Genomic DNA, 69,421 nt, shown 5'->3' on the forward strand with positions numbered 1-69,421 from the left:
TTTTGAGTGACAAGGGGTGAAGAGGGGATTAAGGAAGGTATTTTTATTAGCTTAAAATGTTATTCACAATATATATTTTATAGTATTTTTCTACTGATTATATATTTATATTGAAACTATGGGCTTGCCTTGTTGCGAGTCGAGGTAGACAAATAATTAAATTCATGATAAATAATTTAGAGGTCTGCAAATCACGGCCCGGCGTGTTAAAAAATAATTTTGGTTAGAGCTGCGTCGGGCCTAATATTTTTTAAAAAAATTTCGGGTCTGGGTTAAATATTTAAAAATAATATTATTACATTTTGTTAAATAAATAGATATATTTCAAAAATTCTTGCAAGAAACAAGGCTCTAATATTTTTTATTTGTAGAACAATTTTTTTTACAATAAAATTTTTTTTTCCTATATTTGAATAAATTCGGGTAGGGCCGGGCGAACAAATAATTTTTATTTTGGGTCGGGCTTTTCGGGACAAATAAAAAAAATTTTGTTCGGGATTGGGCCGGGTTGAGAAAATTCTTTTAAAAAAAATTCGGGTCGAGCCTGGTTTGGAAAATTAGACCCGATGCAGATCATAATTTATAAAATTTTAGCATCTATATTTTTCCTAATTTTCTTAAGTTTCATTATAATCATGCTTTCAGTTATTCTCAGTCTCAATCAAATCGATGTCATTTTTTTGAAATATTTTACTTTATTTTTGCAGTGAAAAAGTTTAATGATTTGCGGAGAAATTTTAAAATGGTAGATAAATATAAAATGGAAAATTTAAATCGATATTAATTCACAGAATCAATTAGTAGCGTATCTACTAATGTAAATTGGAATATGTGTGTGCTAGGAGATCAGAATGATTATTATTAAATGTAAATTAATAATCATAAAACAGTAATTTTTTTGAAAAATACCCTTGCTGGTAAATTTTTAGCTTTGGGACCTCCCCCCCCTCGTGTGTACTAGCCTGTCATCGAGATTTGATTCTACAGTACCTATAATGTTATAGAAATATTGGTAAATCGCAAAGATATGATTTCCATTTTGATTAAAGTTCTAAATTTTATGTTCAAATTTTGAAAGAGAGCATTCTTCTTCTAAGATAAGTTGCTAGGACATATTTTATAGATTATGACATATGGTTTTTACATCTAAATACGCTTTAAAGGGTGTTTTATATTTTTTTAAATACAAAAATCATATTCTATTCGGACAAGTATTTTGAATTCTAAACAGTAAAAAAGATGAATCAGGGGGCAGAGTGATAAAACGGAATTATAATCTCACCTCCTAATTCTTAAGGAAGCTTAAATATCGCCTGAAACACCTTAGATCTTTTTAATAGTACGATAAAATAAATATTTGAATACCCTAGAAACAAAGTTATGTTTGGTGAAAAGAAGGAAAAGGGCCAATATGGGTATCTCTTCGAAAGGGCAAATATAGGTTTATGGAATATTTCAATCGTGATTGTTGCATTAAATAAGAACCTTAACTCTATGCAGGGTTTGAGCAGTAGCGTGAATACTTGTATTTAAAATAATACCAAATATACTTTTTTGTATACAGTATTTATTTGAATATTTTAGAAAGTAATTAGTATTTGCGTTTTAAATATTAAAAAATAAAAAGTATTTTTTTATTTATTACGATTTTCAGACAAATATTATATTTTATTATAAATTTAAATTATATAGTAAATCCACATTTATTTATTTAAATTTGTAACCCGCAAAAAAATAATTAACATCTTATTTACATTTTAAATCCTATTTTATTTTTAAAATGAGTATTACCGAAACGAAAAAACAAATTTTTATGAAGGTGTGGATGATATTGATTGATGGAAAGGAGTTTCAAGCTATTATGTTTATAAGATATTTTTGCCGAATTTCGTAACAATATATGCAGACCCTAAATGTCATTTGACAATTCTGGATGGTAATTATTTCAAAATATAATCAATAATATAGTGAAAGCTAAATATGTTAAACTAAAAATAAAACCAAAATAATAATTGGAGCAATTTTATCCTCCAGCAACTCATTATATGCTCAAAACAGTGATATTAATTATATTTTCGATTATCATATAATTTATGTGATATGCTACTGCTGTAACAACAAATATATTATCCATATGCCCTCCAGACATTTGATAATTTTAGAAAAATTGTTAGTAATAAAAAATATTAAAGTAAAAAAATATTGATAGTGGTACTAAAAAAAATCGACTTGTAAAAATTGTTCGTTAAAGTATTTATTTGTGCAAAAAGTTTTCATCAAAGTATTTGTATTTAAATAATCTTAATATTTTTCATAGGTATTTAGACTTATTTAAAATACATTTTTTCGAAAATTTGTCCAACCCTGACTCTGTACAATGTATTCAGATTCTCTCATAAATTCTTCAAAAAATGTTTTCAACTTAAACACTAGAAATTAAATTACCATACGGGCAGCGTGAATCTGTGTCATAATATAGTCAGAATATTGATAATGAAATGGGGCGGCCCATTTTATTGATGTAGAAATCATAAATTCATGAAGATTATGGAACATAGCAAATTCATAAATCATTAATTAATTTTTTGAGGAGTTAAAAAAAGACCCTAATTCTTCTCTTAGAATTTCTTAGTTAAAAGGTAAAAAATATTTTAAAAAAATTAGTCATCTTTATCGACAAAAAAGGACTTCTAGTGAGCTGGCAAAGTTCAGACCTCTTTTCAAGTAAAAATAAGCTCGATTATAATGTTCAGGGAATCAACAAAAAATTTCATAATAAATCAGTGAGTAGATAATAAATTATATGAGTATAAATATATAAAAGGGTTGCCTGAAAAATATAATATATAACAGTATGTGAAATTATATAATACTAACTTTTTTATTCTTACATAGAAATTTTTTAGTAAATTTCTAATACAGCAAATGTTACAAAATAAAATAAATAAGTTTTTATTTGACATTATTATATAAATATAAGGGTGATATTGTAGGCCAGGGAATTACTTTATTCAAGATTAAATTGTATATAAATTTAAACTAGACATCACAGTAATATATCGCAAATGAAAAATATAATAATTTATTTGACAAAGTGTGTCTCAAACATAGCTCTATAATAAAATTAATATATAATAAAATTTTATACAATTTTTAACTTAGTAAAATAATAAGATATATATTTTTCAATAAAAAAAAATACTCATTTTTCTAAAAACTTTTTAAAAAATGGATGGGGTAGGGTTAGATGATCCTTTCAAAAAAAATAATTTAAGGCTTTTCAAGGTTTGTTCACAGTTGCGACTCCTATATTACAAGAATTAACTTTAGCGGCAAATCTTAATGAACACAATGTTTCTTCTAGTCTATCTTCGATTGGGCTAACGTTGACAAACATAAGGGTTTTACTGTTACCTGCTCCTAAAGAACTTTTAAGCAAGTAGGTCAATTTGCTATTCCTAGTTTAAGATAGATATAGATTATGATAAATATAATTTTTTAAGAAATGATCTGTTCCAACAACAATGAAGAAAATTTTAAAGAGTTGTTAAAACTCTAATGAGGCGTAGCCAGGATTTTCTCCCCAAATTTTTCATTTTTATGAACACTAAATTGCTTACATCTTAGGCATGTTAAAATTATTTTAAATATTTGCATATAACAAAATTATAGAGTATTTCATTATAGATTTTATTTATTATATAAAAATAAGCATAAATAACATTCCTTTATTTAAATCATGTATTTAATTTTATTATTTAAAATAAATTACAAAATGTAGATATTTTATACAGATTATAATATTAAAAATTTTAATGTATAAAAACTCTATTTAAAAAAAATATATAATTTAACAATTACATAAAATATAAGTAAATCTTATGCAAATAATGGTATTTAAAAACAAAATATAAATAATGCACAGTATTTTGTTAAAAATAATATTAATTGCATAAATTTTAAGAGTTAATATAAAAATAATATAAATGTTATAACTAAGAATTCATTTTACAAAAAAATTTGATTATAAATATTATATATTAAAATATATATTAAAACTAATATAACCATATTGCAATTTTTTGATTTGAATTTATAAAGAGAGGTCTACATTTCTCTGAGATTTTTCTAATTCATCTAGAATCAAATTTTTATCTAGAATAATCTCCTTATAAATATTTAATAGGGCTAATTCATTTAAATGTTTTACACCGTTGGTATTTCTTAAATAGGTTTTTAACTTTTTTAAAGTTGAAAAAGACCTTTCATTAATGCAGGTACTAATTGGTAAGATAGCTAAAATAATTAATAATGTTTTAATATTAGGCAGAGAATCTAAAGTTATACATGGAAAGGGTCTGTAGAGCATTTTTTGGTCTCAAAAAATACCTATTCTGTCAAGATTTTTATACCAAAATCCGTCATCACAAAGTAACTTATCATATTAGCCTATTAAATCGTCAGTGTAAAACTCTGAGATTTTCTTAATAACCTCTAGTGACTAGTGTTTCAAGTGTAATCAACAGTTTAGACTCAACCAGCAAAAAATAAATAAAAGCTTCTTAAAATAAAATTATGAGGAATATCTTTCCTTTAATTGAAATAAAAATATATCAATAAGGGGAATAAAAATGTCTATTATAATAATTCTCAATCGTAGATGCATCAATATTGGAGCGATTGGATTGTCTAGATACTACTCTAGGTTTAGAATTTTCAATCCCAAACATATTAGCAATCTCCTTTACTTTCTCATATATTTCATGAAATTTTTCATACACATTCTCTGATATTTGTTAATTCAACAATATCCTTTGCTCTATTCACCTCCCTTAAATCCAAATAAATTTTTTGTAGCATTTTCCTTAAATCATATGTATAATTAAATAAATAATAAACATATTGAATTGATATTAAAAATTATGACTTAATAAAAGCCTGCAAAAGATTCTCAGTATCCTGAATCCTTTTCCTGCTTGATATATAAATTCTAGTGCTGCAAATACAACTTCATAGAGTTCAATAAAGAGCTTCACCGACTCTTGTCTTTCAATGAATCTAGTAGGACAAAATCTTTTTAGTTTCTTTTTTATCTTTGAGTCAATGTCATGATACGTTTGAATAAACATCTCCCTCTTCTTGGGTGGTGTGAAATAGTTACAAACCAAATATTGTTTCTAAATTTTGTAAAATATATTAGCATTATTAAAGATAATATACATAAAACAAAATAATATTAAAAATTCATATTCATATTCATATTAAATTAAATTTTTTTATGTAAACTGTATAATTTCTTTTGCTATCGTCTCCGATTTAGTATCATGCAATGAAATAAATTGAACAAATAGTTCCTTCATTTTAAAATCTCAGAACATTTATACAATTACATTTTTAATATTATAATCTGTATAAAATATCTACATTTTGAATTTATTTTAAATAATAAAAATAAATACATGATTAAATAAAGGAATGTTATTTATGCTAAATTATTTTTATATAATATATAAAATCTATAATGAAATACTCTCTAAAATTTTGTTATATATAATGCAAATATTTAAAATAATTTAACATAGTCTAAGATATAAAGCAATTGAGTGTTCATAAAAAATAGGTGGTTTGGGGAATGAAGCCCCCCCCCCCATGAGAAAATCCTGGCTAAGCCACTGTTTTAAGGATATTTAATAAGATAAATAACAAATAATTATAATTTTAATAGTATTATTTATCACAACACACTATCCTACATATCGAGAGTGCTAATTTTGTTTTTTATGCTTGTTTTATTTAAAATCGGAAATTTAGAATCTTACTTATACTTACTTGACAATAACTAAAAAATTTAAAGTGTATAGTAATATATATTGTTTATATTTTGAGGGATCCTGCTTTAATAATAACATGTTATATTAATATATATATCTCAGCGCAGCTGCATGTTTAGATTAGGTTTAATAATCATAGTTATTATAAAAGAGATAAAATGCATAAAACTATAACTTTTGGCAAAAAAATTTCAGATATACTAATTTTTATAAAGTTATTTTATTATAACAGTTATATTAAAACCTTTTCCTTCTATTTATTTATAAATTAAAAATGACATAAAACAATTTGTAGTATTATCTTTTAGATATAATGAATAAAAATGAAGAAATACTTTGAAAAATGATGTATATTCTTTTTAAATGATAATTTGAAATTATAGATTAAAATTTTGTTTATATCATTCTTATTAATATTACATAATTACTAAATAAAATATTATATTCGTATTTAAGTATATATATAAAATGATTTAATGGGATTGAGAAAATTTTTTGAAGCTTATTCCAGGCTTGGGAATTTTTTTAATATTAAATGCTGGCATCGCTGGGCCTTTATCAATTTTTTTATGGTGGGCCTGGGCCAGGCTTGCTCATAAATCAAGGCCCATGAAGGTATCTGATTCAGGGTCCGGGTAGAAATTCTGAATATTTAAGAAAATGGATGCTTTCTTGGAAACATTTGACTTTACTAGACTTTTAGTTGTGCTCAACTTTGTATAAATTTTTTTAAATTAATTACACTCAATGTGGATGAGTCTGACGCACTAAGGATAAATAAAATAATTTGTCCTTTTTCATTTAATCTCATAAATATTCAAGATAGATGTCTTTTAAGTTTATAGCTTTATCTCTTTCTCAAGATTATTAATATTGGATATAAGAAGAGGGCAAGTGTAGTATATAGAATATCTTCTTTTTATTTTTTTAATAAAAAATATTTTCTCTCACCTTTAAATAGGATATTAGAATTAGCTCAAAATTTTCAAACTATTTTTTTCTAATTTCGATATAATTAAAACAAACGACTATAAAAGCCAAGCAAGGCAATTTGTTCTAATTTGAATTTAATTAATATTTTTAAATGACCGTAAATTCGGAATAAAAACATTAGACTTATGCTCTCCATAAAAAAATTGTTGTTTTATTCATAAATGACTTTAAAAAATTTTTTCTGTTGGTTCAGATCACTGAAAAAATGTGTAAAATAGTAATAATTTTAATTCGTGAATTATTAAAAACTGAACTGATTCCTTTAATGAAAACAAGCCTGATCCATACCCAAAATTATATTGAAAATCGGCACCCACTCGACTTGATCCATTAAACTTATATTTTGGAAATTTTTTTTTTAAAAACCTATAAGGAACATGATGTTGTATTTCTGCATTTTTCTTTCCGGTTCCCATTTTGCCCTTGTTATTTTTTAAAAAATAAATAAGATAAAATATCGCGTGGAATATTTAGAATGCCAAATTTTTTCTATACATATATATTGTAGGATAAAAATAAATATTAAGATTTAAATATATAAATCTCAACTTTTAGGTTATTATTTTCATAAATTCATTTAATTTAGAATTTTTTTTAAATATATTATCATTAAGTTTTAATGTTTAGCTAGTTATTAATATCGTCATATGTTAAATCTATTTCAAGTAATCCTTCCTTCCTTTATTGTTATTTTTGAAAAAAAACCTTATTGGTCCTATTGGTCAAAGAGGTTATAACGGTACTCAAAGTCGAAAGGCTCGAATTGATGTGCTTAGCCTCGAGAAGCCTTTCACCCGATGTAGATCCTGATTGTTTTATCCTTTCGCTTCCGGCTAGATCCACTAGGCTTAACGTGCTGCTAGTCACTGGTGTATTTTTGTTAGATAGGTTTGTTCTGAATTAAAATGGGGAAGGGGAGTGATAGACATAAGAGTATTTATTTTCTTAACGAAATTTGAAATAATTAATGGCGCATTTTTAAATGAAAGTAATGATTTTTCGTGTTGACTTTACCCTACCCTACTTTTACATCAAACCAATTGTTCATTCTTTTTTAAAAAAAATAACGGTATCAGCTGATATATGGCGGAATAAAAAAATTATATATTATTATTTATGGTACCGTAATATTAGATCATAAAATTTTTCAAATAAATAAATATGCTGATATTTTGGTTGTAGTTCTATACAGTAGTATCGTCACATAATTTGAAGCAATACTTATACTTTAATAAAACTATAAATGATATGAAAAAAAATTTCATAAACTATGCTTATCGACAAAATAAGCAAGATTTTCTAAATAATCGTCATCTTCCTTTTCCATATTAAGTTTTAAATATTCGTCACCACTACTACCGATTTTAAGAGGCAGAATCCACGTCTGAACGTTAACATTCAGCAGATAGTGGTCATTGACATGCTAATCGATACTTGAGCCGTGGGTTGGGTAGGAAAATTATGATTATTTTTTATTTCGAGGTGAAAAATTTTTTTTCAGGTGGGTAAGGTTTGGAAATACTTTTGCTATAATTTTGAATTTAATTAGTGATATGAATAAATATTAGTTTAATTGCATATTATTATATAATTTTGTTAATTTACATTATTTTTTATATTTAAAATTTTTTGATTATAGGTTAGACCTGAGATAATAAATTTAGTTTTAGTGTGAAGTTGAATCGGAAAAATGTTTTTCTTACTATGGGTCGGATCGAAAATTATTTGCCCATGCATGTCTCTACGTGGAGCTAATATTTTAATAGTTAGCTTGGATACATGGATTAATACGGTGGCATATTAAACAAATTGACGGATCCTTGATTCCTGTCTGGAAAGTATCGGTGTTAATAACAATTAATGACATATCCAGAATGCTAAATTTGTAAACGCTCATAATGACAATATTCTTCGAAGATTAAACAATTGGGTAATAATGTGTATTGGTAGAATATGATTTCAAAAGATGATATCAATAAATATCTTGAAGCTTTGCCGGAAAATCTGCCAGCCTTAAGTTTAGATACTCCTCTTATTTCGTCATTCATAATGTATATAAAGGGAATATCAAGAATACTATAATAAATAATTTGTAGACAAAAAAAATCGTCATTAAGCATTTCTCATAGACATATATAAATGAACCAAATTTGGTTTATAAAACTAATAACCATAAAGATAGCAGTAAATAATACCAATTTACTGAATATTATGGATAATTATATCAATGGTATCCTAATTATCCATGATAAACATAGAAATAATAATTATTATAATTGTCCTACCATCTATAATAAGGATACAAATCATTACCAAGTTGAGAAGGACTTAGCCAACAAAGTATCCGGCTGTTATTTTAGCATGCCCCATCTTAAGGATATTCAATGGAGAGAAGCTCATAATCCATGGGAGAATATTCCCATAAATCTCAAACCTCCGTGATTTATTATTTATTTGAGCATTATCATATTTTTTTAATCCCTGGGGACGAGTACTGTAGTTGTTTAGATTGCACTTTATTGGACTTGAGTTGATTATTTCACTGCTTAATGACCAATATTTCATGTTAAAAAAGGGTCAAGTTGAAAATTTGTTTTTTAAAAATATATTTGTGGAGATCAATATTTTAAAAAAGATGGATGCAACAAAATTTAAATCGTTTTTTTGTGGGTTCTAAAAAAGGGAATGGGGGAGGGGGTTTACATCATAGAAAGTTGCGTGCAGTGTTTAGTAATAAATGTGAACCTGTAAATTAAACAAAATTACTTATCGATCCTAAGTTGGAAAACGGAATGCGATCTTGACGAGCTCAGATTAAGATTCGTTTCGGCAACGGCCCTGTTTTTAGAGGCCCGTTTGAGTATTGATTCCACTTGCTTCCAATTTATCACTTTTATCTTATTCACGAATATTTTTTATTGCAATTTATATATTTTTTTTTAAAAAAAGAAGGGGAAAAATTGGTTATACTAATTTTCGTTTATTAAAATTAATAATAATCTAGCATAAAAGACTATACAAATTCGGCCCTGTCGGACCGAATTTTTAAAAAAAATCTCAAGGTAAAATCCGATTATTCAGATTTTTTTAAAAATTCACCCAATTAGTAAATGATCTGGTTGAGATTCCTAAATCTTACAAAATACAAACAATTCTACTATTCTATTTTCATTTTATCTTTAAACGGCCATTTAATTAAATTAACATAAGATAAAGGCGATTTATCTCATTTCAATTTTGACGTGTTGGGCGGAGGTGCATAACAAGGGGGAGGGGGGTACAAATGCAAATAATATAGAAATTTTATTAATCCGACTGATTATACAGAGAATATTATCAAAAATACTATTTTTAAAAGTGTATTACAACAAAAAAATATATAATTAAAATAAAACCTTAGTCACTTCTGGCACTATGATGAGTTCCTCGGATTTACTGCCATCGACCATCTTGATCTCATAGTCCGGTTGCAAATTTTGCTTGCCGGTCCAAAGCAAATCTCTGATCTTTTCGTTGTAAATCTCGATGAATGATGCCGTTAACTCGTAAGTTACGACAGTTCCAGACGATTCCGCATGCTTGGTTTCACTTGCTCCATTGGAGTTCAGCTGTTTGATATACCGCAAGTGGGAAAATATGTGCGAAAAGGCTCTGGGGATGAGTCCCATGTTACCGTATCTACTTTTGACTTCTTCCGCTTCGAAATCTGGCTCACCCGCGTCTCCTACTTTTACAGTAGAATCGTACATCTCAGACTCCTTACCGCAATCCGGTAAGGTGTGGGATAGTGATAAGTTACCTTCCATAGTAAAGGTCTTTCCGCTCCCAGTGGCCCCGTAAGCAAAAACACAAATATTGAACCCATCGAGCGCGCTTTGAATAACTCCACTAACTTCTTCGTACACTTGCGATTGGGTGGAAGTGTGATCAAACACTTTATCAAATTTGTATTTGTAAATCAAAGCGCCGGCTAGTAATCGTGATATTCATTTTTTTTTAAAAACATTCATTATAGATTTACTAAAATATTTTAAGGTGTCAAAATGAGCCCTCATTTAAAACGCAAGGGTTTTTTTAAATTAGAAAAAAACAAGGGTAAAATGGAATGTTGAAGATGAATGATATTTGGAAATTAAGAGCCAAAACATTTTTAAAAAATTTTTTCGAGCTTATCATGAGAAATGTGACAATTTTTTTTACCTAAAAATATATCATCAATAAGTAGTTGGATAGTTGTGTTTTAATAAGAGAAATTCTATTCATAAATTTAATAAAATAATTCAAATAATACATATGGTTATAATGAAGCATTTTATCGATATACATTTTTGGTGGATCAAGATATACCATCCGACTAATTAGAGATTTTAAATATTCAAGCTAGGCCTATTCAAAAAAGAATTGAATAATTTACTATTCGTAGACCAATCAAATTTTGTTTATTCATATGAATAATGTTGTTAAACGGCTCGATTTAAGTCTATTTTTTTAAATGGAGAACTCAAAATTTTTTATCCAGAAAAATATTAAGTAGAAGATCTTTCTCATAGATGGCACGAAGATCAGCGAAATCTCGAGCCTTAGACAATTTTTTTTAATCGATCTAAATCGAGCCGTTTGAGAACACTAAGTACAAATATGAATAGTAAATTATTAGATTTGCTCAAAAAAAATCGAATACAAATAATCCATTATTCGCTTTGTATTCGTTTTTGGGCTTAATTCGGGCAAATGTCTTTGGTTTTTAAAAAAATATTTATTTAATATTTTCTAACCCATTAAATATGCCTGAGATATTATCATGATTGAATATTTTATGCTATAATTAAATCAATTAAAATGCAGCACAGACTAAAACATAAATGGGGAAAAAATAATAATTGTTTTTATAAAACCACTTTTTTTATGGTAAAGATATTTGAAACAAGATTATTTAATTACAACAATTGAAAAATACATGAGTTTAATAGTGTTGTTAAAAGTTACCTTTTAAATGCATCTAGATACAGATACATAGTCTAAAAAATTATCTAGATATAGATATGTCATCTAAAAATGTATATAGATGTAAAAGTCTTTCTACCATGCAAAAAGTAGAATCACAACTTGTATCAGCATCTTGAATAAGTTTGTAGTGAGGTAATTTTAATTGATTCTGAATAATCTTAAGTCTATAGTTTTATCATAAATATTGGACTGGAACAATGAAAAATTTGCCAATAGGCACAGCAATTATAATAATGTGAACAGTTTGAGTATAAAATTCAAATCAGTTCAAACACTGGTATTGCTAGGGGGGTGGGCACTATTAGGTTAATTTTCCCCTGTAAATTTTGTAGGAAAATCTTTAAGTCCACTTATTGCAGACCTTTGGCAATATTAGATTTTTATAAAAATAATTTTGGGTTTTCACTTTTATTTGTTAAAATGCTTATTTTCTACAAATTGTGAATTATGTCATTACTTTAAAAAGTTATTAATTTTTACTACTTTTTCTTTCAAATTCTTTCTTATGATATATTGCATACATTTTTTGGGATGAGGGGGGGGGAGGTGATGGGGCAATTTTTATCCTAAAATTATGTTTATGAGAACAGGGAGATTTGAGATTGGGGGGGGGGTCCCCTTTCCTCATTGGTTACGCTAAGTTCAAGAAAGAGTCAAGCAAAATTGGCTCAAATTTTGACGTGACCAAAAGCCTAACCCAAATTTTTAAGCCTCTGTCTATAATAAATATTTATTTTTGATCTAACCAGGTCTAAGTATCTATGTAATGGTATGCCTGGACAAAAAAATTTTTATTGCAAAAATATGGAAACAACTTTTTTAAGTTTAAAAGATTAAATATAATATTACTTCTCTATTTAAGTCTGAGAGAAATTATTATCTTCATTTTATTTTGAATGTTCATTTTTTTAAAAATTATTCATTTTAAATGAAAGCTCTAGCCCAACTTTATTTTTAAATTTTTTAGGCCCCATCTAAATTTGACAAACATAAAACCTGAAAGCAAAGGTTGTGATAGAGCCATGCAAATTAGAGATTATGTTATCTTATTTAATATTTTAATGAAAGGGTTTGTATGTGATTTATAAATATATTGATGAAATTTACATTCATTAAGCTCTGTTGTTTTGATTTTTTTAGTAGATTTATCAGTGAACTTTGCCACTTCCACTGTATTTTCATCATCAGCCATTGGATAAATGCAATAATTTTGGCTAGAAACTCCTGATAATTCTGTATCCACAAAGGGTCTGATCCTACAAAATACTCTTATATTTCCCTTCAAATCCATAATTTCATTGTGCATAAGTTTACGATTTATCTCAGCCAAGACAAGTTCTGAACATAGGTAATGATTATTTTTACTTAAAACAATATTAGATGCTTCTAAATTTTTATTATGATTCAATAGAATTTCATGTTCATGTGTAATAAAATTGTATTTCTGTTCAAATTCTCCTTTAATACACTGAGTTTTATCTAAAAGTTCTTGAGTATATGATAATTTAGTTCTAAGAGATTCAATTTCATCTGTCATATTTTTATTTTGTCCAAGTATGGTTTCATAATTATATTCTAACTTTGAATTGATAGACATCAAATCTTTTATTTGATTTTCACATGTATAAATTTTTTCTTTTAATATTTTAGTTGATGTTTGTTCAGTTTCCAGTAAACATTTATAATTATTCAAATTTCTCTCATATTCTTGTAAACGTGAATCTTGAGATTTTATAAGATTTTGATTAGAAGTTATTTTATTTAATAATTTAATGTTTTCGAGTTCTAAATGTTTAATTTTATCTGTTGAAGTCATTATTTTATTTTGACTAAAATTTACTCTAGCTTTCTTAATTAATGATTTGTTATCAATAGTATTAGTACCTGTGACATTATTTTTGATAGGTTTATTTTGTATATTAGACCTAGGATTACTCTTAAAAGATGTTAAACATTCATTTCTTACTTTCATCTTTTTATTAGGTGGCATGTTTTCATTTATTATTCTTTTATCTGATTTATAGTTGCTTATCCCTTGTCTTGGTAAATTATCTGAATTGTTGATTGGATGGTTTTTCTTGTTATGGTCTATAATACTTTTTCTAACTAATTTTTTTGCTTTCATCATTTTCATCATCTGTATGGATACACAATTTGTCGATATGGTATTTCGGTGTAATAAATCATTGACATCATATTTTAAATTGGAAAATACAGAATTTAAACCAGTTGTTGCATTACCATTCATATTTATAAGTGGTTTTCGGGATGGACATAAAGAAAATTTAGCATTTAGCATTATTGGAATTTTAGATGTAGTATCTGGTCTCCTATTCACAAATAAATTGATAAATATATTAAAAGGTAAAATAAATTTTACTTGTCAAAAACTTCATTTGTAGTTGTAATCATGGTAAGTAAGATTTGAATTTAGAATAAAAACGCTTATAATTTGAATTTTGAGGTTTTCTGATCAGTAACGACAAAAGGTCGAAACAAACAATAAAAAGTTAAAAGAAGCCTAAGAACAATGATTCATTGCCTAAGAAGCTAATTTTAAAATCTTATGTACATTGAGTCTTTAAGAAAGGGCGTTCAACGACAGATTACACAATAATATTACCTTACCATATTTTCCATATAATTTGCAAGTATTGATATGCTAAGAAAAATCTAGAATTACATGACACATGATTTATAGCGCTTATGATCTCTACTCTTGAAGGTTCAAGAAAACTCTTGATATTCCTCATTTCCATCTGACTGAATTAAATTAAGTTGGATGAAAAATTAAAAATAAGAAACCTTCTACGCATATAATGTACCCACAACTGCGGAGGACTGTTTAAACGTCCATAGGCTGAGAAAGGAAGAGTAGGGCAAAGCAAAATTCCATACCGAATAACTTAAGTATATTATACTTCATAGGTAGGAGGCGGCTGATTTTTAGTTTTAAATGATTAATATCGATATTTAAAGATTTCAGAGATATATTCTATTCTTCAACCCCACGAATTATCCTATTTCAGATAACTAATTTATACACTCGAATAATTTCTAATGTTTTTAATTTATTGCCCAAAATAGGAATTTATATACTGGAATAATATTCTATATGATTTTCATTTATTCCAATTATATTTTTGAATAATATAGCAGCCTTCTCCAGGGATCCAAACCGAAACAAATATCGGTTCGGATAAAAATAACGGTTCAAGGTTCAGGTTCGGTTCATAAAAAGTAAAAATATCGGTTAGGTTCGAACTACTAAAAACCGGTTAGAACATTTTTGTATTCAAATCTACATTCGAATTATGTATAGGGAGGAATATTTTTTTATCATCATGAAAATAAAAAACACATAAAACCTTCAATTTTATTCATTGCAAATTATAAAATAATATTTAAATTATAAATAATACTAATAAATATCAACGATCAATTTCAATATGAACAATATTAACTTTATTTACTTAAAATTTTTTATTAAGCCACACAATTAATATATTTTCAAGATTCTCCTCACTCAAATTGTCTTTATAAGGAAATAGTATAAATTTAATTTTTGAAAAACATCTTTCCACACTGACTTGGGTAGCCTGTACCGTCAGTATGAAATCATACAATTTACATAATTCTGGGCATCGATTACTCTGATTTCTCCATTAGTCTAAAATATTCATAGTTTTATTTAACCTAGGCTTTAGAAAAATTAACTAAGATATTTCCAATATTCTCCGATTTTTGTAACAGATTTTGTTTATTATCATCTTTTTTTTTTACGGAAAACTTTCAACTAAATCCTCTTTAAATGAAGATACATTAACTTTCATTGATTCACCTTCACTAGAATTCTCCACTCTTATAACAAAGTTTAATTCCATGTTATGGCATATTTAAATAATAGGCTCTCTAGCCTAGGCTTTTTTTAGTCGGAAGCACTTGATATCTATATATTAAAAATATCATTAAAGAGATCTTATTATTTTTTATAAATAGATAGCAAAATATATAAAGTAAAATAAAATAATTAATTAAGGTAAATAAAATTATTAATTAAATTTATATAAGATATAATATAATATTTTTAAAAAATACCTTAAATCTAGCTATAGGCGTGACAAAAGGTTTTGATTAAAAGTTGTCTCTTTTTAAAATTCATAGCATCTATTATTTAACAGCAAAGGGTGAAGTATATAAATTTCTAATTTAGCTTTTAGTCATATGCCATAAAAATTCCCTATGGTTAGCTGCTCAAGTTGTAAGTTCTTGGTAACTACTTTAATTGGTTTTAGGATATTTATCAACCCTATAATTACTTCCCATTCCAAAGCTGTAAAATAAAGATTATGATACATACTGATAATTCCTAACACATATCATTTAATTCATTCAGATAACAATCTGTGACAATTTAATATAAATCACTTTAAATTAAATTTTTTTAGTATGATTGATATCGATTTTGTCCTTAGCTTCTTGCACGCAGTGTAATATTAAAAACTGAGCAATTTTTTAATACATGATCTTCTACAAGTTGTAAGTTATGAGAAGCACATCTTATATTTATAATATTATATGAGAATTATTAAGAGTATTATTAATTCATCAAGTACATTTGTGAAACTAGTAGAAACATCTTTCAAATTATCTATATTTTGCATTTATTCATCATTATTTTCAGACATTTTATTGTCTTCATCATAATCCTCCATAAATATTTTTACTATCTTAATAAGATTTGCCCCATTGTAAGTTGTTACAGTGTGTATTTGTGATGTTTTGTGTTAAATAATTTGATTTTATTTATACCTTTCGAATTATTTTTAGTTTGTATTAACTTTTTATTTTATCCTTATATTGTTTCTTAACTTTAAAATTAATCTAGTTGATCGTTTGATAAAGGTATAAAAAAAACATTTTTCTTTTGTTAAAATGAGATTATTAAATTTTTGATTTATAATAAAAATGTAATTTATAAATAATATTACAACATAAAATGTAATTTGTTTGTTCAATGTAATTTAACAATAACAAATTTCTGATTTGTAATAAAAACTTATTTCGATAAATCCCTCACGTTTCTTCATTTTGATTTCATAATCATTTAATATTTTTATTAAAAGGAGTTTTAAATTTTCTACAGTGAGCCGTTCATAAATATCTTTAATTGCTAGTGTTCTCAGAACAATTTTTGCTTTTTGAATATACTAAAGTTTACTCCCAATAATGGACCTGTCTAGAGAAGTAATACAGTCAATTTTTCGAGATAATAACTTACATTTATTTCTTTGATTTTTTGATGTGTCATTTATAATACTAATATGTAAATAATTTATATATTGGATTTAATTTTCTCTAGACATTATAATTTATAAGCTTAAAATATTTAAAAATGATGTGAAATGGTAATATTCTAAAGTTTATAAAAATAATGACTGACTTTTATCAATCAAATGTGATTGATAAGAATTTATAAAGCAATTCGAATTTAATTAAAATTTTTGCAATATGCGAGTAATAATAAAATGATGAGGCTCGAACCGGTTCAAAGGTATTTTAGCGGTTAGGTTCAGGATAGACTAAAAATTTTTTAGCGGTTTAATTTCGGTTTGGATCTCTGGCCTCTTATCGACCATCATTTGATATTAAAGAGGAGTATACTGCATCGTACACAGTGATTATTTAGCCGGAATGATAATATAGGAAATAACATTTAGATATTTTTACATCATTCCAAAAATTTTATACATCGTTGTGGCAACATTTTTATAAATGTTAAAAAAAAAAGAATAGATATGAAAGCCACTGAAGAAACGAAGCATAAATTCCTTTTTAGTGTAATAAATATAATCAATCCGATATTTAGAAATCATACATTTGTCAAAATGAATCACTTTGAACTATTTTATTTTGATAAAAACATGTTTTTAAACTGTTATTTAATTTTAATAAAAAAAAAGATTTTGTAATTTGATAAATAATTTTTAATATTTTCAACTTTAAAAATCGAAAAGATTTTAGGAGACCAATTTTTGATTACATTCAATCAGATGTTTAATCTTAATCTGAAATACCACATGGAATATTTAGAAGATATTATGAAGACACCCCATCTCATGTTGACTATTTATTTAATACTAATAATATATTTTACATCACATATATATTATCAAAGTAATATTTATTATTATTTTCTGACTTATATATCAATTAGGCATTTTATGGTTTCCACATTTTAAGAAGAAACTCTATGATATTGTTTTGAAGGCTCCAATTATAAATAATAGAGTTTCAAAGAATTTGAGTGAAACAGAGCAAGATATTAGGAAAAAATTGCATCAGTGTTTTAAAAATGTAAAATATATTAACAAAATTCCTGAAAATGGGGTGGAAAAAGTTAGTTTCTTAAAGTTTTTTATATTCATTTTTATATCCCAAAGATAAGTATTCTAGCAATATCGAAAGAGTATAGAAATATTGGTATAAATAATATATTTTTATATTATATTAGATTTAATTAGATGTTAAATATTTAAATGATGGAAAAATATCTGGTTGTTTGTATCATGAGGTAGATTCCAATCTGATAGATATTCAAACTGAAGTTTTAAATTTTATCTTTACGAGTTCATAATTTATTAAGTTATACAAAATGTTTGCTTATTCTAACCCACTTCATCCAGATGTTTATCCAAGTATAATGAAAATGGAATCAGAAATTGTTAGAATGTGTTGTAATTTATATGGAGGAGATGATAATTCATGTGGGACTGTAATTTATAAATTAATTGAAAATAATTATTTATACTTGAATTAGGTAACAACTGGTGGAACTGAAAGCATTTTATTGGCATGTTTAGCCTATCGAAATTATGCCAAGAAATCTAAAGGAATTTTAAACCCAGAGATGTAAGAAAATTTATATTCTAATTTGATAAAGATTAAGGTTCCCACACTATTTTGAACCCAATTTTTATTGACAATCATTGATAATTCATTTAGACTCCTTATCCATTTATTTTATATATTATTAACAAGTAACCTTCCTTTTCCTCTCAATGATAAGTATAATACCTATTATAAAAATATTGGTCATCTTTTTATATATTTTGTTTTTTGTTATATCGGTGAACTCAAATGTTTTTCCATTTGTTTTATCATATCTGATCTTATTTTGCACAATCTCGATGATATTTAAATTTTTTAACACCATGTAAGCATGTAAATAAAATAAATTAATGAGCAATTTAAAATATACCTTTTAAAGCTATAGTAGGAAAAGGAGTTATACTAAGATTTATCCAAAATAAAATTAACAATGATTTTAATATCAAAAATAAGTAAATTCTCTATATTTCCCCAAATTTTCTCTAATAACAAATTATTAATTTATAAAAATGAAAATGAAAACCTGCTAAATAATGATCATGATATAGGGATAAGAGTATTGAATCTGAGATAAAGAGGGTTCTTGTTCTAATTTTTTTTTAAAAATGGCTTTGCAAAACTTTAATTTGGTTAAAAAATATTAAATGAAGAAAATTTTTTAAAATGGAAAGCCTATATTTTGAAAATCAAGAACCAAACCAATCAAATAAATAAATTTTAGAGATTGGGCAATTGGGCTTAACCAATTTTCAAATATATTGGCAGAGAGGTGAGTGTAATTTTTGTTGAAATCATGAGTGGATACATAGGCATAGCTAGGATTTTTCTGGTTTTCCCCAATTTTATTTCAGGGCTATTAGATCCATTTATTGCAAACCCTTGACCAGGTTACATTTTTTTTAAATAAGGGGGGGGGGGGGTATTTTTTTTATAAAATGTTTTTTTCCTGGAAATTTTTAATTATAGTTATTATTTTAAAAAAAATTAACTTTTACTAATTAATTTTTCTTTTAAATTATTATTTTTGGTGACATATTATTTTTTTTTATGGGGAAGGGAGGGGGTTTATTAGCTTAAAATAATATTTGTGAAACAAACAATTTTCCAAGGGTTCGCTAAGCCTAAAGAAGAGAGTTAAAAAAATTAAAACAGGGCTGGCGAGTTATTCGCTCATTGCAGACCTCAATTGCCAATTCATATAATTTTTTAAATTAAAAAAAAATTTGGGGCGCTTGAAAAAAACAAATGCAAATTATTTCGGCCTAATTTTATTGCGTAAAATTTCTTTAAATTAGGATATCGATGTATCATATAAATAAACCGTTTGCATCCATTTAATATAATAAAATTATTATAAGAAACATATAAAGACATTACAAATGATATTAAAATATATCAAACAGAACACAAGATGAACGGAAAGTTTTTTTTAAAAATAGCAGGCTTATCAAATCAAATAAATATTCCCCCTCCTGGGAAAAATTATATAGGCAACCTACCTTCCCCAATATCTATTATACACTAACTACTAATTTTTAATGCTATCCAATAAACTGTGATATTTGAGTCATTTACTATGGAAGAGGTGAAAAATTTTTTAATTACTCTAGACATAAAACTTTATGATATTAGACAAATACTATAAATGTAAATTAGAAAAAAAATATAGAAATTGATTAAATTTATTATCTACGATGGTTAATAAAACGTCTATTAGAAATTTTATTTCTTATGTGGTGTGATCATAAATATGAATTTTAACTATTTTATGTATTTTTTTAAATATTCTTTCTTTCACTCAGTTGTCATAGACCAGAGAGACCTGCAGAGGTACCTAATTGCTCGACTCGACCTGAATCTCTGGCATAGACAAAGAGGAGTTTTGATTTTGTCCCACATTAACTTTCATTTCTTTTAAATGGATACATCTTAACTTTATATTTCTATAAAATGATCTCCAATTTTTTTTTGTTATTTAAAAAAATGCGTGAAAAAAATCATAAAAATTTACAAATTAAAAAATATCATCATCGGCATATTTATTTTTTAATCATGTTTAGTATAAAAATTTTGCTATAAATTATATTCATAAAAATTGAAAAAACGCTTTCCGAAGACTCTGTAATTCTTATGGAATCGACATTTTTTTCCACTTTTAAATGTAAAAGCGCATTTAGTATAACTTCACTAAACAATCACTTAAACTTAGTACTTGAGGTAAAAAATGATATATTGTAAATGTTTTCGATTTCGCCGTAACCAATCCATCTTATTTTAGTATAACATTTTAGTCTATTTGATTATCTTCTTTTTAATGCTACCGCTACTAAATTATAAAAGTTTCAAAATTGCATCCAGAGACATCGAGTGAAATATAATGAAATGTTCATTTTTTTATAATAATGATAGTTATGTTTACTTAATTTGTTTTTTATTATAAATGTTTAGTGCTTTAAAGGTTTTCGTTCTATCTTGAATCTTGATACCAATTTAAATATTGATTTAAGTATTAAACTAAAAAATATGAGTTAAGTATTACATTATTGGCCTAAGCCTTAGAATTAGTGCTTTTAAAAGATTGGCAAACTTCTTGCTTAGGAATGCGTCTTAATATGAGACTCGTATTCATATTATATTTTTGAAGATATTACCCTATTCAAAAATTTAATATTTTTAACCTTTTTATTTAATTAAATAAACTGAAAAGAAAATATAATATCTATAAAAAGATTGTAAAATAATAAGATTGAGAATATTTTGAATCGGGGTGAAATGGAAACCGTAAATATATATAGACGTAATTGATTTTTGAATCGCAATTTAAAATTCGATATTTAACATTCAGCCTAAGGCGAGCCGTTTTTTAAAATATATTTCGCTTATAACTGGTTTTTGCTTATTTATTGAAACAACTTATTGAGAAATTACTAATTACTAGGACATTGTATATTGGCGAACCCAGATATTCAATGTTTCATTCATTTTAATTCTAGCATGATGCCAATCTTGACAATTTTTTTTATTTTATCAACAGTGCATTTTTTTAAAATCAACCGAAGCACTGAAATATACTTAATACACATCGATTATTGGCAAAAGTGTAAGATTTCATGCCTCCAGAAGTTTGGCTGACTTCATGCTGAGAGTGTGATATCATAGTTTCTATTTGGCTTATAATTCGGTTAATTTTTTTTGTGGTTGGAAAATTTTATTGAAGAATTAATAAGTAAGGCACTGCACGGCCCGGGCCGGATTTTTTAAAAAAAATTGTTAAGGCCAGCCAGGATTTTTTATTTATTTTTGATATATTTTAATAATGGCGATTTCAAATATTTGGTTTTAAAATATACCCCGCTCTAAATCCGGGCTTAGGAACGGGCTTGCAGGTCTCTGCTAAATATTAACACAAAATAGATATTTAGAACATGTTTATTATATTATGGCATGGTGCCAATTTTAGCAATTTTTCTTATTTCAATAATAACCCTTCTTTAAATCATCTACCATTAATTAAAGCAATAAAATGTTCTAATTAAGCACTACCTTAGTTAATAGTTTTCTCACTATTAGTGTTTCAAAAGCTTGGCTCACTTCATCATTTTTTAATCATAAGGTTAACTAAAAATTTGTTGCTAATATTTTTTTCACATATTCTGTCCACTATACTGGTTAAAAGTCCCCTAATTTATTTTTATTTTTTCGAACTCTCTTCTTAAAAATTTATTAAATTCATTTCTGAAAAAAAGGAGCTAAGTTAGGTATCAAATCTCAGGGGTTTTATAGGTATTGTATATTAAGACCCACAATCTACTAAATTAGTTGATCTTTTATAAATGGTCAAAATATATTCATAAATTGGATTATATACGAATATTTGATATAGTGGACTAAATTTTCTATCCCTGTCTAGTTAACTATGACAAAATTATACTGAAACGAGCATTCAAAATTTAAAATAAAATGATAAAAACACTTCTTATAGTGCGTACAAATTGAACGTTTCAACGCAGCGTTTCAAAACGCAAATGATGCATTTTAAACGCATTCGTTTAAATTAGACAGCATTTATTTTTGATTTTCATATTGAAAAAATAAAAATTAACGGTTCAATTTACGTTTCTTTATTTACGTTTTGAAACACTGCGTTGAAACGTTCGATTTGTGCGCACTATTATACGCAAGTTATAAATAAACCACAACCAAAATTTATTTTATTTTTTTTAAGAAAACTTTTTTTTTGTATGAATATATCTTATTTTTAAAATATCTTATAATTTTTTTTACTCAAAGATTAGTTCAAGAATTTAAAAAACGGCCAAAAAAGGTAAAATCTTGTGCAAATTCATTATTCTTTTAGAAAAATATAAAAATCTTTAATACATTTAAAAAATCTCAAGACTTAATATTTTGATTCGAAGAATCAAAAGCATTGCGAGGATGGGGGGAGACAATGGGAAATACCCTCTTCCCCTTCAAAAATTATTCTATTCTTGTAAATATCATTTTAAGCTAGTAAAAATCTCCACCCCCCGCCCCCCCCACCCATCCCCTGTCCTACAAAAATGATACAATAAATATATCAGTCTATACGATAATTTGGAAGAAAGGTATAGAAAAGTTAATTCCGAATTTTAGGAAAGGATTTTATTCTAAAAATGTAAAAAAAAATGTAACACAACAAAATGCCTGCAATAGATGATCTTAAAGATCTATAAAATTTCTGGAGGAAAAACCTCCTAAACTAATAGTGCCCCCCCCCAGCAATCCTGGCTACGCTTATGCGAAGAATCAACTAATGGTTCTGAGTGATACTAAACAACCTGACACCTTATTAATCAGAATACGTATATGAAATTATAACAAAAAAGACTAGATGGGGTAATGGTATGAATATGCTGATAATGGTGAAAGTCTTCAGCAGCGTTCTTTATTTTTTAGATACCCCCCCCCCCCCCAAAAAAAAAAAAAAAAAAAAAAATTATGTCTTCAGGGGAGTTGGAGTTAATATTGATCATTTTTTCTTATGTAAAATTAATTCTTAGTTAGAAAAAACAAACATATAAGAAGAAATTAAATCATATAAGAAGAAATTAAATCATATAAGAAGAAATTAAATCATATCATCATTTATATTTGCATTTTATTTAAAAAAAAATTAATATACAGTATAATAGCAGATTCCGCACATGCCGCTTTTTTAAAAGTATACACCCGTCACTCAAATATATATATATGATTATTATTAATTCTCGCGTTTGGAAATAAGGCCTCTAAAATTAGAGACAATCACGGCCTGAACCGGCTCATCTAGAATTTTAATTTTTTTTTATATAACAGGCCCGAAAAATAAAGCTTCACGTTAAGACTTCATTTTTTTTAACCCGGTCCGGCTCCTAATAATTTTTGAAGGAAAATTATAAGCTTGCATTATTCAAGATTTAAAAAAAAATTCCGGGCCAGTCTCACCCGGAATATTATTTACATGGGTTGTCCGGCCAGGCCAGATTTTAACGGATCTTTGCCCGAAGTTTTATAATTTACAGAATTACTTATAACTTAAAAGCATCATAAATAGCCCCTAGAGAAAATCTGGGCCCAGCCTATGGGCCTAATATTTTTTGAAAACATTCGGGCTGGGATGAGCCTTTTAAAATTTTAAATATAATATCCTTGTGAAATAAATGGATACATTTTAAAAATTTTGCAAAAAGCATGGTGCTACTTCTAATTTTATTTGTAGAATGTTATTTCTATAAATAAAGTTAAATACGCGTATATCAATAAGAAATATAGTGTTCAGCTAATTTTCTGAGTTCCAGAGTTCTATTAAAATTTACGTTATCAATATTTTGTCTCATTTTAAGAGTTAATTTTTACTTCACAAAAATATTGTGAATGTAATTTTGACTCAATTTTTTTTGAATTTTTTTAAAAACATTTTCAATGAAAAATTATTAATTCTATAAATTAATTAATTTCTTTCGGTCATCATTTTAAGTTTGATCTGTTGATTATGTTTAACCTTACTCTCAAAAAACTCAATCATATCAAGGGAGGTTTGCGCTCTGATTTCTTTTTTAAATATATGTTAGCGGCAATATTATTTTTCTTCAAATTTAAATTATTTTCTGAGCGCCTTTTTTTAAAATTTAAAAATCTGATTTTACCGGAAATTTATTTCATCATGTTTGGATTACTTATCCTATGAATTTTAGACAATTTTTCACTAGAGCATTAGAATGTAATTTATATAAGTTTTTCCATAGATTTTTTATTTAAATTTAAAATGACTCAGGTTAACGACTAAATTCTCTACAATTGGGAATAAATTTAAAAAAATTACTAATTTTTATATTTATCAGCGAAGACTGATAGATAACTCATCATATGTAATTATTCTTATGACTTCTAGTTCAATCATATTTTTTAAAAATTGCTTTATATTTTCATATACTATATAATTTAATTCTGTTATGTCTTAATTTAGGCTGGCTCTTATTTCAATATTCAATGTAAAATAATTCCTACAAACAAGGAAACGTTTAGGCTAGATCCTGCTCATGTTAGGCAAGCAATTAACGGCAATACTATAGCTGTATAACATTTAATCACTCATAAAATAAATATCTATTTAAAAGTGAGGAATATAATTTTATAATATAAATTAAGAAAGTTTTTTAAAAGTGAGTAATTTAAAATATAAATTGAAAGCTTTTAAAAAAAGGCTTTAGGCTAAATACGACAAAGGGGCTAAGTTATATAATAATTATAATAGTGTGTAAAGATATTTATATTTTAATTTTATAGATTGTCGTTTCAGCTCCATCATACCCTCACGGTATCGTCGATCCAATCGAGATAATAAGCGAAGTTAATAAATGAATAGATAATAAATATTAAAGGATCTGAAAATTTTTTTTCAAATATTTACTGGGCCTATATTCAGTTTTAAATGATACCAGTGGCCAATACCTATTATAATAAATAATCATAGGGATTGTTCCGATATTGAACTTTTAGAAAAAATATCGGGTCGGCTGATATTTTTTAAAAATTTAACCCATTCCGATTTTTATTACTATATGTCATTGTTACTCATATAAAAAAGTAAGAAGGTTATAAAATATAAATGTTTAATTGTTTTTTAACATTTTTTTAATATTAATAAACTAATATAAAGGAAACTTACCCAATTTTTTTAAATATTTTTATTTGTTTATTTCATTGTTTTTATTAAGAAAGAACGTATGGTAATAGTAAATAGAAATCTTGCGAATTTAAATATCATCATTTAAAATAGATATAAAATTTTATCTCCAATTTTTAATTATTTTATTCATTTATATTTGATTTGTTTTTACTCTATAAGTTTCCATAATATTAAAAAAAATATTCAAAACTACCTAAGATTTTTCAACAAAAAATTGTAACATTTTGAAATTTTGAAAGCATTGAGAGATTAAAATCGTTGTCAAATAAAGAAAGGTTAAAATAACATGATACTAACTCTTTATTAAATAATAAGTTAAAAATATAATCAAACTAAATTAATTAAAAAAAATTAAAATAATCAAAAATTAAAATTAAAAATTATAATTAAGTTCGTAAAATCATGATCTCTGTTTATACAAATATCCTCGAATATATATATACTTTTCTATATTTCATTTACATAATGTTTTACAAACAAACTGAAAAAATCTTGAACTTTAATTTGAATAATCATTCTTTTTTATTCCTCTTTCTTTAAATCATTTGCATTCGAAATTTAATACTTTTTTCTTGAGTAGATTTGAATATCCTTCGGCTTTGTAATTTGGTTTAACAATTACAACACCCTTCCACTTAGATTAGTCCCACCATTCTGCGAGTAAGGCATGGTTCCCGATACATTCTTCTAGCTCCTTTAATTATATCTCGTTTTACTCCCACATTATCCTAGTCTTTGCTTGTTTCTAACGGTTTCTAGTAACTAATGACGGTAAACCACTAACGATGGTTTCCACGACTTCTTGTTCGATTTTTTATCTTATACTAAATTTTTGATAAGCAATTTGCTATAATTTGTCAACGATTAACGATAGCATCCTGGTTTCTTGTCAATATATCCACTTTGCCTTAAGATCTCTTATACGATAATGATTTCTTGTATCTTTTGATAAAATCCGATCTCTAATTGAGCTCGATTGCGGCATATATTTTCTAATGACGAAAAGCCGTTTCTCTTTATGAAGATTTTTTGGTTAATCAACATCCTGATATTTTGCTAAATATTATCAACTTAAATAACCGTCAACCGTATATCTTTAATAAAAATTTATAACGAAATTGTTTTAGCTACATCGATCACTTGTACGTATAACGATCTCTTGTGACGCATTCTTTTTAGCTAAACGACTAATTCTCCGAAATACGACCATTAATATTGATACCATTGTTTTATTGCTCTCATTCTTTGTCTTAGTGTCGATAGTCATCTCATACATCCCCTTCCCCCTTTATTTAGAATCTCTTTTCAGAGTTAATTAGACTGACTTTTGATCTTCTAAAGCCTGGATCAATCGCTGTAAGGCACCTCTGTATCAATATGGTATTGATATTTATATTGCTGAGGCTAGTGGGAGAGTTAATTAGACTGAATTGTTGAAATTGCCCTGTCGCCTCCACTCTCCAACATCATTGTAACATTTTGAGAGTTTTGAAAGCATTGAGAGATTAAAATCGTTGTCAAATAAAGAAAGGTTAAAATAACATGATACTAACTCTTTATTAAATAATAAGTTAAAAATATAATCAAACTAAATTAATTAAAAAAAATTAAAATAATCAAAAATTAAAATTAAAAATTATAATTAAGTTCGTAAAATCATGATCTCTGTTTATACAAATATCCTCGAATATATATATACTTTTCTATATTTCATTTACATAATGTTTTACAAACAAACTGAAAAAATCTTGAACTTCAATTTGAATAATCATTCTTTTTTATTCCTCTTTCTTTAAATCATTCATTCGAAATTTAATTCTTTTTTCTTGAGTAGATTTGAATATCCTTCGGCTTTGTAATTTGGTTTAACAATTACAACAAAAATAATATAGGTAGGACTTGAACATGATATTCCAGTACATGTTGATGCTTGTTTAGGGGGATTTTTAGTGCCGTTCTTATTCCGAGCAGGATTTCATGATGTAATTCCTGAAGAAAAATTATTCAAACTTACAGGGGTCACCAGCGTATCATTAGATACTCATAAGGTCATTTAAAGTAATTAAATATAAGTTGACTTTTGACGTTGATTTTTAATGGCAGGCCTCACTTGTTCCTTATCAATTACTGCTAAAAAAAATTATTTATACTAAAGTTTACCCCTTCATAGGCATGTACCGAATTTTTAAATCATTTTATTTTATGAATATTTGATATTATAATGATTAGAAATGGTTACAATCCTTATATTTTATTTAAAAGATATTAATAATTATTGTGCATTATTATGTGTTCTTTCTATAGTATGGATTCGCACCCAAGGGGAGTTCTGTCATTTTGTACAACGAGAAAAAGTATTTGCATTCTCAGTATTTTGTGGCCACAGAATGGATGGGTGGTATGTACCCATCGCAAACACTTTCGGGTATTTTTATAAATTTCTTACTTATACAAAAATAAATATTATTCAACAAACATCTTAATATATCAGGTTCAAGATCTGGATTGAATATTGCCTTAACCTGGGCTACATTGTTGTATTATGGTCAAAATGGTTATATTGAATCTACCAGGAAAATTATCGAATCAATGAGATACCTTATGAATAAGTTATTAAGTTTTTAATGTCTATATTACCAATATCTTTAAAATTTATATAAATAGAAAAAAATTTATATTTCATAAAAACAATTAAGAATTAAAGAACTAAAAGGTAGCCTGGATCTCAAGATTTTAGGAGATCCAAAATTGAATGTGATCGCGTTAGGAAATGATAAGGGTATTTATGATGTATATGATATGGGACAAGAAATGAGTTTGAAAGGATGGAATCTCAATTATTTACAAAATCCTCATGGGTAATAAAATTATAAAACTTATTTAAACAAATAGCAAAAAATAATATAGTAAACTTGTTAAGTATCCCATCACATCTAAATACTCAATTATTATAATCCTTTATTTACATATATTTTATATATAATAGAATTCACTTGTGCCTAACACACGTTCACACCCAACCTGGAGTCATTGACGAATTTTTGAATGATTTAAAAGGATGCGATGAAATATTAAAAAATCGATCTAAATCACCAAAGGAGCAATCAAAAAATATAGTATTACAAATATGTAGATTTATTTAGTTACAGTCCTTTTCTGAGGTAAGGTTACACAAAAAAATTGCATTTTTTTAATCTCCGAAAAAGACAGCGACTAAAAAGGTTATACATACACCATTTAATTTTAAAGGAAATATACTGTTTAATATAGCTAAAGATTTATTCAAATATTGGGAGATTTTGAAATTTGCATTGTTGTTAAACACTACTTTTAAAAGTAACAAGCTACCACTCATTTTAGCTAATATATTTATAATTATCTTTTGGCTATTTTACGCTACTTTATTGAAAAAATTGGTAAAGCATTTGACATATATTAATTTATGAATAGCGGTTTGTATAAAATTATTACATTTTAGTAACAAAATCATTTCTATATTTTTACCACCAATCTTGAGCAGCGACCACTAAATATAAGTTTGGTTTAGCTAAACAACCACTCGTTTTGAAAATAGGGAAAGTTGTTAAAAATTTTATGGTATTATTTTTTGATGCAAAAGTAACAGATAGTTGATTTTCTTTCATATTAGCATATTTTTTCAAAGAAAGCATCAATATGTTCTTAGGAATCAAATTATTTAAACTTCCAATAAATTTAATTATTAGCTCCAGGAAGATTAATATATAGCGAGTTCAAAATTTGGATGGATATACCTAATTTTATTAAATATTATGGTTATCATAATAAAATTAAATTTTAATATTAATTATAACTTTAAATTTAATTATAAAATAATGTATGTATTTGTAAATAATTTTGGGTTGTATCGATACCACTTTTTGGTGATCTGATATGATTGTGTAATCCAATTTTGTTCCTTATACAAAGTCTTTCTATCTTTTAGAAAGTAGTATCCCATCTAGTCTAGTCATAATTAATATAAATTGTTAATTTAATTTTTTTATTTATTTCAGTTTTAAAATCATAAATATCCTTATAAAAATAAATTATGTATTTTATTAGTTTTTTAATATATTTTTAATTATTTAACTTCAATTATATAAGAATGTTCTATTATCATTTTATCAATGCTTTTTAAATTAAGGTCCATTTTATCTGATAAAAATTGAAAATAATCGTGATCCAACAAAATGATCGGTGCATTCATAATCAGTAGTCTGTTATACTCAGCATATGGAAAATAATTTTTGCTGAGTCGGGAAAAAAAATTATTGGGCTAGACCAAGCAAAACGTAAATGCCCAACCCGCTTAATACAGAGAAGAGAATATAAAAAAACCTAATTTTGTTAAATAATATTTATTAATTTTAATGATGACAAATTATTATTAAGTTTTTTTAAAATGTAATCTCAAAACAAGGTCAAATTATTATTGGCAGATTATATTTTGTAATGTATTAAACTTATTGATGAATTCTGATATTTGATAAAAATGTAATCCATAAAGTGTAATGTTTTTTAATTTAACCGCTCCCCAATAATATAAATAGTTTAGGTGTTCAACTACAAATATCTTAGTAAAATTGAAACTGAGCACTGAGCAAGGACTAAATTTTTACCGAGCCAGGCCTGAAAATTTTACCATTTACAATTTAATTTAAATGCAGCAAAGTAGTTGTAAACCTGTTTTTCAAAAAAAAGTAGGGCGCCACTATGGATAAAAAAAAAAATTGGAGCACTAATATAACAACAATATTGTAATATTCTATCAATTTTATAAAAATAATCAGGGTGCATTGTATTGTTTCGCTCAAAGCATATCAGACCAAACACCTTTGCAGGATGTCCTAATCAACGGGTACTTGGATGGATATTATAGTCACCCTAGAGAATTATAATTCTATAAAAACGAACTTTTTTATTAATTATAATAATTTTAAATAAATAAATATAAATTTGTTGTTATAAATATATTTTTTAATAAATAAAATTATGGTATAAGTTTTTATACAAGAAAATTAATATTAAAAAAATAAATTATACGAAAACAAAAAAATACAAAGTAGTACTCTAAGTTTTATAAATTAAATATTAGAAAAGTAGTGTTATATAAATGGACTCGTTTATTTCACCACCTTACACTTGATTTCAGCATCTGGAAATATGTATCGATTTGGTGGGATAAACAAAAACGTATTATCTATTGTATGTAGAAAAAAAATCAAATATAAATATAATAAAAAAATATGGTAGTTTATTATATAAACTAGGTTACCTTTCTTATATTGTAAAATAAATTTTTGTATTATAATAAACCTGGTAATCCTGACACTACCGAGTTACTATCCATTATAACACGTTTATGTTTTAAATCGTCTTTAAAATTAGGTTGGTCATTTGATTCCCTTGAGGAAATATCATGAACAGGTATTATGGCATTTACTAAGGCATATTTTTTTTCTTCCAAACTTCGATGGATTGAGCTGCTTTTATCAATATGGTATAACAAAATAGGCGAAATTTCTAAAAGCTCGATAGATCCTGTCGATCGTGATATCTTTTCTGTTTGTTCTGAGGTTAAAGCAACCAGTTTTACCAATATTAACGATTGTGATAAATTTAGAATTTGATCTTCCAGATCGTATGTAACTTCTTGGTTTAATGATTCGGTCCTATGTTGCCAATACAGCTCGCATGATTGGTCCCACAATAAAATATCTTCCAAGGGAACTTTGGCACTTCCTATAAAGGTCTTATTGATATGTCTGTATGTAGAAGAATTCTTAGCACTGATCGCATCCAAGATGTGATCAAGAGCGTAAATTTCTGTCCTAAGAGGGCCCTTCAAATTGATCTTATTAATGGAATCGAATTGAGTAGCGAATTTACCTAATCAAATTAAATTGTAAAATTTTCTGTAAAAATATATAATTAAACCTTTTTTAGTATTGATATAAATATCGGCTGAATCCTCGATATCCCTTTTAATCTTGTTACTTTCCATTTCTTTGAGATCAGTTGATGTTTTAGAGCATTCCTCTTGTGTATTTAATTCACCCTTTCCTGAGTTATTAATTTTATTGCTTCTTTTGAGGTCAATGTTTTTCTGATAAATCCTTTAAATAATTAAGAAAGTGGATAAATTCACATTATATTTTCGGACGAGATATATATTTGGGTAATAGCTCTATTTTTAGCCAAGAAATCTCAGTCTCAGGGTTTTTCGAAAATTTAACTCAACCCTGAAGAACTAATAAATAAATCAAATAGCAGCTAAGCTTAGTAGGTTGATACACATTTCTAGAAGGGCCTATTTTGGCCATATGTAACTATTATAAAATGTTTATTTAAAACTGTTCTTATTACATTGCCAATTATACTAGAACCCTGCATATTACCTAATTATTATTTTCATACCCTATCTAAGAAATGTCTTGTCTGGCCAGTCTAGTGAAACTTTTTGTGAGAGCAGATAGTCATAAAAAGACGTAACTTGACACTTTTAATTAAAGAGACCAGCATTTATAAATTCTATTTTAGTTAAAATGGAGTTTAAAAGAAGGCTAGACACCAAAATTAAAATCAGGAGAACGAGGATTACTATTAAATGACCGTTTATAATAAAATAATAATTGCCAAAATATGTTTTAAATGGAATATATATATATATACCTTTTTAAAAGTTCCGATATGATTGTATCACAATCGCCTAGGAACTCAATATCAAAGTTGAGATGAGGAAGGGGCTCCTTGTTGACCAGTATCTGTGGTACATCGGGAGATATGGTATCTTAATTCAATTATAAATGTATTGATAAAAAAATTAATATATTAAAACCACCCTGAGTATATTGGTGGAATGTCATCAAAAATATAATTTTTCTTATTTTTATATTATTTTACGAAAATTTTGAAATTCTTCCAAAATTGAAATCTTTTTGATTGAAATTAGATAAAAAAAATTTCATAAATTAAATAACTAACTAGGGATGAGTGAAACGGGTCGCACTTTCATTGAACTCCCCATAACGATCAAAAGATCACAAAGTTCTTTATCATTTTCCAATGCTAAGTGAAATTTCTCACTAAGCCCTTCTCCAAAGAATACGATATCGGGTTTCATAACTGACTTAAACTTGTGAAAACTTTTGGAATCGGTTGATGTGTATTTAAAATTTTCCATTGCTGCATTAATATTCAATGAGTTTCCTTCCAACTCAACTTTGCCATTACGATTATTAGGATTGTCGAGGGTGAATCTGGATTTTTGGAAAGCAAAATCAAAAAAATAAGGGTTGGAGGAGGAAATTGAAGAATTTTGGGAATCTGTGTCAGAGCCTTGTTTATTGTCGTCATTCTCTTCAGAGAGTGACATATCTTTATGATAGTCTTTGAGTAAAAGTTTATTATTCTTATGATTGAAATTGTTTGTTATTGTATAAGAGGTTTGGATTAGTGTATCGGCAGTAGTTGACAGAGCTTAAGTAGTTGGATGAGGGAATTGAAAAAAAATATTAATTATTTTAAACAAATATAAAAATGCAGATTTCACAGAAATATTGATTGAGTAAAAAATAAAAATAAATAATGGCATGTAGTTCTGTAAATTAACATCAGTTATAAAAACTATACATTTTCCATTGACTAATGATGTAGAAGCTAAATTATTTCTATTACGTGAATCTTCATTCTCAATTTTCTCTGAAGCTTTGTGACATTTGGGGCATAATGGAACAACCTTAAGGAAGATATATAATTAATCATAAAAATATAATCTCTGTAAATAACATCAATGTAACATAAATTAATTTTTTTAGATTCTAGCATGAACCTGTCCAAGCTTTGTTGGTTGAGGTGATCTTTTTTTTTATCCATATAAAAATCAAACCGCAGTTAAAATTTATTTTGTTTTCATATTCTTATTTTAGAAGAAAATAAGGGGTGTACCGATACCACTTCTAAAAGGCCGATCCGATATTCCCGATATTAAATTGATATCAGCCGATTACCGATCCGATATCATTAATTTTGTATTCTGTAAAGATACCAATGGTTTTAATTTTTAATAAACTTTTTATTAGTATAACATCTATAATTTAACTATACCATAACATATGTCATTTAAACATATTATAATCAATTCAATTACAATTCTAATTGTATATAAAAAATTTTTATTGATAAATCACTTATTTATATAATAAGTAATAAAATTAATCTATTTACATAATAAATAATAAACAAATATATTATGAAATTTAAAATAAATATTTAAATAAATATCTAAGTTAATATATCGAAGATTTCTTTTTAGAAATACCAAAATTTCCAATTTATCAGAGATCAGTCTGTGGAGATGGGGACTGCCAATTTCACTAAAGATTCTGAATAGATTATCGCACACTTTTATAATGTGCAATATGGCAGAATATTTATTAATTAATTATTATTAAAAAATTAAACATAAAAATGAATTTCGATTTTATTTATAAAAATAAATGGATTTTAGATCTTTTTTGATTTTATAATATTTTATTTTTGTTAAAAGCGAGATTTTTTATTGAATCGGAAAATTTAATAATATTTGCCGATAACCGATATTTTAAAATGGGTGAAATATCGACCCGATCCTATAAAAAATATCGGTACACCTAAAGTTATTGAAATTTTTTTTTCCTTAAAATTAAATAATAATATAATGCTAATTTTTTATGATTAGATCAAAGTTTGTTCAGTTAGCATTTTTTTGAATCTCAATTTAGATTTAAAAATTTTAAGTCATTTTCAATTAAAATCTCTGAAAATGTCTTAAATAAAGTCTCATATCTGTAGTTTTGAACAACTCAATTTGAGCTGATTTTTAAAAACTTGTAATATTTTCTTTAGATTTTACAGCTCAAATCAAACCATTTAACAATGCTACATATCAGATCTATTTTTCAATTTTTTAAAAAAATTGAATTGGATCATTTATATAAAAAAAAAGTTTGTGATTAAGCCTGACTTGAAAAAATAAGCCTGATTTCAATCAATTTTTTTTATTTGACTTTTTAAGAAGTTTAATAAATTGAATGTGGAAAAATTATAAGTGCTGCAGGAAAAAATATTTTACTTTTAATATTATAAATAATATATCCATAAAAACAAAATAATTTAAAATATAGTCAAAGTCAGCGTTCTGGTGCAAATTAAAAATAATGACATCATCTGATCAAGTTCAAAAGATTGTATGACTAACATGAGTTCAGTTGGATAAGTTCATGCAGGACTCTACCTGAAACTCGCTTTGATCAAAATTTTATACAATTCTGTGAACCTAAAAATGTAGGTTTGATGATCTAGATTAAAGTTATTTTAAAATGGGAACCAAATCAGAATATTTATGGGACCAGAGTTTGTGTGAAATTTTTTTATAATTCAGTACTTGATTGTATATATCTTCTTTGATAACCATCGCATTAACCTGGTATTTACATTTTGTGCAAGATGCTGTTGCAAATGAACCTAATATATATTTTTTTAATAGATTAGCTTTGATTAATAATTTTACCATGACATTCTATAGACTTTAAAATGTTGGCCTCTTTTTCCAAGGTATCAATATTTTGAGTATAATTTCTCAATAATTTACTATTTTTCTCAAGATATTTAATAAATTGATGACTTAATGATGGTTTAAATTTGCCAGGATATATTTCCTATTTTAGTTATAAACGAAATTAAGCAATTAGGTAAATATAATATTATACCTTGGCAAATTTAAAAAATGGTCTTGGATCATATTTAAAATAATTTATGTCAAACATAGCTTGGGCATCAGGCAAATTTGGAAAATCTTTAGCTAAACGTGCATATAAGCCATCTTTTGATCTAAAATCAGGTATTCCACATGAAACAGATACCTAGTATGTTTATAAAGAATAAATAATATATTTACTATTCATACCCCTGCACCAGTTAAAACAAGTATATTACTAGATTTATCAATTATATTGACAAAATCATCAATTGTATTGATAGAAGACAGTTTAGACCTTTTAAACATTGAAGGTTGTGTTAGGATTTGAAGAATCATATCCCAGCTTTCATAATTATTTAAGGCAGAAAAGGATTTATTTGGCAATAATATTTCTAAGATTTTTTGTGGACTATTATTAGCCTTCATTTGTTGTTTTAGCCACAAAAGTGGTTCTGAAATATATTAAATATAAATATTATATTATAAAAACTTACCAGGTGATGCTAAGAGTTCAGAATCAGAATCACTAATTGAATTTGATTCATTTGTGCTATTAGAATTGTCTGATGTGAACGATTGTAAATCATCTTCCTTTAAGTTATGATCTTCAATTTTTTCATCAAAAGTTAATTTATCATGTGAGTTATTTTTTCCATTCACTAATTTTACAGGTAAATCTTTAGCCGCTATATTCTATATTATTTTTTTATAGAAAATATATTTACCATTTTCCAGTGGAATATTAGAATTGTTGTTGATATCCTTAAAAGTTGGAACATATTGAGACATTACTATTAAAGTCCTTAAATAAGTGAATTGTTGGCTTATTTATGGCGGCTTTTAATTTACTCTGCCATAAAATTAAATGACATGGATTGCTGCTAAATTCATTCTAAATCGTATGATTCTAGAATGGTTAACGATCAATTTTCGATTTATTAGTTTTTCAGTAGCATAACTACAAAATAGATGTTATATATAATTAATATGCATTTTTATATTATTTTTTATATTGACAAAAAATAACATATTTTTTATTATTTTAAACACATTTAAGTCTGTGAGAATTAACATTTTAAATTTTATTACTGATAGCTTTTTTATAATATACACATAATATTTAGCTTTTTGTTACTATCATTACTATGTATAACCTTGAATTTACCGGTGAGATTACGATCGCGATTTAGCCGCGATAGCAGATTTTATAGCTAATAGAATTACATTTTTATAAATATATCCCATGAATCATTTGTTATTGTGTTAAAATTATTTAAATATAAATAAAAATCAATATTAAACAGTTTCTGAATTTATTGTAAATTAAATAATTGTCATATGTTTAAATGTAATTTTCACTTATCCGAAAATAAATGATAAGAGTAAAATATAATTTTTATAACTTATAATATAATCATCATTTAAGTCCGAAGAAAAGCTTAAATTGGAAAAGATTTTTGAAGATATAAGCGAAAATGGTCTTCTAAGTGGAACCAAAGCTAAAGAGGTTAGGTTATTTTAATTATCTAAATAATGAGTTATACAGATGATGATACAAACTGGTATTCCTGTTAATATTTTGGCTAAAATATGGGATATGAGTGATTTAGACAAAGATGGTGCTTTAGATCAGAATGAATTTATTATTGTTTATAAAATATATACTATTATATTACAAATATTTTTAGTCTATGTATTTGATAAACAAGGCAAAATCCAATAATATGCCTAATGAGCTTCCAATAGAATTTTATAAGTCTCTAGGTTATCCAACCAATATACCTTTATTAAGTTTGTTTTAAAATTAATTAGAGTTTTGATATATTATTTAATAATCTAGCAACCAAAAATGTAACATCACCTTCATCAGTTGTAAATTTATACCAATGTTATCACAATGAATGTTATTTTTTTTTCTTCTAGCTTTTAACTGACCCAAAGGATTCTCCAGAAAAGTTATTTAAATCTTTAGATATGGACAGAGATGGCTTTATTAATGGAGTAGATTGTAAAAATATTTTCTTAGCTACACAATTATCTCAACCTTTGTTAGCACACATTTGGTAAATATAATATTGGGTTAATATTTTATTATTTAACTACTAGGAACATATGTGATATTGAGAAAACAGGCATGCTGGATCAAGACCATTTTAAATTGGCCTGGTATTTAATCAATCAAAAGATCAACAATTCTATAGATCCCCCATCACAATTTTATCCAGAATTGATTGAATTAAGTAGAAAATATAATGTAAGCTATATGAAAATTTTTTACTAAAAATTAATAAATTATGTTTTATATTTAGCCCAATACCCAAATTCTTTTGATGGAAGCTGATTGCCAAGAACTATCGAGAGGCAATGAAATTACTACTTTAATCAAAGAGTTAGAAGAAATCAATGAGTATATAAATTTTATTATTCTAATCATAAAATTTTGAGTGAGCCATTATTTAAATTTAATAAAGCTTTGTAAATATAATTTTAAAATAAAAAATGCATCCTATACCCCCCCCCCCACCCCATCCATACTTTCCCCATAAAAATTGAATAAAATAAGCAGTGCTATAATATCATTACATTTTGCATTACTCTGCAAATATAGTTATGTCATGTTTATTTTACTTTTAAAAAATATTGCCATTATATTTATTTCTTAATAATGTAATAACCATTATCTTAATATTAAATTAATCGTTTTCCTTTTGTTGTTACATCAACCAATATATATTTTTAAAAATGCCAAATTAGGTACCGATATTTTTTATCGGATCGGATCGGGCCGATATTCCACCTATTAAAAATATCGGTTATTGACTAATATTATAAATTTTGCCAATCCGATCCGATATAAAATGGCGTCCTTAACAAAAATAAAATGTTATAAATTTTTAAAAAAAAGTTATATCTAAAATCATTTATTTTTATAAATAAAATCGAAATCCATATTTTTTTAATAATAATAATTAATTAATATTCTGCCATATTGTTATTATTTTTTAGTTAATGATGCTTACTACCAAGTGAATGTATGGAAATATTCTAAATACCAACCTAATTTGCTAAATACCGACCAAAATTTATTAAAAATTTAATATATTAATACGGAATCACGTGGTCGAGTCAGACCTCCTATATATTATCCCCCCAAGGATGGAACCACCAAGTTAGATTAAGAAAAAAAACATAACCATTCCCGGGATTCGAACCCGGACCATGGGTAAGCCAAGCTCTTGCCTACTAGACCATAGAGGCTTTCCAAAAATCACAATTTATCAAATATATATTATAAATATATTTGGTAGTGCATATCCAAATGAAAAATAAACAAAATTCAAATTTGATAAGCATCAATATCCTTATTTTTTTGCGCATTCTGTTTATAAAAGTGTGCGATAATCTCTTCAGAATCTGTTTTAAGTGAAGCTGGTGATATTGACAGTTATCATAGCCGCAGGCTAATTTCTGATGAATTGGAAATTTTGATATTTCTAAAAAGAAATCTTCGATATATTAATGTTAAATATTATTTTAAATATTTATTTAAATTTCATAATATATTTGTTTATTACTTATTATGTATATAGATAAATTTTGATACTTATTATATAAAAGTGATTTATAATAAAAATATTTTATATACTTTTAGACAATAGAATTGAATATAAACTATAACTGATCATTATAATATATTTATATGACATAAGTTATGGTATAATTAAATTATAGATGTTATACTAATAAAAAGTATATTACAAATTAAAACCATTGGTATCTTTACAGAACGCAAAATTAGATATAATATCGGATCGGTTATCGGCCGATATCAATTTAATATCTGGAATATCGGATCGGATCGGCCTCCAAAAAGTGGTATAGGTACACCCCTAATATATATATAATTAGACAGAATTCTTTTAAAAAATACCTTTATTTCTATGACCATTTTCAGTTTTGTATTTCCGGTTTTTTGTATTAATTGGGTTTCTATTATATTCATATATATTACCATATTAAAAATCTATTATTAAGCTATATAATGATATTTAAATTATTGCTCTAACTTAATTTTTCTTGAGGTACTTTAAAATTAATAAAATGCATTTTGAAACCCCCATCTCTTACCAAGTAAGTGGTTTAAGGAATTAAAATATCTTTTTTTTGTAGTTATAGTATATACTACCAATATACAAATTTTAAAAAAATTATGAAGGGGTCGGGTTGATGATCGACTTTTTTTAGTTGATTTGATATGGAATTCCAAATATCGGATCGGGCCGTTTTTTGTCCTTTTAAAAATATCGGTCATCGGCCGATGTTATTAAATTTACCGATTAGATCTGCTAAAATGGCATCTTAATTTAAAATTGATTAATATTTATATTTTTGAATAAATTAAGAACATTTTTAACTAACTAAATAACTGAAAATATGTTAAAAATATATAATTTTTTTTAAAAAGAATGTATATGATCTTAAAACTTAATATAATTTAAATTGTTTTATATTGATCATGAATAAGACTAGATTAGATTCTAATTTTCTAAAACTCAAAAAAAAATTGGATATTTTGGTTGTTTTCTTTTTAAAGTACCCTCTTTTTTTATGTCAAATTATTTTTCTCTAAAGTAAGTTTTAAGATACAAATTATTATTAATACTTAAATATTAAATAAATTATAACTATTTTAAAATATTGTATTTGATGATTTTAATAGTAAAATTATGAAATACAATATTTAAAGCAATATTTCGGAGCTTGAACTTCAATTTTTTTATTTGCCATTTCCAGCAAATAATCTTTGAAGTTCATAAAATTGATTATTTATTTTTAAATAGGTCAAATCTTTTTCTTTTTTTTTAAAAAAGAATCGTGATTTTATCGTAGAATTTTTCAATTATTTATGTTAAATATGAACTTAAATCTTTGTTTGAGCATTCTCAAAAAAAATCTTTATTTTTAAGCTTTTTAAACCTTTTTTCGACATTCTTTACAAAAATTCTCATGTTTACAAAAATTATTTTATTTAAATGTAAGGGTAACTTAATAAATGTCTAAAATATCAAAGCATAAATATAGAGATTTGAGTGAGATATAACAATTTTAAAATTGGAATGAGCTATGCTCCATCCAACTAGTGTTGTTAAACCACTCGATTTGAACCGATTTTTGAAAATAATTAAATCAATATTTCAGCCAGAAAAATATTACCTAGCCCTCAAGATTTTCCTAATAGATGTCCAAACCTTTGTGCCACCTATGAGCAAAATCTTCAGGCTTGCTTAATATTATTCTATAAAATATATTGAGTTAGCCGTTTTTAAGAATCTGTTAAAATCGAACTGTTTAACAACACTACATACAACTGCTTGGGTTATTTTGTTCCACGTTGTCACCCAAGGCTAATAAAATATGTAAACTGGCCAAAGACCTGAAAACAGGAAAAAAGCTCGTCAAATATTTATTCACCACCCTTACCAAAATTCCAGGTATTATGGAATGAATATTTCGGTATAATATTCATTGAATTGATAAATATTTTGCACTTTTGCAATCATTATTTATTTATTTACTTTTTTTTGGGGGGGGGGGGATAATATAATTTTATTTAAATACATAATTAAATATTCTATAGGGAAAAAATTAAGATCGAATCAAAGATAACTGCAAGGGAAAACGAATTAAGATCCAGAAACGACATTTATTTGGAAATGAAGAAGGAAGTTGAAATCTTAAATGAGTCCGTTAAAATATTGGAAAATGATAAAGAAAAAGGTATTCACAGGTAAAAAATATTACGATTATAAATCAGTATTTTATAAGCTGGTTATCCACTTTATTGGAGAGCCTTTAAATATACATTTCTTCTATCCATCTTGTTGTTAGACTGACTCCTATCTCTAGTATGATACTGGCTGGTTACCATCTAGTTGACTACAATATTCTTTCCTAACCCACCTGCCTCTCTCGGTTTTTAGGGGATCTTACGGCTTTCTTATTTTTAATCTCGCCGCCTCTCTCAGATGTAAGGAATCTTTCTTATCATCATATGTGATTCGTTTTTCGCTCTTTTGGCTTCACATTTACAATTCATTATCGTTAGTCTTTCCATTGATACCTCGTAGGAGTACTAACCATTTCCCTTCTTTATAGATCCTTCCCTCCTTCCGTTTCTTAGTTTGTTATCTATCCAAAAAATTGTCCATAGCTTAGTGACATACCAGATAGAGATAGACATCACTATCAGCATGATGACACCCTAGCACTAGAAATAGGAGTCAAAACGACGAAAGAGGTGTAAAATTGTGAATTAACTTTATATTAATTTATTATTTTCTATTCTTTCTTTTAAATTACCATACTTTAAATAGATTATATTGATTTTAATCCTATCAAATCGACTGCGCCAATAAAGCATGTAATTAATTAATGTAAAATGAATTCACGGCTATTTCAGTTATTACGTTTCTTTCTTTAAAGCTATATCCAAATTCTTTTTTAAAATGTTCAAAAAGTCTCAAAGTTTTAATGAAATTATATTTAAAAAAATTTTTTATATTAATATTTAGGACATTTTTAAAAGCTTATTTCGTCTTTTTCGATAAAGTTTCAAAAGTTTGCAAATCTCATTTTTTGATATTTGGAAATACAGCCTTTATTAAATAATCTACGAATATTTTGTATTGGCTTATTTTCCCCTATAGTTTCTTATGAATTTTATTTTTAGAGGTTATTTCTTACAAATTATTGCATCGTTTTTTGTATTTTTTTATCTTTTGATATCGACCAGGAGAATATTATCAAATATTGCATCATCATTTTAAATTTAACTTATTAGATTGGGGATGGATATTCGCAGATCATTCAATAAAAATAAAAATATATGGTTTGTTTAAACGGCTCGCTTGAGACCATTTTTTAAAAAACGGCTAACTCAATATTTTATTTAGGAAAAATATAACACAAGCCTGAATATTTTGTTTCATATATGTCACAAAAGTTTATACATCTATTAGCGAAATCTAAAAGTTTAAGGCAATATTTTTTCTGGCTAAATTATTGATTTATTAAAAAATCGGCTCAAATCGAACCGTTTAAACAACATATAAAAATATGTATCCTTTTATTTATGGGTTTTTTTTTAAAATAAAAGATTGGACGAATTAAATATCAAAGAAAAAAATTTTATCGACAGAATACGTGACACACAGAACCAAGTAGAAAAGTTGGAGAACGAGGTGTCTTTTTTAAAACTTATATTTAAACGAAATATATATGATTCTCTTGCTAACGCGCATTTTCATTTACTAGTTTAGATTATAGTAATGTGAAATATATTTTTTAGTTAAAAATTTAAAAAAAATAAAAGTAAGTAGATAAATTTTGATTGAGATATATATACTTTGATTTAACAAAGATTTAAATTTTTTTTTAACTACCGAAGTTTATAATCCTTGAATTTTATTAAAGAATTGATGGTTGCAAATTTGTATTATTATTATTTTTTCAAATACTAATAATCAGATAAAGGACATAAATAAGGTTATATTTCAAAAGAAAGTCAACCTGCCTGTAGACCAATCTCTCAAGGGCGATCAGAGATCTATGGAAAGTTATTACATAGATCAATTATTGCATGAGGAGGCACATCTGATGAAGCAGATTGAGATTTGCGAGGAAAAACTAATAAATCTTAAAACAAAACCGTTTCCATCTGTTGGTGACAATGGCATTAAAAATGAAACTAATTATGTAATTAGATTTGATTATTTGATTTTTTGTATAGTTGTTAGTGTTGAAAAACGAGAACTTTGATATATCCTTTTACATTTCAAATATTATTATCATCTTAGAAGGAAATTTTATATGACAAATTTTATATTTAACAATTTTTATTTTCTCTTAAACATACAAAAAACGATATGTGATAAAAAAAACTTATTAAATAATTAACAATGTACAAATGCCCCCTTGCCTTTAAACAAAATCCTTGGTAACATGAGACAATTTATACATAAATTACTAAAAATCAAATAAGTAATTTAAAAATCTAATAGATTTTTAGTGGTAGCCTGGCATATTAATGATGTATTTAATCAGAATTAATATGACAAAGTTATAAATAAATATGTATTAAAAAAAATGTGATGAGCTATTTGAGATATGATAATATATTAAAAATGGAAAACATTTATTCGTTAAACAAAAATCATATCTATGATACCCACAAAACCCCCTAAAACACATAGTAAGATAAATAAGAGCTTCTGTTCAATAACAACAGCAGGAATCTATTTAGTGATTTTGATTTAATATGCAATATTCTGGTTATCACAAATTTAGACTTATATATACAGTAAGCCTTTACAACAAGTATGTTTTCGAACAAGGTTTGGCCCATTTGATTTGAATTTAATTTTTTAAATAAATTAATTTAATAATCTTACAAAAATCGCGAATATAAAAAATAAAAAAGGACCTAGAAGTAAAATTTTATTTTGGCAAGAAAACTTCATGAATTTTGGAGCAGTTGTTCAGTTTTGTCTGTTCAATATTTGATAAATGATCCACCGCTATCTTCGAAATTTGACACCACTTTTTTCCTCTATTTCTTTAAATCAAATTCAAATTTAAGGCCTGGTTTGATAAGAAAATAGGTTGCTCTGGTCTGAAAGTTAAAAATTATGGTCGGCCCCGAGAGTTTACGACTGGGTTATATTTTTTGTGTACATTTTCCTTATGGCACATAATGCACTTTTTCAGAAGAGGCATAGTGTCTTTTTGCCTGGTTAACCAGATTGAAAAAGGGCATTACGTCTAATTTAAAAAAAACTATATATTCTCATACAAAATTATTTTAAGGATCCATTTTTAGACTCCTTTGCCAACGCCACGATTACAAACGCTCCACAAACTGATGGTTTCGTAGATGATCCATTTTTTTCTTCGCCAAGTATTTAAATTTATATATAAATGGTACATTAATTACATATCTTAAATTTAACCACAGCTATACAATACCAATATAATATAGGGATATACAAAATTAGAGTTTTTAAACATTTAACTGTAATTTATATTGATTTAAAAGATCTTATTCAAATGCCAAAGAAACCAAATTTTCCTCTCAAGTAGAGACAATTAATTCCTCATCGATTTTCGAATTTAATAATGAAAAAAATATAACTCCTAATCAATAATAAGCTCACCAGGTTATTGGTTCCTAATCTCGTTTCTAAATTAAATTAATATTTAAAATATTATCCTTAAGCTCTCCCCTACGTCTTGTTACATCAACAATAATTTTTAAAACAAAAAGTGGGGTTAGAACTAGAGGGCTGCAAGCTCATTGTTTAAAAAAAAATTTAACGAGCCTACCCATCTTTTTTTGAAAATAAAATTTCGCCCGCCTATTTACTTTAAAAATTATTTGATTGGGTTGACTCTATTTTTTTAATTTATTTTATTTTTACTTAACTCATTAGTTACTAAGATATTATAAATTCGAACTTTTTTAAAAAATATAAATATTACATTTTTTTTAAAATACAGAATTCCAAAAAATAAAAATTGTTTTAAAAATCAAATATAGGGGAGTAAATATGGATTTTATTTGTAGATATATTTTTAACATCATATATCAATTAACGACTCTCTGAAGTTGTATGGTTAACGGACGATATTAAGTGAAATGGATCTCAAAAATAAAGAGGCCGGGATCGCAAAAATGGAGAAAGGGGATCTGGCTTACCTGGGTCTACCTTGAAAACCGCCATTAAACGGGAAAGAAGGAGAATAGGAATTTATTGCACATATAGGGGTTATTTATTTTATATCATTTGCAACGACCTTGATGAACACCTAAAACTGGCATGCCATTTATTTCTGCTTATTGAATTGAATCTATAAGACATCATGATCGGTTAAAAAGTGGAACATATATCCACCAGAAAAAATATATGCGTATTCTCCATGAAAATTACAATAAAATATTTACCAATTTTTTCTTCTGCGAATTCAAGAACGATAATACTCAAAACTTTATCTAGTAAATCAACTCCTCCCATAATTAATTATTAAGCGATCATCATATTTGGCTGACTAATATTAATGTAATTTTCGATTTTGTACGAATTGAATATTTACTATTTGTATTTGATTCGAATTATTAAAATAATTTGTTTTTTTTATAAATTATGAAATAATTCATACGGAAATATATTGACAGAATTTTATTTTAAAATTTATCAATTAAATGGGCTGATAGTTATTTAACTGGCTTAAATCAAAAGAAAAATATATCTGAGTCTGACTATATTGATGAATCAAGCATAGATAAAATCTTTATAATTCTTTGACAACTTGATCTTTACTCATTATCCATAATTATTCAAGATTTTGTTGCTGTGATAATTCATCACATAATAAATTTATTTAATTATAAGTACATTAGCTTCATGGGTAGACTTATCCAATAAAGTTATAAATTTATTGGTGTTAATAAATGATTTTTATTATAGTTACATATTTTCTACAGTATGTTATACATTTTATTTTGAAATGTTTTTACTCATATGTAAACAAACTATGTGATTGTTTTCGAATTCTTTTTATATTTTTGATAATATTTGGTACACGTTGTTTATATGTTTATATATATGTTTATCTTTATATACATATGTTAGACTTCAATGAATTTTTTCGGTAATGTGTTATTTTTTCTACTTTACATTTTTTGAGCGTATTTTTTTTAAAATTAGATTTTACCGGAAATATATTCCATTGGAATACCTACCCTATGAATTTCATACAATTTTTCCATGAAATTTTAAACAAATATAATTTATATTAGATTTTCCATATATTTTTTATATGAATTATAAATGACTTAAAGGTTAACAGCAAAATTATCTACAATTCATAAGATAGGTGTGAACATGATAGAATATATTTTAGGTAAAATCCAATTTTATAAATTTAAAAAAACGCGCTCAAAAAATGATTTAAAGTTGTAAAAATAATACATGAAAAAACATATCGACGCTAACATATATAAATAAAGAATAAAAACATGCTATATATATAAAATATAAAGTTATTAAGAATATTTAAAGAGAAAAAAAAATATAATTCACCTTATAAAATTTGGCATGTCCATAAATTTGGATCTGCAAATGTTTTTATACTTTCGCCTATATTTGGAAATCCTTAATAATATATCTATCTAAGAAAATTTTAACTGTCAAATATATTAAATAATTCTTATAACAAATATTTTTTATAGAAATATTAAAATACGAATTGAGATAATTTTATTAATATACGAATCCAAATGATGTATTTTTCATAAACTGATTCTATATTATACCTCACCCAGATTTCTATGGCTTTCTAATCCTAAAACCTCATAGAAGAGGTTGGTTTTTATGGTTTCCACTTTGAATTGAGTAAAAAAAATACAGGTATAATGTAGATGGCTCTCTAGCTACTCGTCTACCCAATAAATATTAATTTTATCGTTAAATATCGGAGTTTAAAGGGGGTTTGTTTCCGAATATTTTTTCAAAAGTGGTTCAGCTTCGTATAAAATTTTTTAAAAGTGTGGGGGCAGGTTAAAACACCATTGTTGCAGCCCTTTGATTTAAATCTCCGTTTAACAAACAAAGCAATGAAATAATTAAGGCAACCGAGTATAGATTTCTAATAGATTTGATCTTATTCAATTTTTAAAAAATGTTATAAATAAATTATCAAAAAAAATATTTATATTATCACTTTAGCCAATTTGTTTTCAAATAATCATCGATCTTCCAATAACATTCCTCCGTCATTAAAATCAACTCACGATAAAGTATGACAAAAGATTTTTTTTTAAAAAATAAATAAGATTTCATTTTAACTTTATATAAATTTAATTATTTTAAAATGAAATGTTATGTAATTAATAGGGTTTTGAGGATGATCCATTCGCTCCAATATTTCAAGATAAATTCCATACGGAGCAGCCTACTTTCGCAAATTACAATGCTTTTTGAAGCCATAATTAATTCGTTAGTTTAAATTTTTGATTAGTATCATTATTTATATTTTATTAACTAACTACTTTTACTACCTTATATCTTAAAATCGAGTTTTGTATCTATCATTATATAATACAATACGGTGTATTATTATATTTACAAAATAATTGTCGCAGCTTATTAATATAATAAATAAATTATAATAATTAGTAAATATTTAAATATAAACTATTTTATTTTTTGAAAGGAAAGTAATAAATGTAAAGCAACATTTATAATAAGCACCCCCCCCCCCTTATTTAATTTAGGTTTAGTTAACAGACTGATGCCAGGCATTTATTGCTTAAAGAGTCTCTGAATAAAAATATACCTATATTTTTTTGTTTATGAGAGGGGCTAACCTCTTAGTCTTTCCCTCGCAATACATCCTGAACAGAGTTGTTAAAGAATCTAGATACAAGTATTTAGATATAAAAATGTGGTATCTGTATCTAGATAGATTTTTGATTAAAGTATCTGTATCTAGATATTATTTTAGAGATATCTGTATCTGTTTTTAGATACTTTTTAAGATACATTTTGATATACTTCTAATTAACGCTTTTTTATATTATATATAATAAATAAAAATACTTGAATGTAAAATTTATTTTATTTCATATGAGCATATAACTTAATATTAATATATATATTAAAAAATTATATATATATATGTAAAGTATTAAAACTTATATATAAAAAAGAATATATAAATATTAATTAAATATTATGTCCGAGTTATCAATAACAAGCAAATTCTGATATTACAATCCATCTCAAGGAATTTGCCATTTTTAATTGCAATGGAATTGGTATTTTATTTTATTTTATTCTATTATATTAATTATATTAATTTTTAAGATTAATATTGATGACTAAAATGACGACATTCTTCCATGGCCAATTTATAGACCATATTTTAAAATAATAACTCACAATAAGGAAAACAAATCTGTTAGTAAAATGTTTGCCATGTCTACCAAAAAATATGCAAATTTTAGTTAGCATAACCTCAACTTGCAACATTGTAAAACATTTAAGGGTATAGATACTAAATAAATGTGTACAATTTAAATTTTAAATTTTAGAGAAAACATCAAACACTCTTAATCCAAATAAAAAAGGGGAAGGAAAAAAAATCTATTAAAGAAAATATTGGACTAGGCTCATCGTCCATAGATTTTTTTCCAAGGAACCTCAGACTTTAACCCAAACCACTTTAGATGATTTAATAACTGATTTTATTATAGATAGCAATCAGCCATTTTCAATTGTTGAAAATCCTTCATTTATAAAAATGATCAAAACATTAGCACAGACAGTGGTTGTTACTGAAATCTAATAATTATTTATACATTTAATCATATATTATATTATTTATTAATGATATATAATAATTATTTATATTAATCATATATTATATTAATAAAATCATTATTTTAGTTATATTTTGATAAATGTGATATCGAATCAATAAATTTTTTAGATCATTTCATGAATTTTCACAATTCCTAATTTAGGCTAGATAAATTTTTAGTCTATGTATCTGTATCTAGATCCATTTAAAAAGTATCTTTTAACAACTCTGATCCTGAATAAACCACAATCGCTACTCCAATCACTAAAATGAAATGAAATTTTAGTTTTTATTCTAACATGTTTTTACACCACATTTTTTAAAATTATTCTCAGGAATAACTAATCAGAGAGAAAGAAGGTTCGAAAGTTTTAATTATGAAAGGTTAGATACGTTTATCAAAAAAGTATTTTGCAAACAATTTGACGTGATACGTGAGAAACTAAATTTCTTAATTTTGAAAAGGAGAAAAGGAGAAAATTTTGCTCAACATTAACAATGTCATGGGAAAAATATTTTTAGAGATATTATTGAAATCTGAACTACTATTAATTTTTAATAAGTTATAGTAGTGTGACTAAGAGGGGGAGGGAGTAATTCGAGTCCCCTGAAAATTTTGAAAATAAAAATTGTAATTTTGAATTTTTTGAGTCCCCTGAGATTCTACAGTTAGTGATACCCTTGAGTTATAGAATTGTTTTAATATTGAATATTTTCAATGCAAAAAATTTATTTATACAAAATGTCATAATTATTGAAGAATTAATAAAGCATTAGAGCTCATTTTAAATTTTGTGATGAGTTGGAAAGCTAAAACAAATTTTTGAAGTTTAATAACTGAGCACGTTTTGGTTCCTCTTATTTCTAAATAGTAGCCTGTTTAGTCCTCTATATAGTTCCTATTAACTGAGAAATAAATGGTAAATCGTATGCATGACTCTTTCTAAACCAATGAAGCATTTAAATGGAAATGTAATATTTATTTTACCGAGAAATAGATAAATAAATTATACACACTTATAAACCAAAATAGGATGACCTAGGCAATCTGATTGGCCCACGAACAGAATACGGTAAAAAAAAACTCACATACAAAAACTATTTTTTAAAGAAAATCCTTTTTTTAAAACCTTTATTACTCATGCAACGATATATATTTAAAATACGCTCATTTTAATTGAATCTTCATTTCTCAGTCAATTGAGAGTATTTGGCAGGTAAAATACACTTGAAAAGATTGTTTAAGAATAAATATGGATCGGGATGTCAAGCCGTTTAGTATTTCTTTCCGGGTCTTCGTTAAAATTTAAACGGTATAATTTATTTCAATAATTTTTTCAACAAATTTTTTATCAATTCATAACAGTTTTCGAAATTGGCATTAATTTCTTTTAAGAATTTATCATTAGTATATGTCGTAACGGGAGATATGGAATCCCCAGCTTTAGGTAATCTCAAATTTTAATAATTTACCGAGGACTTTTTTTAAATTGAAAAAAAAATCTGATTTGACCTAAAATGTATTTTCCGACATTCCATCAATTAAATTTTTGACAATTTAGTGGTAAATTTTTGAAATAAAGTACTTTTAATTTATATTGATCATAGATTTTTCTTATAAATTTTTAAATAAATTCCTAAGGTTCAAGGTATGATTATCCAAAATTCATAAAGTAAGGTAAGTTGCTCTTACACATTCTGGGAATATATTTTGAGTACGATTTTTAAAATTTTAGAATTGCCTTTAGTAAATGATTCAAAGATTGAGTTAAATCACCACGGATTCTATTAGAGGTCTACAATGGTCATGTTTATAACCCACCTGCCATGGTTTTAACAAAAAATCACTCAGCTAACCTATTTATTTAAAAAAAATATTTTGTTTATTTTAAATTTACTTGACCTCCCTAACCCTTTGTTTTAGAGGTATTAACCCGCCTAATGTTTAACGATATTTTAAAAACGGTAGGGGTTAAAACCGCACTTAGCATTGTGAAGGAGGGATCTGTAAAGCCTGGCCTTCGATGAAAAATTTAACGGGTCGGAGAATTTATGCATGGACCTGATTATTAAATTTAAATGTTCTTCTTTCATTTCCTCCAATTTTGAAAAAAATGTGGCATGTTATTTTCCTTGTTTATGAAATAAATCGATAATAAAAAAAAAATTTCTTGGATTATCTAAAGAAAATGTTTTATTTTAAATTCTGTTTTTTTGTGCCTTAATTGAATATTTAATGTGTAATATGGGATTTGACTACAAAAAAAGGAATCCCTTCACATTAATATATTTTTTAAATGACAAATTTAGCTAAATTTTTTATATTGATTTTTGTCGCATTTATTTTTAATATCGTACATTTTGAGAATAAATAATGGGAGTTTTTAGGATGTAAAATTATTAAAACAATTCATTTAATATAATATTAAATTTGCTATAAATTTTATACATGATTTGTCTCATAAATAAGCTTACAAGAATTTGTCAAAAAATTTTCTTAATTATATCTCTGTGCATTTTCCTTCCTTCTTCATCTTATCATTCTGTCTTTCAACAATTATTTCATCCCATAAATTGTAAAGCGGTTCTTTATCCACTTCCCAAATCTTGTCAAGGACTTTCCAACCTCTTTTAGCAGAAGATAATAGATATTCATTACCAGGGTCGAGTGAATACGTGTATTCTCCCATTGTTAAAGACTGGCATAATCTCGCACAGATGCATAACTTTTATTTTGATTGAATATATTATACATTATTTAATTTTTTAAAAAAATACTTTATTTTAGCCCTAAGGAGCGAAAAATAATTAATTAGACATTATAGAGCTTAATCATCTTTTTTATTTACTGAATAGACAAAAAAAATAAAGAATAAGTAACACAATAGTAGAAAGGTTTGTACATATATTAACGAAATCTCGAGACTTGCATAACATTTTTTAGCAAAAATATTGAGTGACGTTTTTAGAAATCGAGCCGTTTAACTATATTACATTTAAGCATATTTTAGAGGTATCTACACCTTATAACAAAATCTATACCTAAAAAAAATGGTGTCCTAGCTCTAAGCAGAATGCTCTATTTAGAATTAAGAACCAAAAATAAGACCAGGACGCAGCCAAAGGGTTTATTTATTAAATATCTTCTATTCTGACGGGGTCTTATTTAGTTCCTCATTCTACTATCTGGCATGTTTTGTTTATCACGCTTGGTCCTACCATTTTAAGATAAAGCACAAGCAGATTGGAAGTTATTTTATTATAATACCATTATGAATATCAACCGTCAAATCTAGAACATTCTTTTAATACTTAAATTAAATATTTTTAATATATATCATCAAAATTTTTGAAAAACCTGCAAACAATTGAGTTCCTCGTAGGATAAACTCATTTCCTCCAGATATCCAGCTAGCACATGACCACCACAACTAAAAACTTCGCTATCCTCAACTTTTATCATCATATATGTGATGCAAAGGGCTATCTCGAATATGTAATAAGAAATATGAACGTCCCCGAAATCTATCACCCCATATATCTTGTGCTCATCATTCGAGTCTTTGGTTACCACTATATTGTGTTCATTAAAGTCGCCGTGTATTACACCTTTCATAATAATAAAATTGTTATTTATATACCTTGAGCAACCAACATGATATTGTTATTTGAATGTTGATTTGATTTAGGTGACATATATATCCTATACCTCTATACTAAAGCCGTATAGGACCGATCTGACATAATTCGGACTGATCTGATCGAACCTTTATTTTATATTTTGGACCGGGTCTGACTCCAACCTTGACAAATTTTTAAATTATTTTGTTTATCTAATATGTTATTATTCCTTTCAAGAATAACACTTAAAAATTTTATTTTTCTTGAGCGCTTTATAATTTTTTTCCCGTTGAGATATCGTAACTTTTTCATGAGACTAATTGGAAGAGAAAAAAAATAGGTTGACTCATGTCCTTGGAAAAAGAAAATACTCAGATTGGAACGATTAGACACTAAATTTTCTCGGATCGTGCAAGCCAGAAAAATTAGGTCTGAAACAGGATGCTAGTATATATACATAATACGAATACACAAAATTATTAATTTATTAAAAATTTATATTAAAATATAATTGAATTTAAACAGACTTATAAACTAAACCTTTTTTGAATTCTGATAAGTGCGGAGTGACGAGTTGGGAAAATCTTTCAATTATGGCATTTGCCAAAATTTTACGATTAACGTCCCTAATTTTAGGAGCGAATTCAACTAGTTTAGGAACGCTTCCAAGACTCCATATAGTCATGTGTCCTTCCAAACCTTTATGATGAAATTTCTGTATTTTTAATTTAAATTTCTTGGTTTGAAAAATGTGCTAGAGACTTTATATTAATAATATTATCACATTATCAGGTATAGAATGACAAAATATTTCATAATATGTGAGTATACATTTTATAAAACACAACAAACATATCCCGAAAAATGATTTGTTAATAAAATAAAAATTGTTAAATTTATTTTTTCAATATTACCTTATATACATAAAGATTGTAATAATAATTTCACAAAACAAATTATATTTACTAAAAGATAATTGTCTATTTTCCCTATATATTTCCCTGCTTGGTAGCATAGGTCGGGCGTGACCGTGACATCGTTCAGTGTTTCACCGGGAATAAAATTAAACATGCGAATTAAGTATAATCCAAATTCTGAAAAAAGTTTAATAAAATATACATTTTATTATAAGGGACAATTATAAGTTGTTAGAAATTTGTCATAAAATAATTATCCTATTACTGTAATAGGCATATGAAATGCTTTTTTTTTGCTTATTTCACTGCATAAAATTATAAATCGTTAATTTATGCACGTTCATGTTTTTTCAAACATATAATATTTTTTTAAATTATAAATTTTTTTTTGGTAAATATCTCAAACCTCCCTAACTCTTACACCAAAAATAATTTTTATTTATAAATTAATTTACTATCACGGTTTGGGATATCTTCTTTTTCAATGATCAATTTTTCAATAGAATAATCCTTACCTTCGATATTAGGTATGATTTGAGGACAATTTATTCCGCGGGTATAGAGATAACGCATCATAGCGTGTTGGGCGTCTTTTTTTTAAGTAACATTCAGAAATATTTTTTTTAAACTTATTAGTAAAAATTAAATACATAATCTGGTATAAGTTCAAAGATTAATATTTAAGATTAAGAACTTTAACTCAACAATTTTATTTACATACTAGCTGCTAGTGTTGTTAAAAGCTTCTATTTGAGACGGTTTTTAAATATTTATCCATAAAAATATTAAAGATTTTGCTCATAGATGGCACAAAGGCTTAGGCATATATTAGCAAAATCTCAAGGTTTAGGCAATATTGTTCTTGCCAAAATATTGTTATCATTTTTTTAAAATCGGCTAACATCGAACCTTTTAACAATACTACTAGCATGGTATGCTCCTAAAGAATGCCGGTATCTATTCGGCGCCAGTAAATTATAAACCAAATATATCACATTTATCTCTTTTAATTTTGTTTTAAAACTAGCAAGTCTGTGGCTAGTCTTTGATTATTTTGCAGGATCGTCATTTCTTCTAAATTGTCTATAGTTAATGGATATTTTTATCTTTCATGACTATTTTATTAACGTTTTCCTCCAATGTTTTTGTGCCTTTTAAATGGTTTTAGAAAGATGAGAATCATCGAATTCGATAAAATAAAATTATAAAAATTAACCCAGACATAACTAAATATATTATATTTGAAGGTTTTAGGCTGATATGGATATCTTCTGCTTCACTCCAATCATGTTTTCTTCCCAGTTTTAAATGCGCACTGTGTAAACATTCCACTTGAAATAATAATTGTAAATGCTATTCAACTCATTATCTTTTATCTCGATAACCAAAATCTAAAAAGAATTCAATAACTAGTTTCCAAAAAAAAAATAAATCATAAAGCAGTATGCACACGTTAACAATGCAAACAGGTCCAGCACAATACTGTAATCCGATATTTATTTTTATAATTCTTGTATAAACATTCATTTACGATGAAAATCTAAAACACTATCATCTTTCATTAGGATAATGATTTAAGGTTTCAATCCTAAATTCAAATCCCAAAATATATTTCCCACCTCTTTAAGAAAAATGAATGTGTGAAGATTTTGAGAGCTACAACACAATTTACCTGTAATAGGACAAAAAAATACAACTAATCCTTAGGCCACGTCTTAGCTTGACTTAATTTATATTCTTAATTTCTGAATTCTACTCAAAATACTGGACCCCATTTTTAGATTTTTAGGTTTAGACATAAGATGATGGATGATATCTTTAAAATATGTTTGGCTCTGAATTCATAGTTAGTGTAAATTCAGGGTAAAGGTGCACTTATTCCAATATTTTAAATCTAAAAGTCACTATTCAAAACAGATATATTGAATTCTAAAAAAAAAAAGGTAGGACGTAGACTTCCATATTTTTATTTTAAAATAAATATCAATAGATTTAATAATCCAATTTAAGTTTTTCTTAAAATATTGAAATTATATTAATGACAAAGCTTTGTAAAAATTGTAAAAAAAAATAATATAGGTAAAATTTATTAGGAAAATAAGATATAATTTGTTATTTTTGTTAGCTAAAAATAAATATGATCTCTATTATTTCGGGTATATCAAGGCAAGGCCGCCTTATAGGTAAAATATTTTGTTGATACCCCAATTAAATCGATGCATAAAACAATATTTATCGGGAGGGAAGGGGTTTTCTTAAAAGAAAAGAAAAGCAATATTTATCTTTCTTATTTTCCTAATAAATTTCATATCAAATAAAAATTTCGAAAGTTGATTATATAAATAATTATATTTTCTTCTAGATTTAATTTATTCGTAGTTTATCTTAATTAAAATTCCCCAATTTTACATTTAGCTTTTATCCCGTGCGTTCCACCATACCTACTAAATTATAGTTAATTTAAAAACCAATATAAGTAAATATGCCATATATTGGGGATCCGTCATGGCATAAAAATTTCTAATTTTATATGAAAAAAAACGACATAAATTTGGCGAATTATTAGCTTCAAAGATGTTTTCAAAACTTCGGCCCGACACATAAAAATATTTTTAACAATTTATCCGACCTGGACCGTAAATATTTTTCCCCGGGCTAAGCTCACCTCTAATATACATTTCAAGTGATAAGAGAAAGAAAAGTATATATTTAAATGTAAAGCCATTTTATATTTATAAGAGCACAAGTTTGACGGAATGCCTATTAAATGGGATCCCCATACTTTCCCTCGGCCCCACTTGTATATCATATCTAGGCTACGCTATACTTTATTTATTATAAGGAAAATTCATTTATAATATAACCAAATGTTTTTTTATATAAGAAAGTAAGATAAAAAAATACGTTTAAGTGAGAAAAACACAAAAATTGGCAATCGATTCTTAAAATAATATAGATAATAATAATTTACTCTTTCAAGTTGAAAAAAATTTCCAAATTAGATAATAAATTAATAGAAAAATTTTAATTAAAAAATTCATATGGATCTGATTATTTTATTGGAATAATTTTAAATAAATATTATTTTTTTAGAGTAAAATTCAATTTAATTATTTTAATTTATAAAATAAAAATAATTCATAAATGATTCTTAACCACGCATTATGTGTAGTATGTTCAACATTGTTTCGAGTTGATCAAACTTTGTGTATAATAATTGGCGTTAATTAGCATTTAGAGCTGTAACTACAAAATGACATTTAGTAGTCCACACTCCTCCTCCCTCCACCCCACAAAAAATTATCCCACCTCATCAAACATTTTTTTTGTGTTTTAAGTCCTTTAACATATGCATTTAAACGTGAATTAAAATTTTATAAATAAAAAGTATAAATATATAAATTTTGCATACATTGCTAACTAATCCCGTCATATATATAATATCAAATTATATATATTTTAAATATGTTGCATAAATATTGCTTAACTTATACTCAGTTGTTTATTAACGAATCCCATCTTAAAAATGAAGAGTCTAGTATTAGAGTATGAAGATAAAGATAAAACAGGATTTAAAAAAATTGATGCTCCCCTATGAAAAAGGTTCTAAGCCATGTTAAAAGGATGGTAAACCGAACCGGCTGGGGAAAAGTTTTCTCTAACCTACTTAACTAAAAAAACTAAAAACCCTTAACCGAACCCAATTTTATTTTTTGAACCCAAATTCACAAAGGATTTAGTGCATTTTATATCAAAAGTTATATATTTAGATTCTTTCAAATGTAAATATTTGAATGAGATTTCAAGATTTATAATATATATATTAAATTTTCGGTCATCTTGTATATGGAAGTTAGTTAATTGATTTATTTATAGGTATTCGCTGATAGATAATGACGACAATAGTCTTTACAATCTCAATGAGGTTCAAAAATTATTTTTTTAAATTACCTAAATTATTTTAAGCTAATAACCTCAAAATGACATTCCTTTTTAGGTATTTTTTAAAAAAGTTTAAAATTTAGGGGGCTCTTTAAATTTTTAAGGGGCTGGAGTCCCAGCGCCCCCAACTTGTGCTGATAGAACATTTTCGTATTTTAAAATTAAAATTAAATATGTAACTTTTTATGTGATTTGTATTTTTTCATAATTAAACATTTACCCAAAAATAAAAAATCTTCAAAGATTTTGAGATTTTTTAAAATAAATTTTTTATTAAAAAGATATTTATGAGAATGCTCAAATAAGTGTTTAATTAAATTTTATCTTAAAATTCCTAACCTTTTTGTAAAAATCTTTTATAAGTAAATATTTAGCGATTTTTACGCATAAAAAATCTTTCATGTGATTGAAAGTTTATCCTCAGAGATTTTTGCTCAAAATTTTAGCATTTGAACATTTTTGTTAAACCCGGATTTTTTTTTCGAAATGTATTTTTTATCATCAATAAAAATTTTATTGTTTATATTTTTATGCCCAATAGAAGTTGAGATAAATTACAAAATATGCTAAGGAAGTTTGATAGTTTTTTTTTTAATCCCCAATTTTCTAAAAATAAAAAAAAAAAGATTTCTAAAATCTTGATTCTGCAAAGATAATTGGAAAAAATTTATCCTATAATAACTACCTAATATATAATGAAAAAAGAATATATAATATCCTTTCAAATGAAAACGTCATACGCCCGGATGGTATATCCCTCATTCCCTGACTTCTCCCGCTGACCTGGGACTACACATTGGTCTATTTTGCAGCAAAGTACGACCTCTCATTTTCAGCCATCGAAAAGGCAAAAATCCTAAAAATATATGCTGGCCGCATCAGCACAGTGTTCATATAAATCGTTACCAATACCTTAGGCATGTTCGGAACTGTAATTTCGATAAAACCCATAGAGAAAAAAAGAGACAGAACACAGGCGATTCCAACTAAGGATTCTAACTTTGAGAGCAGATTTCACTCGAAATCTGAGGTCCAATTTCCTAAGCATTCACTCCTCTCTAGGATGATATGTACCTTTTTTTAAAGTTCTTTGTAATGTTTAATAGAGTTTGGAAAGAGTGCATATGGATTTTTTTGAGTGTAATGATAAAAACTTTATTTTAAGTGTAGATGCTTTTTCAAAGTGGATTGAATTTGAAGAGGTACATGGTTTAACTACGGGAATTATTTTGAAGATATTATGGTCGTCTAGATTCGGCATTCCGAAATGGGTGGTTTTGGATGGTGGTCCTGGGTTTGTGAGCGAAATGTTCGTAAGTTTTTGTTTGAGAAATAATGTGCAACATATGCTGGCACCACCGTATCACCCTAGTTCTAACGGACAGGCAGAAAGATTGGTGGCTGTTGTTAAGGGTTGGTTGAGAAAGGCCAATGAAGGCAAAGAAGAAATTTGGATTGCTCATTTATATTATAATAATGGGGTAGGAAAGGATGGTAAATCTTCTTCGGAAAAAATGTTGGGAAGAAAAACTAATACCTTTTTAGATATGTTTAAACCTGTTTCGAAAATGTTAGAAATTGAAAATAATGTGGAATATGAATATATAATTGATCTAATAGTCTGGGTTAGGATGTATGGGAGTGATAAAAAATGGGAAAGGAGGATAATTATAGAAAATTTAGGTAATAAGATTGGAAGATATGACGGAAGTGCGTCGCCATAGAGATCAATTAAAATGTAACTAATAAACATAGTTGATAGGTAAATACGATGGGTTAAATTATCTTTTTGGTGTTGGGATAGGTCAATAATGTAAAAAATAATTATAATAAATATATATATATGGGATTATTGAAATTGAATTAATATGTATATTTTCGGGGTTATTTTGCAAGTGTAAATGGTTCTCTTAGTAAACTTCTTTACTTAAAATTTATTCGATTAGAATTAATAAGTGGATCTTAAAATAAAATTGTTAAAATTAGTATAGTTGTAAAATATACGAGGGAATGTAAAAAGGAATTCATTAATAAAAAGTAATGTATGGGGGGTTGTTTAAAAAAAATATGTGAAATTTAATTTATATGTTAAATTTAATGATTTTTAAATAATAGAAGGTTATACAAAAAAAAGGGGGAGGGGGGGGGAAGGAAAGTAAGTTATAGAGAGAAATATATTTTTGGAATTGAGGTTAGTGCAAATGTTAAGATTTAAATAAATGAGTTTGCACATAAATCAAAGAAAATTCAATAAGAAAAATTGGAAATATATTTTGGGATCAGGCATAAATCAAAGAAAATTCAAATAGAAAAATTGGAAATATTTTTAGGATCGAGGTTAAGTTTGATTTAAAAAAAAAATATAGTAATAATAAAAACAAGAAATAGGGTATTTATAATTGGGGTATAGAAGTAAATTTATTTAATGCGATTTTATGAAGGAATTGAAAAGAGGTTAGAAATAAAAAAATTTTTTATTAAGGAAGGTTAACAAAATCATTTATTTAAAAAAATATTTTTATTTCGAAATAAAATAATTTAAATTTAAAGAAAGTTTTGGATTTAAAATAAAATTTCTAGAAATAATAAAAATTATGATGACCTTCTACATACGCACGCCACAATCCATAATACAAGTAAATCAGGCTAATTTAGGGAGTCCATTGGCTGATCCCTGGTTAGATAGGTGGTCAATACAACAACAAGGCATAATTACACCCGAGCCACAATTTTCAATAAATGAACGAGGGGCTCCATACACTTTACCTACTACAAGCAATTATGACTCACTTATAAGGAAAGAAGATAATTTTTCTCAATATGCGATGGTGAGAGAGCAACCACGGACGCCTTTAGGCAATATCCAATGTTTTCTGTGTGGTAGACTGGGGCATAAAATAGTAGACTGTCAGGCGAATTATGGACCGTTACCGCCAAAAATGGTGTGGAGAATTCTGAATTTCACGGCAAAGGGAATTGTTTCAAATCCTAATACGAGCAACTTCATGAGATAGGTACAAAGGGAACCTACAGGATCTGTAGTAAATAATCACCTTATAGCGTCAGAGGCAGAAGCGTCATTAATAGAAATACAAAAGATAGAGGACATGCTATTGGCAAACCCTGATGATGAAAATTTAGGAATTGATCCCATAATTCATCCCAAATGAAAGGGTGAGATGTTGTGAATAATTATAAATAATTTTTTTTTGATTTCGTTTTTCGAAAATTATTTTTTTTTTATAAAGAAATTATTATTATTTTTTTTTATATACGAAAATTATAAAAAAGATTTCGAAATTAATTAATTTTTTCTTTTGTATTTGAAATAATATATATATTTTTGAATTATAAAAAAAGATTTCGGAAATTATAAGTAATATAATTTTTTTATTGTTCTTTTCAAATTATTGCAACTGCTACACTGAGATAACAAAAAACTGATACTGAGAGGTAAGAACTAACAAATTGTTGGGATTGCTATACTGAGATAACAAAAACTGATACTGAAGTAAGAACTAACACACTGAGATAGATTTGTAAATTTCAATATATTTAAAATAAAATAACACGGTCAGATAAAACACTTTATTTATTAATAAAATTTGTGAAGTTCATTAATTTTGCGGAAAAGAACAATAAAAAAATAATATTACTTATAATTTCCGAAATCATTTTTTATAATTCAAAAGAAAAAAATTAATTATTTTCGAAATCTTTTTATAAATTTTTATATATAAAAATAATAATAATAATTTCTTTATAAAAAAAATAATTTTCGAAAAACGAAATCAAAAAAAAAATTAATTATAATTATTCACAACATCTCACCCTTTCATTTGGGATGATTTATGGGCTCAATTCCTAAATTTTCATCATAAAGGTTTGCCAATAGCATGTCCTCTAACTTTTGTATTTCTATTAAAGACGCTTCTGCCTCTGACGTTATAAGGTGATTATTTACTATAGATCCTGTAGATAAAACCGTTCGGTTCTCTTGGTACCTATCTCATGAAGTTGCTCATATTAATATTTGAAACTTTGCCGTGAAATTCGGAATTCTCCACACCCTTTTTCGCGGTAACGGTCCATAATTCCCCCGACAGTCTACTATTTTATGTCCCAGTCTACCACACAGAAAACATTGGATATTGCCTAAAGGCATCCGTGGTTGCTCTCTCACCATCGCATATTGAGAAAATTATCTTCTTCCCTTATTAGTGAGTCATAATTGCTTATAGTAGGTAAAGTGTATAAAGCCCCTCGTTATTTATTGAAAATTGTGGCTTAGGTGTAATTATGCCTTGTTGTATTGACCACCTATCTAACCAGCAGCCAATGGACTCCCTAAATTAGCCTAATTTACTTGTATTATGGATTGTGGCGTGCGTATGTAGAAGGTCATCATAATTTTTATTATTTTTAAAAATTTCATTTTAAATCCAAAACTTTCTTTAAAATTAAATTATTTTATTTAGAAATAAAAATTTTTTTTTAAATAAATGATTTTGTTAACTTTCCTTAAATAAAAATATTTTTATTTCTAACCTCTTTTCAATTCCTTTACATAAAATCGCATTAAATAAATTTACTTCTATACCCCAATTAATAAATACCCTTTTCTTGTTTTTATTTTTACTATATTTTTTTCTTTTAAATTAAACTTAACCTCGATCCCAAAAATATTTCCAAATTATTTATTAAGCAAATAATTTTTTTTAACAATAGAATATGCAATTATTTTTAAGTGGACAATTATATGTACATTATATATGTAAATGTGATCATATTTATTAATTTTTGCATCCTAATGAAAATATTCTTATTTGTTTTTTTTTAAATATATTTTTAATTTGATATTGTACATATTTGTATCTGACCACCGCTTTTTAAAATTAAAAAATTTATTATCAAAAAAAGACCGTATTTATTCCTATAAATATTAACTTTTTCCTATTGAATCCCATGTAAAATATAAATGTCTATATTCTTATTCTTTGCAATTAAGGATAATATAATATGAAAACAATAATGAAAACGGGAATTTACCGATGTAGGACTGTTTTTGCGAATCATATGAATTCAAAATTTTGAAAATGTATCCATCGGGGAAGGTATGCTCTAGGTGAGAGTTATTAATGTCTTTATCGACCAACACATGATAATTTTTATCATCATAACTGTTAAGTTCTTTTATTTTGATAACCTTTTTTAATATAAAATATTTAAATTAATTTAAAAAAGAATAATATGTGTTAGGATTTTAACGAAATATACCGTGATATTAACATTATAAATTCGTTCTCAAGTATCGAAAAAGTTTGTCCATTAGTTAGATTTTTTTTACTCAAATTTCAAAAATGATAAATTTTTGTAAAAAATATGTTTTTTAAAACTTTCATTCCGTATCTAGAATGGATGACCTTTTCAACAGTTTGTAGACTTGCATATGGTTTAATTATCTGTCCAGCTTCCAACGTAGGCCCATTCGATTCTGACATCTTTATGTCTCTTAATATTGAATATACAGGTGTTTTAAAACGTAACAATTAATCCAAAAATGTTAAAACCTGATAATATATTAAATTTTAGAATTACTGAGGCGGAAGATGAAACTTTTAAATGGGCAAAAAAATCTTATAAATGGAAAATTTAAAAGAGTGGTATAAAATTAGAGACTTGCAAACCCAATATTTAGTGTCAGTCCTGCCTTTATTTGAAAAAAAAATCCTATTTTCAAGCCCATTTTCGATTTTTTAAAATAAAATAATCCTTGATCCAAGCCGGCGTGTTTTTAATCCTGCTATATTTAAAATTTTGTCGTGTTAAATCATTTTGGCTGTATTTTGTAAATTGTTTCAAAGGAGAGAATCTGAGCGGCGATTAATTGACACAATTAAAATTTTCTTACAAAATTCGGGCAGCCCTGAGAAAATATTTTAGAGTTCTGCACCGAATTCTGAATTGTGGTTTTTTTTATTTTACGTTCGACTTGAATATTTATAATCATTCACATTTACGACCTGCTTCAGACCTGGTTTTCGATCCGGCCTGCAGGTCTCTGATAAGATTTATAAATAAATTCTTGGAAAGTCAATTTTATATTTTTTTATACTATTTAGAATCTAAGTTATTAAACGTCATTTTTTTTAACTCTTCAGTTTTCTCATGGGGTCTATACCAGGGGTGGTAAAATTAATCTTACTCGAAATGGCTATTATTTATAATTCCAAATCTTCAGTAATTCATTAAATTTATTTTAGATTATATATTAAAATTTCAATAATTTTTTTTCAGCAGTTTTTAAAAAATAAGAAAACGCTTAAAATGAGAATCTTATAGCATTGCATTCGAAATGCAATATTGAACAGTTTTGAAACATTAAAATATAAATTTTATGATGACGAAGAAAAATAATTAAATATTTTAAAAAAAAAAATCATTTTTTAGAATCTCGACTTCTTATAATGTAAAATATGTATAAAAAATCAGCTTTCGGGTACTCAAAAAATCTAACAATTTCTTATTTTTCTCGATTTTGAAGTTTCTCGCTTTTAACGCTTTAAATTTCTGGTTCTTGGGGAAAAATTTTTTATAAGCAAATTAATTATATTATAATTATTGTTCAACAATAAAATTAAAAACTAAAAATTATCGCTAAATTAATCTTAAATATTTTATAATAATTAAGGCTGGCGGGCAAAAAATATTATTTTGTTTTTAATAATAAAAAAATAAATATAATTAGTATCAAATTTAAAATGAAATTGTCTAATAATTTAGAGATGTAAGTGAACAGGAGATCCCTATTTAAACTTCAATGTCGGTCCGAATTCCAAAAAATAAATTTGGAATTTGATTTCAAAAGGTATAAGAAATTTAAAAAGATCTAAAAGAGAAAAAAAACATTATATAAAAATATTTAACATTTCTGGCTCTAGAAAAGATATTAATTAAATTTGATCGTCCAATCCCCATCTACAATTATATATTTTATATAACTGTGATTCCAAAGCCTAATCTAAATCTTGAACGAGCTTGGGACAATCGAACTCTTGCAGACCTCATTAAAGGGACTAGAAATTAAAATCGACAAAAAACATTATATAAAAATGTTTAATATTCATGGGGTCAGAAATGAAATCAATTAAATTTGCCTCTCCTACCCTGACCTGTAATTATATATTTTTTAAAAATACAATTCAGCAACCTATATAACTCATGGAGCCAGCTTGGGACATTAAAACTCTGGCAGACCTCATTTAATTTTTCATAGATTATAATTATATAAAATATTATATATAAATATTTTTACCTTAAATTATTATTCTGAATAATAGGTATTCTAAATCTAGACGATCTTCAAACTCGATTTAAATTTTTTTCTTTTTTTAAATTTAAGAAAAATTTGGGCTTGTCACCAAAAATTTATTGATATAAAGTTATCATTTTAATAATTATTAATAATAATAATATTCAAATTATTTATTTGAAATATTGGGAAAGAATTCTTGAGGGAAGGAGATTGTAAAAGTAAATATTAATTAATTTACTAAAGTAGTTCAATTTGTAATAAGTATAAGGTATAATAATTTAAATTAAATCAATAAACATATGGGAAATAATAAAACAAATTTTTAAAACGTGGTTTTTTCTTATTTTTACATAGTTATTATATGTCTTACATAATTATTATTTACATCTTTCCCATTTTTTTGAAATGAGTTGAATTACATATAGTATCTATCATATAATGAATTTAATTTTTCTCATTATTATAGAGTTGTATTCCACATGCATATTATTTTTTTATTTAGCATAAAATCTTTAATGATAATTTAATGCAATTCACAACACCAGGGGCCCCTACAACGGTGGGGGGGGTCCGAAGCAACTGCTTCAGTAAATTTGAATGGGGATACCTTTTTTTACATCCATCATGATCATGTGATTTCTGGTTTATAAATGTAACAATAAGACCCCCCCCCCCCACTTAATATTTAATTTAATATATTGACGGAAATTTTGGTCGATGTTTAGTAAATTTTTTATCCGAAATTTCTTGTTATAAATTATTTTTCCAATTTTAAAATATGCCTAAAAATATTAACCAATATTGACAATAGCAAAATTCCTAGAAATTGGATTACTTATAGTATTAAAATGTATAAAGTTTTTTGCTTAACATGTCTCTTATTTGGTGGTCCACACGCAAATTCAAAATGGACATGTGAAGGTCTAGATAAATGGCAAAATATTAATCGTGATATTATTCTGCATGAATCTTCACAGGCACATATGATGGCCTATTATGGAAGGCTTTCTCATAATAAAAATTCGATATTAAAATTTATAACACCTCAGAATGAATGTGTAGATAATAACCGTTCTATTATAAGAATTATAATAAGATGTTTAGATTATTTAATATCTCGTAACCAAGCCTACTGGGGGAACAGGCAACAAGAAGGCAATATGATGGCCCTTATTAAGCTTATTGCAGATTCTGAACCTTTACTAAAAATGTATATACAGCAAAATGAAGAAAGAAAAAAGGATAAAAAAAAATAAGGGATTAAAAACGAAATTATATTCAAACCTATTATCATATAATAACATAAACATTCTCATTGAAGCCATGAAAAATATGGTTATAAAAAAAATTCAAAATGAGATTACATTTAACAGGTGCTTTTCAATCATAGTTGATGGCACATACGATGTTTCGAAATCAGAAGCAATAGCTTTGATAGTAAGATATGTTGAAAATAGTGAGACGCCGAAGCCTGTTGAAAGACTGATTGACTTATATTGTACGGGAAATACCACAGGTCTCGATATAAAGCATAATATAATATCCAAACTTGGCTCGATGAATTTACCCCTTGAATATCTAGTTGGGAAAAGTTATGATGGCGCCTCAAACATGAGTGGAAGAATCAATGGTGTGCAAGCCTTGATTAGAGCAGAGGCACCAAAGGCAGCTTTTATTTGGTGTTATTGTCATCGATTAAATTTAATCGTTGTTCAATTATGCCAATCAATTAAAGAACTTCGAAATGTTCTAGGAATACTAGATGAGATTTATGTCTATTTTAATGGTGCAAAAAGATATAGGTACTCAAAAAATTTCAGTGTAATGATCTGAAAAAATCGCAACGATTTCTACGCGTCAAGAAAACCACTCGGTAATAGTTCCTTATTTATTTAAATTTTAAATGTTTTTTTATCTAGAAGCTGGCTATCGTCATATAAAGCTATTGTAAATTTTTTTCAACTTTATGATGCCTCGAGGGCAGCTTTAACAAATTTAAAGGATTCTGAAGATCCTGCCACTTCCACTATGGCTAGTGCTATAGTCTTTAGAATATAAAAATTTGATTTTATCTTATCACTTTGTGTTTTGGATAAAATATTGTTGATAACAAGTTTGGCTTGTACAAAATTGCAAACCATTTCGAAGGATATAGGGTATGCAATAAATCAAATTCAATTGACAAAAGATTGCATGATTAATTTGAGAAGTATAATATAAATTATTGTCTTAATTATTTTTTAATCTAATAGATAATAACACTGAATTTTTGGATGTTTTTTCAAAGGCGCAATTTATGAAGGAGAGAAATCTACATTTTGATTTTGAAAGTTCTAAACTTCAAACATTACAATCCAAAAAGGAGAGGTATATATACTTTCATCATAAAATATAGGAATTTTTTTTAGCTTTAAAATAGGTGTGTTTTATGCTGCACTCGATTTAATTATTATGCAGTTTAACGAAAGATTTAATGATGATTCCATGAAATATTTACATCAAACATCATTTTTTACGCCAAAGGGAATGGCAGAAAAATCAATTATTAAAGAAGATATCGAGGATATCTGTGAATTTTACAATTTAAATTCAAGTCAAATTTTCGAAGAAATGTTGAAGTTTAGAAATATTTATAAGATGGCCAAAATGGGGAATGTAATTAATACTCATGACCTAGAGGTTCAAGAATCTAAAGATTTGTCAGATTCTGAGAATTGTAAATTTATTTAATTAAAATATTTTTACCAATACATTATTTAGCTTCTTCTGATGATGATGATAATTCAGGGACTTACGATTCAGATTGGAAAAACTATTCATTTATTTTACCTTATCGTTTACTTTTAAATTTTTCTGCTTTCCCTAATTTAAGAATTTTATATAAATATCTATTAACCATTCCCACAACCTCATGCACTGCCGAAAGAGTCATGAGTAAAATTAAATTAATTAAAATAAGACTGCGCAGTACCATGAAAGATTCTTTTCTCAATAATTTAACCATATTATCAATGGAAAAATTTTATTTAAACAATTAAATACTGATGAAATTATAAATTCTTTCGCTTTCTCTTCCCCTAATTTATTTAAATTATTAATTTAAAAATAATATTTATAAGGTTATATTTTTTGCATTTTATTTATATTATATATTAAAAATTGATGCAATAAAAATTATTTTTGAAATTTATGGGTGTCATAATTATCATTTTTTCGAAGGGAGGGGATACTTTTCAAGGGGGTACTTTTCATGGGGGTATTCTGCTTCATTCGCTCAAAAAGTGTAGGGGCCACTGCACAACACAAGAAGCATATTTTTTTCCTAAATAAAAAGCCATAGTGAAGAGGACAGGGGTAGTGTGACCATCGCTAAATGATTCGGTTTAAGTTTCGATAATAAAAAATCAGATCATGTTTGGATTATTTTTGGGCCCTTTTTTTAAATAAAAAAATCAGGCTGGGCTCGGGTTTTAAAATTTATATATAAAAATTTGGCAAGCGGGCTCAGGTGGAATAAAAGTGTGAATTCACGTGAGGGTGACTTTAGGGGATTTAAATTGAAAACATATGGTGGAGGGGGATTTAAAAATAAAGAATCATAAAATTTCTCGAATCATTTGATACAATATATTTGAATATCTCTGATGAATCATCATAAACATCCAATATTGTTCAATGTCAACCAGGACTGGTTAGCCACAGTTGAGAAATAAATATATAAATATAACTCCGGTTGGACAATCATAAGAGACGAGGTCTCGCGGCCTAGCCTAATCCAAAATGGCCTATTTTATTAGGTAGTGAAATATATTTTGTACACATGTTGTCAGGCCTGGCCCATAAATTTTTTATAAAGGAAAACGACATATAAAATTTTGACTAGCTATTCCAAAAAATATTTTTTCCGGTGCTTTCGAGCCGGGCTGCGCAATTTTTAATATATAAATTGAAATTTAGTTTCTTACTGAATTGCAAGCTTCAGAAGATTGCCTTCTTAGAGATATTGATAAAATATTTAAATTATGAATTGTTGTGCAATAATTTATATTTAAATTAACGACTTATTTCATAATGTTAATTAACATATCTTAATATTTTATTTCCCTCATTTTAATCAGTGCATCAATATTATTGAAACAATGATCCACACCAGATTCAAGCTCAACTGACCCCTATATTAATCTTGTAGAAAATGACAGCCTTATTACACATTTGAAAAACCAACTTGATCAACCATATCTTCTAATATAAATTGTGATGAGATTTAAACTTTTATGGGTGAAAATTTATCGCAAAATGCTTAATTCACTTAATAATTTTCTTTTATTCAAATGAGAATTTTTATAATATTGGTTTATTTCAAAATAACATATCACAAAGATTTTCAAAAAGTAATATATGTGCACAATTAAAAAATAAATATATGTATATAAAAATAAAAATATATAATAATAAATTATAATTATAAGAGAAAGATATGAGCGTAGCAGATGAGACTTAGTAGTTTCGATTAGA

At 26.2% G+C, this 69,421-nt stretch overlaps 5 protein-coding genes across 10 annotated transcripts; 2 read left to right on the top strand and 3 right to left on the bottom strand.

The window, feature by feature from the left end:
* Positions 1 to 3,243: 3,243 nt before the first annotated feature.
* Positions 3,244 to 13,221, bottom strand: LOC135926185 (carboxy-terminal kinesin 2-like). The gene is made up of 6 exons (XM_065461938.1): positions 12,939 to 13,221; positions 10,220 to 10,794; positions 9,591 to 9,721; positions 7,530 to 7,719; positions 7,191 to 7,246; positions 3,244 to 3,458 (listed from the first exon to the last, which is right to left on the bottom strand). Exons 1-6 carry the CDS (start codon positions 13,135 to 13,137, stop codon positions 3,281 to 3,283), a joined length of 1,329 nt encoding a protein of 442 aa, XP_065318010.1. The 5' UTR covers positions 13,138 to 13,221; the 3' UTR covers positions 3,244 to 3,280.
* Positions 13,222 to 17,892: 4,671 nt separating this feature from the next.
* LOC135926076 (sphingosine-1-phosphate lyase 1-like) lies at positions 17,893 to 30,980 on the top strand. 4 transcript variants are annotated; one of them, XR_010571779.1, is made up of 17 exons: positions 17,893 to 18,008; positions 18,049 to 18,230; positions 18,275 to 18,314; positions 18,356 to 18,438; positions 18,478 to 18,606; positions 18,652 to 18,743; positions 23,889 to 23,925; positions 25,210 to 25,317; positions 25,530 to 25,592; positions 27,825 to 27,980; positions 28,237 to 28,357; positions 28,424 to 28,541; positions 28,629 to 28,790; positions 28,919 to 29,048; positions 29,094 to 29,153; positions 29,203 to 29,268; positions 30,744 to 30,980. XR_010571779.1 is itself a non-coding variant. In XM_065461746.1 (15 exons), the coding sequence occupies exons 1-15, from the start codon at positions 17,912 to 17,914 to the stop codon at positions 30,849 to 30,851; spliced, it is 1,626 nt and encodes a 541-aa protein (XP_065317818.1). In that variant the 5' UTR covers positions 17,893 to 17,911; the 3' UTR covers positions 30,852 to 30,980. The 4 variants fall into 4 exon arrangements, 3 of the variants coding, with proteins under 3 accessions (XP_065317818.1, XP_065317820.1, XP_065317819.1); XM_065461746.1 differs by lacking the exons at positions 29,094 to 29,153; positions 29,203 to 29,268; XM_065461748.1 differs by lacking the exons at positions 29,094 to 29,153; positions 29,203 to 29,268 and having other exon boundaries at positions 27,825 to 27,914.
* On the bottom strand, positions 30,941 to 36,554 carry LOC135926075 (uncharacterized). 3 transcript variants are annotated; one of them, XM_065461745.1, is made up of 12 exons: positions 36,418 to 36,554; positions 36,187 to 36,378; positions 35,900 to 36,144; positions 35,703 to 35,855; positions 35,504 to 35,651; positions 35,378 to 35,457; positions 33,631 to 33,691; positions 32,938 to 33,432; positions 32,626 to 32,743; positions 31,891 to 32,069; positions 31,270 to 31,842; positions 30,941 to 31,153 (listed from the first exon to the last, which is right to left on the bottom strand). In XM_065461745.1, the coding sequence occupies exons 1-12, from the start codon at positions 36,479 to 36,481 to the stop codon at positions 31,077 to 31,079; spliced, it is 2,385 nt and encodes a 794-aa protein (XP_065317817.1). In that variant the 5' UTR covers positions 36,482 to 36,554; the 3' UTR covers positions 30,941 to 31,076. The 3 variants fall into 3 exon arrangements, with proteins under 3 accessions (XP_065317817.1, XP_065317815.1, XP_065317816.1); XM_065461743.1 differs by having other exon boundaries at positions 33,586 to 33,691; XM_065461744.1 differs by having other exon boundaries at positions 33,586 to 33,691; positions 36,187 to 36,369; positions 36,418 to 36,496.
* Positions 36,555 to 37,019: 465 nt separating this feature from the next.
* On the top strand, positions 37,020 to 47,886 carry LOC135926435 (epidermal growth factor receptor substrate 15-like 1). Its single transcript, XM_065462322.1, has 14 exons — positions 37,020 to 37,074; positions 37,119 to 37,199; positions 37,239 to 37,340; positions 37,381 to 37,483; positions 37,533 to 37,564; positions 37,616 to 37,755; positions 37,799 to 37,946; positions 38,002 to 38,099; positions 41,331 to 41,480; positions 42,849 to 42,933; positions 43,220 to 43,447; positions 44,558 to 44,648; positions 47,476 to 47,546; positions 47,644 to 47,886. The coding sequence occupies exons 1-14, from the start codon at positions 37,066 to 37,068 to the stop codon at positions 47,728 to 47,730; spliced, it is 1,425 nt and encodes a 474-aa protein (XP_065318394.1). The 5' UTR covers positions 37,020 to 37,065; the 3' UTR covers positions 47,731 to 47,886.
* A 3,595-nt stretch (positions 47,887 to 51,481) lies between these two features.
* On the bottom strand, positions 51,482 to 65,030 carry LOC135926516 (hydroxylysine kinase-like). The gene is made up of 8 exons (XM_065462420.1): positions 64,907 to 65,030; positions 62,988 to 63,102; positions 62,641 to 62,797; positions 54,105 to 54,239; positions 53,699 to 53,826; positions 53,273 to 53,447; positions 52,470 to 52,720; positions 51,482 to 51,837 (listed from the first exon to the last, which is right to left on the bottom strand). Exons 2-8 carry the CDS (start codon positions 63,090 to 63,092, stop codon positions 51,613 to 51,615), a joined length of 1,176 nt encoding a protein of 391 aa, XP_065318492.1. The 5' UTR covers positions 63,093 to 63,102; positions 64,907 to 65,030; the 3' UTR covers positions 51,482 to 51,612.
* Between the last annotated feature and the right edge of the window lie 4,391 nt (positions 65,031 to 69,421).

Source organism: Gordionus sp. m RMFG-2023, chromosome 3 (genome assembly GCF_954871325.1).
Source record: "Gordionus sp. m RMFG-2023 chromosome 3, tfGorSpeb1-WG-v2, whole genome shotgun sequence".
Taxonomy (NCBI): Eukaryota; Metazoa; Nematomorpha; class Gordioida; order Chordodea; family Parachordodidae; genus Gordionus; species Gordionus sp. m RMFG-2023.

What these genes read in the sequence shown, in the direction of transcription:
- LOC135926435 (XM_065462322.1), top strand. An exon ending in CCTTTGTTAGCACACATTTG is followed by an intron (nt 37,756 to 37,798) that starts GTAAATATAATA and finishes TTTAACTACTAG; the next exon opens with GAACATATGTGATATTGAGA. An exon ending in TAGAAAAGTTGGAGAACGAG is followed by an intron (nt 42,934 to 43,219) that starts GTGTCTTTTTTA and finishes ACTAATAATCAG; the next exon opens with ATAAAGGACATAAATAAGGT.
- LOC135926185 (XM_065461938.1), bottom strand. Translation starts at nt 13,137, where the DNA reads ATGCACAATGAAATTATGGATTTGAAGGGAAATATAAGAGTATTTTGT. An exon ending in TTCCAACTTAGGATCGATAA is followed by an intron (nt 7,720 to 9,590) that starts GTAATTTTGTTT and finishes ATTTTAATTCAG; the next exon opens with AACAAACCTATCTAACAAAA. An exon ending in CAACATCATGTTCCTTATAG is followed by an intron (nt 3,459 to 7,190) that starts GTTTTTAAAAAA and finishes ATCTTAAACTAG; the next exon opens with GAATAGCAAATTGACCTACT.
- LOC135926075 (XM_065461743.1), bottom strand. Translation starts at nt 36,481, where the DNA reads ATGTCTCAATATGTTCCAACTTTTAAGGATATCAACAACAATTCTAAT. An exon ending in TAATATTCCACTGGAAAATG is followed by an intron (nt 36,379 to 36,417) that starts GTAAATATATTT and finishes TATAGAATATAG; the next exon opens with CGGCTAAAGATTTACCTGTA. An exon ending in TTGTTTTAACTGGTGCAGGG is followed by an intron (nt 35,856 to 35,899) that starts GTATGAATAGTA and finishes TAAACATACTAG; the next exon opens with GTATCTGTTTCATGTGGAAT.
- LOC135926516 (XM_065462420.1), bottom strand. Translation starts at nt 63,092, where the DNA reads ATGTCAGAATCGAATGGGCCTACGTTGGAAGCTGGACAGATAATTAAA. An exon ending in ATTCTAGATACGGAATGAAA is followed by an intron (nt 62,798 to 62,987) that starts GTTTTAAAAAAC and finishes ATATTAAAAAAG; the next exon opens with GTTATCAAAATAAAAGAACT. An exon ending in AGATATCCCAAACCGTGATA is followed by an intron (nt 53,827 to 54,104) that starts GTAAATTAATTT and finishes AACTTTTTTCAG; the next exon opens with AATTTGGATTATACTTAATT.
- LOC135926076 (XM_065461746.1), top strand. Translation starts at nt 17,912, where the DNA reads ATGGAATATTTAGAAGATATTATGAAGACACCCCATCTCATGTTGACT. An exon ending in TTAACGGCAATACTATAGCT is followed by an intron (nt 25,318 to 25,529) that starts GTATAACATTTA and finishes TTAATTTTATAG; the next exon opens with ATTGTCGTTTCAGCTCCATC. An exon ending in TATTTACAAAATCCTCATGG is followed by an intron (nt 28,791 to 28,918) that starts GTAATAAAATTA and finishes TATATATAATAG; the next exon opens with AATTCACTTGTGCCTAACAC.